Source organism: Platalea leucorodia (genome assembly GCF_965183815.1).
Source record: "Platalea leucorodia genome assembly, chromosome: 6".
In the NCBI taxonomy this organism is placed as follows: domain Eukaryota; kingdom Metazoa; phylum Chordata; class Aves; order Pelecaniformes; family Threskiornithidae; genus Platalea; species Platalea leucorodia.
In genome coordinates this window covers 25,993,070-26,065,158 of record NC_138828.1, presented here as the reverse complement: position 1 = coordinate 26,065,158, position 72,089 = coordinate 25,993,070, and positions in this window count along the sequence as shown.

Here is a 72,089-nt window from a genome sequence, read left to right as displayed (position 1 = left end):
ATACTGTTTTAAATTACCAACTACCGTAGCATTTTCAACCAGACAAGGAAGATCCATGAGCACTTTTCTTCATAGGCCAGGATATATTTGTAAGTATAAATACAAAAAACTATTGACATTTTGCTGCTACAGAGAACCTGCTATCACCCTGTAATCATCAAAATAATACACAAAGCATATATCAAGCACATGGTAGTGTGGAGTGTTATCTTTAACAATGTAAGTTGAGAATGAGCCACAAAAGCCAGAAGTTATAGACATAATCTACATGACTGCAATAAACCTTTCCTACTGTACTGTACAGTTGCATATTCTTGATAGACTACACATTGTGGAAGATAATTTTTTAATCAGGATAAGAGGTTTGGACCTTTCCACCTGCAAAGCAGTGCACTCTCATAGCGGCCCTTAGAAGGATGTGCAAGCATCGGTTGAGTGAAAACTGTGCTTCTAAGAGGAAAAGAATAGAAAAATATTTCTATTCAAATAGTTCATATGTAGCTTAAAGAATAAAATTATACTAGGAAAAAACATCCCAAAACAGCAACAGATGAGGCCTGAGACTTTGCATTGCCTGGGACAAGACAGGTAGTGGGCTGCCATCCACCCCTGACCCCACTGCCCCTCTCCCACTGGACTGGCACCAAGACTTGAAATATACCTCCCGTGGACTTGAGTCACTGATGACAAACCCACCCCACAATGCTTTGAGTCATATGTCTTTTTGAGAGGGGCTTTGCATACATGTAGATGGAACAGGTCGGTTCTCTGTCTGTCTCTAAGCCGTCATCAGTCATGAGGCTTCTCTAGATGATTGAAGACAGAAGACAGGCTACTGTGATCCCTGAATGCCTGAGGTCCTGGACACAGATGCCTAGAGCTGGAAACATTGGGTCAGCCCCCTCACAGCATTTACTACCCTTCAGCTCAATCTGCTTCAATTTCAAACCAGACCTTCTGCACTAGAGACTTTCCAATTGCTAAAGCAAGTCAATCCTCCACATTTTTCACCAGCAAAATCTTCAGCAAAAGCTGGCCACACACAAGGACTATGTAGCCTGCCCCCCACAAGACCCGCACTAACAATGCTCTTTGCAATAGAGGCAGGAGTGGCTGTCTGGCTATAACCCTTAAGAGAGCTTTGCAGCTTTTTAGAGTTTTGTGTGTCACAGCTTTCCTCCCCGCCCCCCCCCCCCCCATCACATTAATAATGAGCTCATTCCTGTTCTTTTCCTGTTTTATCTACATATGATAACTTCTTCAAGCTGAAAGCTATTCCTGTAATCACAGTATTTCATCCACGCTCACTCTGTAATGTCTCATTTGCGCTAATGTAGAAATGTGGCAACGTGTTGCCTAGTGACCAGAAGCATTCCCCTCCACCCTTTTCTCCCACAAGCAAGGCTTTTGCCACGGCAAATAAGTGAGTATTTTAATGTTATGGAATTAAGTTTTATTAGATGCCAGCTTCCTAGTAACATTAGAGAGATCTATAAAATAGAACTCCACACATCTGCTTGCCAAATGGTTTTCTAAGCCTCCTAATGTTTCCATTTATGCAATACAATCCTATTTTATATGGCATTTTACAGCTCTAGGAAAACCACTTTCCAGTTGAAACACATTCTAATACATATATTGGGCTTACATGAATACATACAGGAGACAGTCCCATGTCTATCCAAAGGATTTGCTCTTTTCTTACTCTAGTCCCAAACAGTCATAGTCTGTGTTTTACCGGTATCTTAATTGCCCTTCTATTACACAGTTAATACAAATTGCATGAATTACTGAGTGAAGTTCTTTCACTTGTGATCTGCAGGTGACAAGAGTGGTCCCTTTGGCCTTAAAAATTTGTGTGTCAGATGAAAACAGAGAGAACGCAGGACGATGCAGAGCAGGATATCAGCTGCAGTGCTGCCAACACCCAGCTCACAAATCTTGGGTCTGGTTCCAAGAAAACACACAGCAGGCTTAAAAAGCAAGGATCTTAAATACAAAAAAGTGATGGGATGCTTGTTTTAGTTGCCTCCTGTTTTTTTTCAGGCTTCACTCATTACTTGTTTCTTCCATCAGTAGATAGGAAGGGGGCAACAGCTAGAAATATGTCATGACATATTTTCAAATGAAAACTGCCAGTCTCACATAAAATTCTAATTTCTGGAATCTTTGAGTGTGGTGGGTTGGCCTTGGCTGGACTCCTGGTGCCCACCAAAGCTGCTCTATCACTCCCCCTCCTCAGCTGGACAGGGGAGAGAAAATACAACTAAAGGCTCGTGAGTAGAGATAAGGACAGAGAGAAATCATGAATTACCATCACGAGCAAAACAGACTCAACTTTGGTAATAAATTAAACTAATTTCCCCATGAAATCAGAGTAAGGTAATGAGAAAATAAAAACTAAATCTTAAAACACCTTCCCCCCACCCCTCCCTTCTTCCCAGGCTTAACTTCCTATTTTCTTGACATCCTCCCCCCAAGTGGCGCAGGGGTATGGGCAATGGGGGTTGCGGTCAGTTCATCACACGTTGTCTCTGCCGCTCCTTTCTCCTCAGGGGGAGGACTCCTCACACTCTTCCCCTACTCCAGCGTGGGGTCCCTCCCACAGGAGACAGTCCTCCATGAAATTCTCCAACATGAGTCCTTCCCACGGGCTACAGTTCTTCACAAACTGCTTCAGCGTGGGTACCCCAAGGGGTCAGAAGTCCTGCCAGCAAACCTGGTCATGCATGGGCTCCTCTCTCCATGGGTCCACAGGTCCTGCCAGGAGCCTGTGCCAGTGTGGCCTTCCTACAGGGTCACAACCTCCTTCAGGCACACCCACCTGCTCCAGTGTGGAGTCTTCCATGGGCTGCAGGTGGATATCTGCTCCACTGTTAACCTCCATGGGCTACAGGGGGACAGCCTGCCTCACCATGGTCTTCATCACAGGCTGCAGGGGAATCCCTGCTTTGGCACCTGGAGCATCTCCTCCCCCTCCTTCTTCACTGACTTTGGTGTCTGCAGAGTTGCTCCTCTCACACATTCTCACTCCCCTCTTTGGCTGCAGTTGCATGTGTTCCCCCCCCCCCCCCCCCCCCCTTAAATATGTTATCCCAGAGGCGCTACCACTGTTGCTGATGGGCTCGGCCTTGGCCAGTACCAGGTCCATCTTGGAGCCAGCTGGCATTGGCTCTATTGAACATAGAGGAAGCTTCTAGCAACTTTTCACAGAAGCCCCCCTGCTACCAAAACCTTGCCATGCAAACCTAATACATTGAGAAAAAGAAAGTACTGCAAAATTCAGTCACTTCACCTGTGGATGACATGGCAGTAAAATTCCCCTGACATCCAGATGTAACAGCTTCTCTGTGGCACCACACAATACTGCACCATCTCAAACCTTCTCAGAGGGAGATATCACCCTTCACATGACCCTCCACCCTGCATCCCTTGAAATAATGCATTGACATCTCTGAGGCAACCAGCTACCAGCATTCAGAAGTTTCATCCGTAACAAGGACCAAAAAGAGATGTCAAAAACATCCCCCGGCAATGATGACTCAAGTTCACAAAGTAAATTCTGGCATTTTCCTGTGCTCTCTGGAGCAGATTCAAATATTGACTTAAACACGGCTGCATGAGATATTCTCAGCCAAAATGAGCAGGAGATTAAATGTGCAAAGAATGAAGCAAAAATTCTATAAGAGGACCCAAGAGAAATAACAGGCCCCCTCACACACCATGTTGTCTAATGTTAAGAGCATTAAAATCCTTGAATGTTGCAGTAGACAAATGCTCTCTCTTGTGGAAAAGAAATATCATCTCTCTTGTAAGGAAGCAAGAGAACAGCCTGAACAAAAAAAATAGTGGAAAAACTCCAACATTTGGGATTTGGTTATGAAGTTATATTTACTCCAGCTCTTTCTGAACAGGGGTTTGGTTTAACATTTTAAAAGGCTCTAATTCCCAGTTTCATAAGTGACTTTTATTTTTTAATATAACGGGCTTCTAATTCAGTTGAGCATATCAAAAAAGTACACAGTTAAGTAGAAACCATATAAATATCGTTGAGCTTCCAGCAAGCCTTGCTGCAGTTGGCAAGGGTAACAACCACAGCTCGGCTTGGAACAGCCAAGAGGAAGGATGTCAAATGTGCAAGTGAATTAAGTGAGAAATTTCAGAGAGCGGGACGGAGGGCTATGCTGGACATGATTAGAGTACAGGCAAAAAGGAAGGACCTTCAGACAGCCTGGAGGACTACGCATAGCCCAAGTACATAGGAAAAGTCACCGACTGATGTGCCTTAGGCTGTGAGCAAGAAAGCTTTCCTGCTGTTAGATTTCATTCTTGCTAAGGGAATTTGGAATTTGTCCAGTCCTTTATAAATGAGCAAGACTCTTCCAGCTAGAGAGAGGATCAGGGATGGAACCGTTGAGCTACATTTCTGCCTTCTGAGTTGGCTATTGCAGTGATAGCTGGCATAAAATTTTGCTATGGGTTGCACGTTTATGGTCTCAGATTTTATTAAAAAGTGATGGAAAATATCCTTTATAAAGCCTTGCTTGGGTTTTATTTATGAATACCAAGAGGCCAGATTCATAAAATGAGTTAGGGATTATGGTTCTTTTTGGCTGTAAGCAGCTCCTTATGTCACTGAGTATAAGGGGAGGGAGGAGAAGACGTGCTGATGTAACCTATCGAATTTGTACCATCAAGTTTGCTTCTTACTTGCAGCCTGCTCCCATCTCTCTCCCCATTTCGCCTTCTGTCCTGTCGAGGATCCTCAGATGGCTGGTGTGAGAAATACAGGTGCTTCCTTTAAAAAGAGACTGAAACCAGGTCCTAGAGCTCTTATACTGACCAAGGAACATAACTTTGTTTCCTACCTGCTCCATCTGGAGCAAAGGCTGGCATCTGAAGTGTGACCAACTCAGTCAGAAAGTCAATGAACACAGAGAACTTGGCAGACATTATATGTATGGATATACAACAGAACAATTATCCACCGTGTACCAGAGCTCCATGCATGCCAGGGATCACGCCTTTCTAATTCAGGGCCTGGAGACTACAGCCCAAGAGTCATTTAGTTGGGAAATGGGAGTAGGTTATTACTCTTGAGAAACACAAGCAAGTCTAATTCCATCTGCACTGCTGCCTCTACACCACGTGAATTAGTTCGCTAGATGCACTCCCACATCACCTAAGGCAAACTGGCATTAGCTGCCTCACATCTGTGCAGCTGAACCAGCATCTGTAAAGTGCTCTGTACAAATGCACTGTGGCCTGTAGGAAAGCAGAGAATAGACACTCTGAGGGCCCTTCTTAGTCTACTACGTTGCTGCTTGTGGGAGCAGGAATGTTTCCAGCCCTGTTTCATTGTCCTGAAGCACTTATAACATGATGGGCTGCTTTACCAGTGAAGAAACAGAAATAACAGCTGGAACTCAGGAATAAAAGAAGAGTTTATGACCTTTGGAAGAAGAGGCAGGCAACTCAGGAGGACTACAAGGATGTCGTGAGGTTATGCAGGGAAAAGATTAGAAGGGCCAAAGCCCAGCTGGAACTTAAACTGGCTACTGCTGTAAAAGACAACAAAAAATGTGTCTACAAATACATTAGCAACAAAAGGCAGACTAAGAAGAATCTCAATCCTTTATTGGATGCAGGGGGAAACACAGTGACAGAGGACAAGGAAGAGGCTGAGGTACTTAATGCCTTCTGTGCCCTCAGTCTTTAATAGTCAGACCAGTTGTTCTCGAGTACCCAGCCCCCTGAGCTGCAAGACAAGGGACGGGGAGCAGAATGAAGCCCCCATAATCCAAGGGGAAATGGTTGGTGACCTGCTACACCACATAGACACGCACAAGTCTATGGGGCCAGATGGGATCCACCCAAGGGTAATGAGGGAGCTGGTGGAGGTGGTCACCAAGACACTCTCCATCATCTATCAGCAGTCCTGGCTAACCGGGGAGGTCCCCGCTGACTGGAAGTCAGCAAACGTGAGGCCTATGTACAAGAAGGGCTGGAAGGAGGATCTGGGGAACTACAGGCCTGACCTCAGTGGCGGGGAACGTTATGGAGCAGATCATCCTGAGTGCCATTACGCAGCACGTATGGGACAATCAGGGGATCAGGCCCAGTCAGCATGGGTTTATGAAAGGCAGGTCCTGCTTGGCTAACCTGATCTCCTCCTACGACAAGGTGACCTGCTTAGTGGATGAGGGAAAGGCTGTGGATATTGTCTACCTGGACTTAGTAAAGCCTTTGACACAGTTTCCCACAGCATTCTCCTGGAGAAACTGGTTGCTCATGGCTTGGGTGGGTGTACTCTTCGGTAGGTAAAAAACTGGCTGTACGGCTGGGCCCAGAGAGTGGTGGTGAATGGAGTCAAATCCAGTTGGCGGCCAGTCACAAAGGGTGTTCTCCAGGGCTCAGTATTGGGGAGTTCTGTTTAATATCTTTATCAATGATCTGGATAAGGGGAACAAGTGCACCCTCAATAAGTTTGCAGATGACATCAAGTTGGGTGGAAGTGTTGATCTGCTGGAGGGTAAGAAGACCCTACAGAGGGATCCGGGCAGGCTGGGTCGATGGGCCAAGGCCAACTGTATGAGGTTCAACAAGGCTAAGTGCCAGGTCCTGCACTTGGGTCACAACAACCCCACGCAATGCTACAGGCTGGGGGAGGAGTGGCTGGAGAGCTGCCTGGCAGAAAAGGACCTGGGGGTGTTGGTTGACAGCTGACTGAATATGAGCCAGCAGTGTGCACAGGCGGCCAAGAGGGCCATTGGCATCCTGGCCTGTATCAGGAATAGTGTGGCCAGCAGGACCAGGGAGGTGATCGTCCCCCTGTACTCAGCACTGGTGAGGCCACACCTCGAGTCCTGTGTTCAGTTTTGGGCCCCTCACTGCAAGAAGGACATCGAGGTGCTGGAGCGTGTCCAGAGGAGGGCAACGAAGCTGGTGAAGGGTCTAGAGCACAAGTCTGATGAGGAGCGGCTGAGGGAGCTGGGGGTGTTTGGTCTGGAGAAGAGGAGGCTGAGGGGAGACCTTATCACTCTCTACAACTACCTGAAAGGAGGTTGTAGCCAGGTGGGGGGCTGTCTCTTCTCCCTAGTAACAAACAACAGGACTAGAGGAAACTGCCTCATGTTGCACCAGGGGAGGTTTAGTTTGGATATTAGGAAGAATTTCTTCAGCAAAAGGGTAGTCAAGCCCTGGAACAGGCTTCCCAGGGAAGCAGTGGAGTCTCCATCCCTGGAGGTATTTAAAAGACAAATAGATGTGGTGCTTAGGGACATGGTTTAGTGGTGGACTTGGCAGCGCTGGGTTAATGGTTGGACTTCATGATCTTTAAGGTCTTTTCCAACCTAAGCAATTCTATGGTTCTAGAAAGCTCTGAGCTTCTGACTTTAGAGTTGTGTGTATCCCCACCCCCAAGTTCCCCTAACATCCAGCTTGTCCTCTCATCCCACTATAGACTGCCCCACATTTCTACCTTGCTCAAGTGCTTTACAGATTTTTAAAAACATCACCACATTCTGCCAGTTCGAAAACCACTAAGTCAATCTTAAAAAGAGAAAAATAAAGGAATTACCTGAAAACATAGCAAAGAAATGAAACTTCTGTTTCCGGTTGCCATCCATCATATTTTTAAGCATATAATTTTCATTATGGATAACAAAGGTCTTACAAAGTTCTGGGACTTGGAAGTCAGTCCTTAAATAACCTGCATAAAAGTCAGGGGAGGGAGGAGGGAGCAAAAGCTAAAGACCTACTGAGAGACACAAAACAGGCTACTGAAAGAACGGAGAGTAGGGAAGACAGAAAGATCAGAGAAAAATAAGAGGCTCCTGAGGAAGTAGAGCCCCTGTTTTACTCTCCACATATGTGGAGAGCCTGCAGTGCTACTGGATTAATTTTCTTTGCCTCCTTTTTAAAACCAGGCAAGATAGGTGCTGCAGGTGTGGAAAAGAAACACAATATTGTTCTCCAAAGCCCAAGTGCCACCACAGCAAATCAAATCTTTTCTAGTCAATAGGACAGCATGTTTGATAAAATACTGTACAAGTTTGGGCAGCAAAACCTGGACCAGTAAGATGGGAAAAAAATAGGTAAGGGCATGCCATGGGAGTTGAGCTGGGATGGAAGCAAGGGAACTAAAGTGTGGACTCTATTTCAGACCAAAGAAATTATTAAGAAGCTTCCCGAAGGCAGTACTAGATGCTCATCACATGCATCATTTAAACATGAAGGGGAAAAAAGCATCAGTTAGCTATAGCATAAGGGATATTTGTACACTTGCAAATGGGGAAGTGCTCTGATTGACAAGGTAGAACAGCAAAAAGCCTTGCTTCATTACACCTGTGAGACCAAGAAGGGCTGTCTCTTATCTGCTTTGTATTTTCAAGGCAGAAGCTACCCAAACACTGCAGATGACTATGGAAGTATCTTTTTCTGACACTTATTTGGTATCTTCAGTCTCCCAAGATTTCATAGCAAAACAATTAATGAATCTATGTGTTTTCATGAATTTTTACTGGGAGTTTCACAAAACAATTCTGACAACTTTTCAGTTATTCTAACTTGGGGATAATGGGAAAAATATTTTTTCAAAGTTTACTAGGTGTCAACATTGTTACAGATTCTCTTTGCACTGCCCAAGTTTCTCATTTATGGTATTGATATGACTTTCATCTTCAACATCTCCTCTTCTTCCCTCTCCCACCCTGAATCTTTGGACAACAGTCTGGTTTGAAATGGTAGATGAACATTATAACATGGTAACTTCCTTAAAGAAAAAACAATGTACCAAGATTAAAGTTTTGTATGCCTACTTGTGTATATTCCAACATGCTTTAATACCTGTCACAACATGACTGCTCAGCTGTATGACAAGCACAATCAGCATGCTCTCTGGACATATTTCTTAACAGAAGGGGAAAAAACTCCCTGAAGATCTTGATCATTAGATACTATGCTAAAAGCTCCCTTATATACATATACATGCAAAACACAAGTCACAGCAAACACATTCTTCCATACCTTCTATTTCTTCCTTCCTCCTTTTTTTTATTTTATTTTCAGTGGTAGTCTTAGAAACTCAGACACCAAACTCATCCTGTAAGGACTAATCAAATCAGAAAAAACACACATTAAAAGATGAGCAAACAATTGATATTTGTTTTCCTGGAAACAACAGCAAAATAACCCAGAACAAACACCACACATACTTCAGGTAAACATTCAGTCATCTTTTGTTTTTATAGACAAGAGAAAAGAATTTAAATCAACCAATGGTCCTTGTTCTATGTCACTTTTTAGTCTTTCTTTTTAGTGTTAATGACAAGCAAACCATAACACAAGTTATTTCAGTAGTAAAACTGAAATATTTCATTTCCAAAAAAAAAAAATCAGTGACAATGTATGTTTTTCAGTTTCACTTTTTTACTGGCTGCAACAGGCCGTCAATCCCAGACTGTATCTTTGACAAAGGGAGTTTTCACCCAAAACATATACCCGGCTGTAATAATCAGCACATATAGACTAACTTATTCCAAAGCTATAATAAGACTTAGCAATGAACTCTGATATTAGTATCCTCCCAAAAAAGTATTATCTTACAGCAGCATGTCTTCACTACCCACACATGCTCAGAGGAACAAGACTGCTGGGCGTGCAGCCATTTCTAAAATTGTGTTAAAAAAGATGTTTGAAAGAAAGCCACAATAGACGACATGTTGGAGGAGTTATCCTGCCAAAAGGAAGCGTGTCCACAAGCTCCACAAGCCAGCAACGTAGATTTTCCACCCCTTTGCTTTCATCAGGACTACTATATTCCTGTATAATCTAGATGAGTCACTGAAAATGGACCACACTGTGCTAAGCACTAAGCACTCTACATACGTACAGAGAACTTGAAACTCACTGTAGTGCCATTAGCTAAACCCTGGAAAAGGAAACAAGACCCAAAAAGGAGTAGGTAACTTCTGGCCATAAAAGCCAATCAGTGGCAAAGTTGGGAGCAAAGCTCCAACCTACTAATTCCCAGCTCAAGATTTAATTAATCTTAACTACAAAGGCTTTCAGATTGTTTTTACAACCTGACCAATAACAAGAGTCAAGAACGTAGGTGACCTTTGCAGAAGCGACCTGAAACCCCATTGTTCAGCATCCCAAATACTCAAGAGTCAAACTGAAATCAAGCAGATCAGGAACCATGACTACTTATAACAGGATATAGCTTGCATTTTTTTCTAAACAGCAAATGTTTTTCTAGAGTGAACTTCTTATTTAAGCATCCATTTTGTGATTAAGGAGCACAAATAAAGAAAAAGACCATCCCCAGCAAAACTGCTTGTCATTCTAGATTAACTGCCAGTGCATCATAACCCAGGAGTGAAATGACAGAAAATATTTTAATATTCTAATATGTACTTCACTTGTTTGAAGGCTGCCAGATGTCAACCAAATTTAAGACAGATTTTCCTCTTTAGGACAGGAGCTTCATGCTTTTTAATCAGAAGCATTTTACTTTTTTTTTGTTTGAAGTTTTTTTTTTTTTTTTTTCTTTCTTTTTAAGTGTATGCTTTTTTCTTTTTTGGTTTTTGTTTTTGTAATGTGATAGAAATCCTAATCATGGAAATATTATGGCATAGGAATAATTTCATACATCTGTTATTCTGCCAAACTCTCCCACATAGTTTTGATCCAAATACAACCAATGAACACACTTCTGCACACTCTGAAGAAATCACAGATTCAGTTTGGCTCACACCTTTAAGTGGGGTCAAATATTGGTGGGGAGGGGGAAGAGAGAAGCTGCTAAGCTTCCATTTACCTACCTGAACATAGCATTCAAATCTCCTAAACCACTCCGCTTCAAAGGAAAGATATGATTCCTTCTGCTAAGCAGCGCAAATATTTGCCGATCCCCTCCCGAGCACAGACAACCATGCCATGCAGAGGTACTCACTATGAGATCTGACAGTCATGAAAAGGAAGTATTTGCAGTCACACAGACCATCTCCTGGAGTCAGAAGACTTAGCATGACTGCATGGCTCAGGGTGTCCTATTTGCAGCGTTCCTCAGTGCTGAGAAGCTTTGCATTTAGACAATTAGCAAAGAACTGTATTAATATAAAAGTAATAAATTCCAAAAGACTGAAAATGTGCAGATCTGTTAAAGTGTCTGTGGGGAGGCCAGAATGTAGAGGAGAAAAACTTGCCAGAAAGAAGTCTCGATTTCAGTGCTATCTACTGGTTTAAGACAAAAAAAAATAAAATAAAAAAAAAAAAAAGCCTTTAATTATTTAACAGCAAGCGTTTACTTTGCCCAACAGAAATCAGTGCCTGGAACTGTAAAGACGCAGGACTTAGAAAGGATGAGAGCAGTCCCAGGGTTGGTTGGTTTTGTTGTTTTTTTTTAACACAGTGAAACTGGATGCCTTGAAATCTGCTCAGGGATGTGCAAGAAGAGTGAGGTATTCTTATACGAAAGTCATGTTATTATAAAAAACCCTGGAAAAAAAAATACCCTGAGCTCATTCAGTACGTTTTAAACTGAAGTTTATGGCTGGGTTGTCAAAGGTAAACACCTAAAAATAAGAACCTCCCCAGTGTTTATATTATACCACAGAAAATTAGTCATTATATTGCAGTATTGTTTTAGACATGTACATTGTAGAATGAAAACTGCAGGGAACTTAATTGTGTCAATATTTACCCCAAAAGCCACTTAACAAGTTGCATTTGTTTTGAAGAAAGCAAATAGCTAATATTTTGGAAACGGTATTGCCTTTAAAGAGCAGAAAACTTTTTTTTTTTTCTCCTGTAGAAGAGGCATCCGGTCTTGACAAGAAAGTACAACTGCGGTGAGACACAGCCCTCTTGCAGAGACTTGTTAAGGAGCAGTGTAAGTTCAGGAAGGAATGGTGGCATTTTACTGTTCCCCCAAAAAAAATTCCTTCAAAGCTTCTTTCCAAACAGAATTCTGGGGAATAGCACAGTGACCAAACCATTTTGTTTTGATGAAATAATAGGTCTGCCTTTCACTTGAGAGTCCAAAAATAACCTAGAAAAACTCTTTAAGGGGTGAAGAAAAAAAAAAAAAAAAAAAAACAAACTTATAAAAAGGGCAGGGGGCTCAAAATGTTCCATTTGAAATGGCCAGGAGTAACTCTCTGAACTTTAAAAAATAGATCCATTCCCATTTATCTCCTAGAAAATATTTTTTTATAAACTGACATCCTCAAAATCTCTTTCATCTACTGATATTGCTGACTAGGAAGACACTTTCCCACCCTGTACTTAAATACTGGGGTTGGTAGGATGTTTACCAATGCAATGATTATAAAGTGGAAATGCAAAAGATATGACCTGTTTGAGAGACTAGCCAAACTGAAAACCAAGTCCCTATTGGTACTGTATGGAGAAAAAAGAAAAAAAATAGTGACCAATGCCTGGGACTGTCCAGAAGCGGACAGGCAGAATTTTGCCCTTCCAATTTACCTAATGGAGAGGCATTAGCTATATTTCTTCACAGGATCTACACATTTCACACTCCTTTTCCATAAGAAAAAATGGATAATGTTTTCTTCCTATAAAGGTACATATTGCTCTGCACATGCAGGTCTGCAGATGGGCAGAACAGGTTGCCACACAAAGATTATTTACGCGTTCTCCACTCAGATAAAAGATGTGAAGTTCAGCAACACAATTCAGCCATCAACCTCTCCTTACTAAAGGCAAAAACTCTGGAAATCCAGTGCCAAGACCACTGGCTGCCCCACACCAACACTTCTGAGTGCTTTATACTGCAACCGTTCAGACAGTTGGTTGCTGCTTTTTACTGCGTATCCTGAGCACATGCACTTGTATTCCCCTCACTATCAGAAACTGATGGTAGATTTTCTGCACTTAAAAGCGATGTGGGGAAGACATCCTTCTCAGATGCTAAGAATCTGATTCTCCTTCATGACCAGGCATCACAAGAAAGCAGCCTGAAAGAGAGATATTTTTTTCAAAATAAATATTTAACTCTAAAGCTACATTCCACTCTCTAGACACTCGGCATTGAGAAACAACCAAAAACAAGCTGCTACAGCAGCTCAAGGAACTGGGGAGATGTTGGGGGACATGAGTGTCCTGGTTTCAGCTGGGATAGAGTTAATTTTCATCTTAGTAGCTGGTATGGGGCTGTGTTTTGGGTTTAGGATGAGAACAATGTCGATGATACACTGATGCTTTGGTTCTTGCTAAGTAGTGCTAAGCTGTTGCTGAATAGGTGCTAAGTGGCGCTCACACTCATCAAGGACTTTTCAGCTTCCCCTGCTCTGCCGGGGGCACAAGAAGCTGGGAGGGGGCACAGCCGGGGGGGAGGGCTGACCCGGACTGGCCCAAGGGCTATTCCATACCATATGACATCATGCTCAGTATATAAGCTGGGGGAAGAAGAAGGAAGGAGGGGGACATTGGGTATGATGGCGTTTGTCCTCCCAAGTAACCATTACGCGTGATGGAGCCCTGCTTTCCTGGGGATGGCTGAACATCTGCCTGCCGATGGGAAGTAGTGAATGAATTCCTTGTTTTGTTTTGTTTGCGTGCACGGTTTTGGCTTTGGCTATTTAACTGTTCTAATTTATTTTACTTCAATTATTAAACTGTTCTTATCTCAACCCACGAGTTTCCTCCCTTTTACCCTTCCGATTCTCTCCCCCATCCCACTGGGGGGGAGTGAGCGAGCGGCTGCGTGGTGCTTAGTTGCTGGCTGGGGTTAAACCACGACAATGAGTCAGCAATGGGCCCAGGTGGCCAAGAAGGCCAATAGCATCCTGGCTTGTATCAGGAATAGTGTGGCCAGCAGGACCAGGGAGGTGATAGTGCCCCTGTACTCAGCACTGGTGAGGCCGCACCTCGAGTACTGTGTTCAGTTTTGGGCCCCTCACTCCAAGGAGGACATGGAGGTGCTGGAGCGTGTCCAGAGGAGGGCAACGAAGTTGGTGAAGGGTCTAGAGCACAAGTCTTATGAGGAGCGGCTGAGGGAGCTGAGCTTGTTTAACCTGGAGAAGAGGAGGCTGAGGGGAGACCTGATTGCTCTCTACAACTACCTGAAAGTAGGTTGTAGCCAGGTGGGGGTCGGTCTCTTCTCCCTTGTAACAAGCGATAAGATGAGAGGAAATGGCCTCATGTTGCACCAGGGGAGGTTTATTTTGGATATTAGGAAAAATTTCTTCAGCAAAAGGGTAGCCAAGCACTGGAACAGGCTTCCCAGGGAAGTGGTTGAGTCCCCATCCCTGGAGGCATTTAAAAGGTGTGTAGATGTGGTGCTTGAGGACCTGGTTTAGTGGTGGACTTGGCAGTGCTAGGTTAATGGTTGGACTCGGTGATCTTAAGGGTCTTTTCCAACCTAAGCTATTCTATGATTCTATGACAAGTCTTTCAAGTAGAGTGGTTCTTCCCTTATTCATTTTCCAAAAGCTGGGAGCTACTTCCAGGATCAAGACAAGGAGGATAAAAAGTTCTTTATTACTGGATTTTTCATGTTTTAACTCTGTTTTATTGCACTGCATTTAGCAGCACAGCTGAAAATGGGGCAGGGTCACTATGAGACAAGATTCTCCACATACAGGGTGCTCGCAATTGTGGAGCTGCAGTCTCCAACTTCCCCTGCTGCCTGTCCCCACAAGCCATTACCACTCCCACCAAATCAGTGTCCCTAAACTTGTGCAATAACTTGCTGACACCTCATATCCGTGCCAGACCCCAGAAAAATCTCTCCCAAGTAAAAGTGGATGTAAAGTCTTTGCTAGGCTACTACATCCTTAAATCCTGCTCTGCCTTGCCTCTCAAGCCAAGTCCACATAGCTCTAAAGTCCCTTGTGCTTACATCATTACATAGATCAACATTTTCCCCTTATCTCATTTTAAAAAAATATATATTTTTTTCTTTTTATCTTAACCTTATCTTCTCTTTTTTCATTTTAGAAATGCTCCCTTGTCTGGGCTACTCCACTGTGAATTCTACTGACTCGAATAAAATATTTATGGCTTTAAATATTCTCTGACATCCAGCACCACAGGCCATATCCGTGGCTGTAGGCTTTCCGCTAGCTAGAATCAGGCTTGTTACATTAATGCAGCATAAGCCTCAGATCAGGCATTCCCAGTCTCTTTGTAGTCAAAGCTTGCTTGAGATGACTGGAAATTATCTGTGCCCCACTGGGTATAAGCTCTTCCTCCTCTACTCATCAACTAGCTCAGGGCTGCAGACAGCTCCTAAACTCCCACCCCCTCCAGAGCAGCTCCTTCTCCCTCACCTCTCTGACTCTTTCCAGCACCTACACTGAACCTGTGCTAAGATGTCCAGCTGATGTCCAGAGCTAGGCACAGGTTCTGCTCTGCGCTCCTCCAGCCAGAAGAACGTTTCCCCTCTTGGGAGCCGTTGGTCATTGCATTTTTGCACAGTCTGAATGCAAACAGCATTTGCCAGCAAACTTTCTGCCAGACCAGCATTTCCCTTGTACTGCTTCTTTACATCTCCAAGCATTTCACCTGCCCAATACATGAAGCATCACATGAGAGCCAACACATATAGACACAGAAGCTGCTAGACATTGAACAATTGTGTGGGTTGGCAGCGGGCAGGGGTACAAAGATATCTCCTTTTTGAAAGGCTTTTAGTGAAACTCATGACCTACCAAAGCACTGTGCAATGTTACGCCATTCACAGCAAGCACTGCTGAGTCCTGGGTGGTCCAAATATTCCCATAAGCTTTTCAGCTGGTTTACTAAAAAACAAACCACTGATGAGCAATTCCATACATTGGTAAGGATGCAGAGGTGTTTGCTCCAAGTGGATTTTCCCCGTTTCACCTGCAGGTTCCTTGTTAGCCCCTTACCTTACCCCCCATCCTCATTCCAACATTTTTATATTCATTACATTTTTGTTACTTCAAGCTGATTTCCCTTTTAGAGCAATGTTTTTTACAGTTGTCACTGCGTACAGATCAAATGACAGTTTTGAAATTCATGTCTTTAACTGATGATCTCAGATTTTGACAGTACTTTACCTGTAACCCTACTTCAAACTTCATATTTTCTACTATGCACCACAGAAACCTAAAATCTGGTAAGTCATCCTGAACAGGACTAGCCCCACAACAGGGTAGGCAGCACTTCAACTTCACAGATGTATCACAGAGCACTGGGAGAGTGATCTCATGAATTTTAAAGCATTCATCTGTATGGTGTAGTACAAGATGACATACCCTGATGCATTTCTCAAATGTTAGAAAGTTTAAACAGTTCTTCAATATGAAGACATATCTGTCCTGATAACACAGCTGCTTGTAATGTTTTAACTAGCAACAGAACCAGTGATGTCTTTCATGGGTGCAAATCACTGTTTACACACACTATGTAAATACTTTTTGAAGAAATTTTGGCAGGAATTTCCAAAGGACCCTGCAGCAGTTTTGTTGCAATAGACCAGCTCCCTCAAACAGCAACATTACCTTTCAACTTCATCACAGCTAGGGTCAGTAGGAAACTAAGCATTATTCCTCCTATCAGAGTTTCAACAGGAAAAACACCCTTTTGACTTATTCCTATAAAGAAACAATGATTTTCCATGGAAGAAAAAATTACAAAGCAAGAAATGCAGAAGAAAGGGAAACTCTACCCATTTGGCATGAACAACTTGGCAAGACTTGCCATTTGGAGCAAAAACAGTGGCTTCAATCCCTCACTTTCTAAGAAACTGCCTCTTTGTCCTTTCTCGTCTTTGAAAACAGCTGTAAATATTTGCAGAGCCTCACTGATAACCTCATTGGAAATCCTCAGCAGATTTCTCCTTGGCTAGATATTAACACAACATCTGAGAATGGGAAGACAGGTAAAGGATGGGCCACTGCTTACCATACCATCGAAATCTCTCTCTCGCTCAAACCCATCTGTCCTTCTGCAGCCCAGTCTTGTACTCAGTCTGGACTCTTTGCAACATGGTCAATCCTTCTGCTTTGATCTTCATAGCACGTAGCAGACAGACCACTCATTTGGACTAAGCCAACACCTTAGTGCAGCATTGCACGGAACAGACTTCTGGATAAGAGTCAGCATTTAAGGTTTAAGCGTCACTGCCTAATTGTTTACTTTTATTTCATTTTTCTTCTTTTCAGGTTTGTTCTTGAGGAATTCAGGAGCTCTAGATTAAAGGAAGCGGGCTGTACTTTATCATTTCAACACAATATTTTTGTACTGCAGCTCTTTTGTCCGTACCCTGTCAGGGTACCCTTGCTCCCTCTCATGACCACTTTCTCTAGCAGAGAAAAGGGGAGAAAAAGTACAATACCTCCGTTTCCCAAAACTCACTCCTCTAACACAAATTGACAAGCAGCTGACAAGCAGGCTGAATAACGGATTTGTGCCAAAGCACTTTGTACTATAATTACAGCACAGAGAGTTGGTTGTGATGCCCCCAACTAGATCTTGCTATCATGTGTCATATTTACCTCCATACCACCCTAAATTAATCCTTTCTTAGAAGGAACAAGATCTTATTGGATTTGCAGGGAGAAAGAACTCGTCTGTCCTTACCTTACAGGAGCATGGCTATGCACATGAGTTAGTGTTACTTGTTGACAGTTTGGCACCTGAAGGGGAAAGTTGTTGCTCAAGCAATTCACGATAAGCCTCCTATTTTGATACCACTTTACAGGATCTCCCTTATTTATTGGATTGTCACCACAAAGTTTATTGCCTAAATCAATTTTTATTAATTCTTGAGGAAACAGCACAAAATCAAACAGAAATACCTTGTGAAAAGAAGCAAACTACTAACTTATTATATAAACCCCCTTAACAGGCAAAACCCCAAACTGGATGTACATACATTTGATACAGTTTAGCTATCCATTGATGCAAAGAAGTTATGTTTAGTGTACAGAAATTTAAAACAAAACATTGCTTGTTATGGGGACAAATGTTTACTTTCTTCTAAATGAAAAAGCTATGATCAAGACCTTGTGCTATACCCAACATCCAGGCATCCACCGCACTCTTTTTCAAGGTTCCAGCTTTTTACGTGAGTAGGAAAACTATTATTGTTGCACTGTGGCCTTACACACTGCAAATTCAGCATATCTAACTGTTGATGGGGTGTGGGGGAGAAAGCAATATCAGCTCACTCTTCTGGCCAAAGCACTTTTCTGCTTCACCTTCTAAATGCAGTGCTCCTGAGGAGTCACAGAGCTTATGAAAGAACTCCTGGTTCAGGTCGACAGATTTTGCCAACCCTTCCCATGCTGACTACAGATGCTGTTCGCTCCAGCTTCCAAGCCCACCACCTTCTCAGTGGCTGCTGCACCCCAGCAACAGGACAGGGGGACACCCCCTTCTTGGCTGCCACAAACCCTGTGCCCTATTCTTTTCATGCAGCAGCTGTTTACTGCATGTCCGAAAGGAGGGGACTGCTATAAACGTGGTCTATCTCTAGTAAGATTTGGTGGGATTCACAGGCCTGACAAACCCACTTAGAGTTGAAGACTTCCTCCAAACTCCTGTGTATTTAAGAATCCAATCCCTTTTGAAAGATGCCTGCCAGAGGGTAGAGGCTGGCTGCACTTTGCATTCCTCAGGTTTTTAATGCATGATTGCAGATTATGTTTCCTGTACAGAACAAAGCAGGCTTGCTTGTTTGTTTGAAGAAAAAGAGCACACAAATATTGTGGTTGTACAAGTCAGGGCATGTGTCAAACATCCACAAAGAGCAGCATAATAAAAAGCAGGTGCTATGACAAGCTTCCAAATTTGCCATACAAGCACCAGCAATGGTTTATTTATAACTACAGTTCGTCCCACTGAGGCTGTTTTCCGGCAAGTGGTTCGTCTGTTGGTCTAGCATATGCATTAAATCAAGCACTTTCTCTTCCTATCATTTCTGTTACAGTGGCTATTCTCACACTCTGAAGGTCCAGTTCTGCCTTTGCTTTGGGACAGAGGAGAGAGAGAAGCCCCACAGACAAAAAGGAGTACATTGCACGTGATACAGCCAAGATGAGCAGAAGGTGCTCTGAGCAATGGAGGGTAAAGAGGCATAAAATATTCTGGAACTACATCCTCACGTGGGCCCTGCAGCCCATAAGAGATTAACAAAACCAACAATACAATTTATAAATGCTGAAATATTCTGTTATCACTACAAAATAATGAAGTAGAAGATCTGTGCGCTCTGTGAACTTTCTGTTGAAGCATTTCAACTCTTTCCCCGACTTGAGATCAATGGTGCTAAAATGCTGCAATTTCCTGAGACATCAGATCCAGCTCCTTTTGTCATTGCTTTATTTTTGACATTGAGCTGAGATTTCAAAACTGCACTTTGCAGCCCTGCTAAGCACCTTCTAGTTTATATTGGGAGAAACAAAGGTGAAAAACTGACCTCATTTAAGTGCCTAACCTGAGAACTGAGCTCCTTTGAACTTCTGGTCCCCTAAGCCTGGCCATAACCCTTTTACAGGATGGTCTAAGATTTTTCTTAGCGACATTACTTTCACCTAGGTTTAAACATCTGAGCTGGTCACTTTACAACCACTGTAATAGAACCAGACAGATCAGTCTCCAAAGGTGGTTCACTGATTACAAAGAGGGCTTTGGTCAGTAGTTTGGATTATTTAAACATCAAGAAGTTAGTGCACAGGGATCCCAACTCTCACCTTTTGGGGTAGATAAAGATTACAGTGCTGCTCCTGCAGCTGAAAATTGAAGCCATGAGTACAAGACACTCGCCTTTAAGACCAAGAGTTTCCCAGTGCTCAGCTGCAGTAGCCTACAAAAGGCAATTTGGGAAGACAGAAGACAAAATCCATCCAAAGGACAACACAGCAGCTCCCATAAAAGCACCTATCTGTTTTTCTGTCTAACAAAGAGTGGCAGCATCCTGCTATCAGAGAATTACTGTCACAGTAATGAGACAAGCAAACAGAGACAGAGGTCTTTTCCAGAAAGTAGTCAGTGTTTAAAATAACACAACTCTTTCTACTTCAGTTTATTTCTACATTTACAAGCTGACGAAGCTATAAAATTGAAGAGAAGCATCTTCCATCCTACTTTGATAAACAGATTGCAGACAGTATGACAGCCTTTTTAAATTAAGGACCTGACTTTTGTCAAGAGAGATTTTGTAGAAATATCCCCCTCAGTAAACTTAACCTGAACTTTCCCAATCATAAGCAGAAAGCCATGCAGCCATCCTTCAGGAATTATTTGTTCTGTCCAAAACACTTTTTTCCTGCAGTAATTCCCAGCATAGTTTCATTCCCTTGCTGGTGATGATTAAATTTCAGCTATTACTTGTAGGTTTTGGGCCACAGTCCTTAGATTGCCCTCCTTGCAGCAGTGTTTTTTGTTGTAGATCCATTAGACAATGAGTCAATACTACTTCTGTCTGCTGAGATATTTCCTTAGATACACACTTTGAGACAATAAAGGGTTATGAAAATACAGTTTATAGCTCTTAACTGGCAGATATAGCCTTGGAAACAACAACTCTTTTTTGCAGCATAAAAATGAGAAGCAGTACCACACCCCAAGATTTTAAGAGCAAGATAGATGCATAAACCAACCAAATGGATTAGGTGACTAAAATGTTAGCAAATGCCACACTACTGTTTATCTAGATGTGAGACTATCAAAGGCTTGGGAGCATAAGATGGCAGACATAGCAGTTCATATGGGACATCTTCCACCTCCTCCCAAAGTACCCACCCATGGTCCAACACCAGCAACAGAGCAACATCAAGAGGAGCTGAAGAATGTGACACTTCAGTTGAGAGTGCTAGCTGGCTTTCAGAGGTCATCCCCAGTTTTGGTTTGGATCCCAGAGTGCTTTTGGCGAGCACAAAAGATTCCTTTTGGCTGATACCACCCCAGATACACAGCATGCTCAATGCCAACTGGACATAACAGGCATCCAAACTAGCAAGCAAGCCACATCACTGCAAAGTCCTTTGGCACATATCAAATGTGCCGACTCCAGTAAGAGTGCCTGAACTTTCACATTTGCTGTAAACCTCCATTCCCCAATTCTTCACAACTTGTTATTTTGTCTTTCACCAAGACGCCTCTGGCCTCGATAACCTAACAACTACAAACCCAAAGAAATAAGAGGTAACAAATATCAAGTTAATTACTGGAAGGATGGTTATTTAAGCCTGCAGGGCACTAGCTTGACAGTCGTTTCAACTCCCTGCTCAACCATAGGCTTTCTTGTTTGTGGGGTAGGAGGCAAGTTACTCAGGAGACCTGGGAATTGCTGTGATCAACACAGCGACACTGGAGCTGTAGGGACAAGGAGAGCAGATGCCAGCACCATGAAGGGATGGAAGTACCTTTTTGACAGAGTGACAGTCTAACAGAGAGCACATGATGTCTGTGGAGCAGGGACTTGACCCTTGTCTGCCAAGTTGACTCCACCCACCAGCAAGTCCGCTCCACTCTGGCCCAGTATCTCTGGCATTATTTTCTGCTCAGATGTTTTGTGAGGGAGGACAAGTTATTCCCACCATAAAATGTCTTAGCTGCCAGGCTATTGTTTATTCTGCTGGGATACTTGAAATGCTTAAAGGTTTTGAACCTTTCAAGCAAAGCTGGGCATCAAATATTTCCCTCCCCACATCCCAAACACACTGCCTAGGCAGCAGGCTGCTGTACTGCTATTTGGTAGCTTTTGAACATAAGCTTCTCCACCCCCTTCAGTCTCTTCTCAGACCCTCAAAATGCAGGCAGAGAAATGTCTAGGCAGGGATGGCAAGCTGAAGATGGCTGCTCATTTCCTGTGCCCAGGTGGGACGAGGACAGTTCTGGGAACACACAGGACTTAAGATGCAACGGCAGTTTGGGCACTTACAGTATTCAGTAGGAGGCTTGTGGTCTGCACGCTGATTTAGCCACAGAGGGGCACTTAAACAATACTGACTGCTGAAATCGTTGGAGGAATCTCCTCTTAAGCCTCTTCACGCTCCGGTTTGCTAGGTATAATACAGAGAATAGCACTTTCCTGCCTCACAGTGTGGTTTGCAAGGACAAAGAAACCTATGCAGCTCAATTCTGTGTGTTACAGTACCAAAGATTGATTTCAAGAGTCAATCACTCCAAACCTATTTTTCACCCAAAGCATCCACTCTCAAAAGAAAAAATGAGCTACATACATTTTACATCAGCTTGTGCATGAAGAAAGACAGGCTTAGTGGATGGAGACACTTCACACTGAAGCGTACAAATTGGCTCACCGTGGGAGTGAGGGGGATGAAAATAACTCTCAGAGTTAAGGAATGACCCTTAGGCCAGTCCAGCACAGGAAATGTCATCGAGTCTGCAAAAGTAGCACCTACATCTTCAAAAAAAGTGAGAGTCCTTTTACCAGCAGAAGCTAAAAGTGTATTCCCTGAATAACTCAAAGGTAAATGCATTTTGGAGGGGAAAATAGGATGACTGAAAGGAACCCCTGGAGGACTACAAGTTGTCAGGTGTAAGAGCTAGGATCCTCTTCCAAGAGCTCTCTGCATAGAGCAAGTCTGAGATGTAGGGCATGCAGGAGCACACAATCTCTCATGAGGAAAGATTCTAAAGGAACTCTTCTGAGTACAAGGAGAGATACTTTGTAGATCAGTGAATTTATATCCAGTGCAGTTTTCTTTCATTCCTTTACCTATAATTTCTTTAGGGATTCGTAACTTGGATCTAGTTTGTAAACTGTGTTTTATTTGGGATGTTTTATGTTCTTTTATTTCAAGTTTCAGCTTCACCTAATCTGAACTGAAGAGAATTGCTACCTGGCTAGCATTAAGACAGGATGTAAAAATCCTTAAACCCAGGTATTAGTGCAACAGTTGCACACCCCTTCTGCACGTTGCTCCATGGTATGAAAACTGTAGCTGGCTGTGCCAACCCAGAAGCTGTGTAGGCCAATTTGGTAGTGATGGGAGAGGAGGAAGTGCCTGCCAGTGGTCATAGACAGACAGGAAAGCCCTCTGGTATGAGGTAAAGCAGTCAGAGCATACCTGAATCCCAGGGAACATTTGCAACAGTACACAATTTACTAAAAGATAAAGCCATTGGGATTGCACAGTTGTGGCTTAGAGAACCAATTTGCAACTTACAAGCCTCAGCTCTGTGGTTTCTGTCCTGCAGTGTGAGAATTTCTTTCTATCAAGTTTGCTACAAATTTTTAGGAGGAGTCTTAACTTCTCACACCGCGGGCTCAGACTCACAAACAAGTTACTAGGGAGCAACAAGCTACTGCATGTCAAATAACCAAGTGTGCTTAGCCTTCTTCCATCCAGCTACTTTGAATGCTTCTGAACTTGCTAAGATGCATTTGGCGAGTCATGCCTTAACTTGTTGATACCCTCAACACTTTGTTGTAGCACTTCAGTCCCTGAAAAGCTCATCCAGCTATAATGTCGAGCCTAAACTTCAGGAATTATCCCTGTGCTCTTTCTGCCTACAAATTACATTTGGCACACAATGTTACAATTTCCAAGCTAAGTTGTCTCTTTTTGGCATTCGCAAATAGTCTTAAAGCTTCACAGTCATATCTGTAATGGCACCATCGCATCTTAAAAGAATCATCAGCTCAGAACCATACTCTCCCAGTGGTAACTGAGTAGTATTCCTATAGCGGGGCAGCAGATTATTTAGAGGGAAAAGCAGTATTAAAGTATTTTTTGCTTCTTTAAATATAGCTTACCAGAGGGAAATGAAAAGCAGACTGCTGTGGCTGCACAGTCAAGTGTTTGAAAGAAGAGTGGCAATACCCTAGTTTATGCAAACTGTTCATATGTTCTCCATTTCATCTTCATATTCTTCTCTACTTATGTTACATAACCAGGCTCTTGAATTAAATGGTAGTATGCATCGTGATCAGGTAACAAAAATTTTAAAGGTTGAGTAAGAGGAGTAATGAGCGCATGTACAAGTTAATACATAAGAAAATCTTTATGAATTTTAAGTATTGTAGAAGTCCCAGCAGTCATACGCATACACACAAAAAGGGCATAATCCAATTCTTCATGCACAGGGGAACTTACATTTCCCCTTTCACTTGGAAGAAGTTAGTTTTGTATTAATCTCTATTTATATTAAGCTCTAATCAGCAGGCTCAGATATACCAGTAACCTATTGCACAAATTGTGTGTCAACATATTAGGATTATTATTGCATTTGCATGAACATTGTCACAGAGTTTTGATGGTTATAATTGAGACATGTTTTCTCTGATTATGTTTTAACAAGATTTATGAATAAATAGCACACTAAGAAGTCTGCAACATCTGGATGAGGCTTGCTCAGAATCATTATGACAGCATTTACTTTATCAAAGTCACTGGAATATACTTTTATCTCTGGTTACATGACAAGCAGCAAGAATTCAATCTGTATGTCTGGTGCGTAGGCTGATTGCTATCCCTTTAATAGTCTGCATTGTTAACAGTTGTGGAGCTTGAACTGTTTGAAAGTGTTTTTCCTCCATAATGGAACATAAAATCTTCCCACCTCCACGAAATTTAACCACTTGTTTCCCTTTCAATGAAGATGCATGCTTCTGTGGAAGCTAAATCCCAGCACGCTCTTTCCAAAACTGACCTGCATACAGATGCTCTCAGTGTTAGATCAAGTAACATGTAAACTTAATGGGCAAAGGTGTTACCAAAAGTAGTAATTACAGCCAGAGAAATTAAAAATAAAGGGACATTAAGTCAACTACCAAGTCTCCCCTTTCACTTTAATAGCACAAGCCCGGGGGGGGGGGGGGAAATCACAACAAAACAAACCACCAAAAAACACCGAACAGAAAAAGGATAAAGGCCAACTTGTAATTCTGCTTAGTTGCCAACAGAAGAAAATATATTCCAACATCATTATATAACATGGATACACTATTCAGGTGTTTACAGAAAACATACCTTTCCTACAACATTGTTAATTCTACCATCAGCATGTTAATTTGTCCTGTTTAGCTGTCCTGTGAGATGGTAAACCTTTTTGCAATGAATGACCAGGAACAAAGTTACAGCAGAAATGGTTACCAAACTTAAGAATGCCCTTCCATTTGATGTCCAACTTGAGTGTAATTTTTAGAAATAAAAAAAAGAAAAAAAAAAAAAAGAAAAAAAATCAAGTGAGTATATTCACCATTCTCTCTCTGTCATGCTTCGAGGAATTTCATTTTTATTTGCAGCTCTCAAAATCCAGTCTAAAGAATAAGGAACTGATGCATGCTGATGCATGAAAGGCCAGTGATGCCCTCTCACGACTAGTGAACTCTGCTGGGGAGAAACAATGTAAAAAAACACCCAAACTTCATTAGGACTTGTTTTGCACACTTAGACTCTGGAGCATCTTAGTACAATGCTTTCAGATTATTAACTCTGTGGCATCACACAATCAGAAGAATTAAAAATCTTTCTACAGTTATTGCTATCAGGAACACACCAACTCTTCCCAGCAAAATGAACTACCAGCGTTTAAGCATTCAGACCAGCGACTCAACTATCTAGTGAAGTTCTTTGCTAAGAGACCCATTAGCAAAGAACTAATGGGGGGAGGCAGGGGAGAAGCAGACAAGGGCACTTAGTGTGTTCTTGTTTCCATCAATTGTATGGTTTTATATTATTATTATAAACAATATGCCAGCTGTATTTAGTGGCAATATTTTTATTAATTATTGTTCAGGGAACTCATTTAATTCTGAAAGAACAGATGTTGCTCCATTAAAGTGAACCACAGCATCTCTTTTGAGGGAATAAATGATGTTTACTAACCTGAGACAGTGGTTTTGTGAGAACATTTATGCCTTTATTACTTTACTGGTGCAAAAATAAGCCTTATACCAATGGAATTTAACAAAGAAATATTACAGTACAATAAAAGGTAGAGTTAATTTTCTGTGTATGTTTCTTCAGTGAAGCTGAAGATCAAGAACTCCGTTATGGAGTTTGCATGACAATAATACGGATTTTTCAAAATTTAATTAGGTACATGTACTTTTTTTGCCAAGAAGGGCGCCTCAATTCAGATGGTTATCATTTAAATTTGTACCCATATGTACATATTTTGTATATATATTACACTTAATCATTCCTACAGCCAATCTTAAGCATCCTTTAGGAAAAAGCACAGTGCAAGGAATTTCCGTATAAACCACATATAACATGTAAATTCAAAACCAACAGTCAAATGTTCATTGGAGGAGATTGCAGAACAAAAACACAGACTGAAAATAGAGACATAAGATGTTACCACATGCTGTATGTAGGGACCTGGGCAAAGCTGCTGTTAAATCCCCAAATTAAGCCGAAGCTTTCCAAACCTTGAAAGGATCTACATCATTTTGGCAATACTCATTGATTCACACATTTCTCTTTGTGCTGTCACGGGGGCTGAGCACCCTGCTCAGGTAACCATGCTACCTGTAACTCTGGGGTAACTTCCACAACCACAGCAGGTGGATGGGAATGACCGTCCATTACGATCCAACCTCTGGTCAAAGGGAGCTGCGAAGGCTCACCATCTCCCAGATCAGACTGTCGTTACCCAAGTCTCTGCATGCAGGTCAGCAAAGACCTACAGCCCCAACTCAGCAAACAGCCATCCCAGTTCACAGCTGTTGGATATGGGCAGTCTGAGGCATCTATCATGACCCAGCGCAGAGAGCTTATCAACTCGTCCTTTAGAGTACCAAAGAGGAAACAGATTCCTGCTGCCATGAGAAGAGCCGATACAAAGGAAGGCTTTCCCATCAGCAGACAGCCAGACCTGCTTATCTTGTGTAGGCACTATCACTTCCGCATTCCTGCAAACGGGAACAGTGCATTCTACATATGATACATGTTCATTTTCAGTTTCTTCTAATCATTGTTCTACACACCCAAAGTAACTGACCTTCTGGTCAAGCATCTTTAAACAAAACATGTGGGCATTTGAATATAATAGAAACAAAGTTTAGAAGTGGCGATAGACATAAAAAAAGAAAAAGGAAGTACCAGAAGCTGACTGAGGTCACATACAAATATCCAGAGGTACAAGCGCAAGTCATGAACGTCTGCGATATCACCATCCACAAATACATACCAGACTTGCATCCTTTGTTAGTTAGTCATGGGGAAGCCATGTAATAAAGATGGATTGGCTGCACGACAGTGGATTTCCACAGAGTTATGTACAACTGCAAAGAGACAGCCAGAAACTACTGGCAGTGAACAACCTCTCTAACTGCAACACAAGTAACCTCTGAAATGCAGCCATGCACCTATTTTTTCCCCAAGCCCATGATTTATTTACTCCACATCCACTTTGGACTGCTATCCGAATTTCCTGGAGCTATAAACCACCACATATGTGATTTTTGTTCATGTAAGTCAGGACAGCATAAGCCACCAAGACTCCCAGTTGAACAGGGATTTGGCTTACTGAAGCTTGGCAGAGAACATGCAGAAGGAAGAGAGATAGGAATTTCAACTACCTGTCCCAGGGTCATACACAGGAACAGCTGTCTGTGTGCTGCACCACCTCTTCAAAGCGCCTCCTGCGTACTTGACTGAAAAGGTTTCCAATCCGACCAATACTTTCCTGTGTGCCTAAGAGACCATTTTGATGTGGCATCACCGGCAGATCATTTCAGCAACAGACTTCTGTTCTTCCCCATACTGCTTCTCTCCCCTGTACATGCCACCTCTTCAGCCTTTGAGGTCCAAAACTGCCTACTTAGGAAAATCATGGTTTCAAGGATGCTGCTTCTTAGACTTTCACAAGTAGGTTTAGCCAAGCAGCTCTCACCTCCAGATCAGATGTTTTGCCAGGCACACATACTTTGAGGAAGTGGAAAGCACCAGGAATGCAGCACAGCCAGAGCCATGTGGTGCTGCACAGAGGACAGCGAGCTCACTAGGACTCAAGGAGCAGGAGAGAAACCTTTGGGGAAAGTACAAGCATGAAACCAGTCAAAGCCTCTAAAAAAATTAAGAAAATTAAACCTCTGCTTCCAAAGTAGCCTGGGCCGATCTAATCACTTGCTGTCACAGTCCTGCTTTTTTGTCCATCACAGACTGTGGCACTGCACCCTCTCTGTGCCAGCACTGGCCTTCCCCCAACCCTGCACTGAGCCATTTCAGCTTGCTAAGCTGGCAGAAAGTAAGTCACTGCATCAGCTAGGGAGAAGGTATTTTTCTCTCAGTCCCATGTAGCTTCCCTTCAGTCTGCCTTCTGATCAGCACAAGTGGCCCCACATCCATCCCTCAGACCCTGTGAAGAGCTTCCCAGGCTAAACTCCCAGGTCTTTTCTACTACAATCATTCTCATGTAACAAGATAAAATCGTATTTTCTCCTGACTTATCAGAATAAGAGGATAATAAAAGTCCCTTTTGAAATCTGGTTACTCGGGTTTTACACTGGTATCAGAGTATCATGGTTGGGTTGCAGGACAAACTGCTGTGCTAGAAACCTCTCTCCTTAAGCCCCTCTAGAAACAAGCCAGCCAGGTAGTTATTCCATTAAAGGCTATCAATCCATCACTCAGAGCATCCATAGTCCTCTCCACACTCCCCAGGACTAACGATCCCCCACTTAAGACTTCAGGGGACCTCTTTCATCCTTTGGCTCCTCTAAAACTCACAGGCCAGCAGAAAGCAGCTGGGATTTCATACACCACTGGCGTCTTTACTGAAGGATATTTCTCTCTCCCTTCATACACTGCACTCATCCTTCTTTCTCTCTTCCATACAAGCAACTATTTCACATAAGCAGAACAACTCAGTTATCAATTATCTCTTCTTGTCAATTCTTGCTTAAAAGAGGAGGGATCAGCATGCCAAAGCAACAACAGCTCTGCTTACGGGTAGAGACTTCAGATACTGTAGGTAAGATCTATGTTAGGAGTTCTCAAGAGGCTTTCTACCCAAGACTTCCCTTGAGAGGGGCTGTATCTCTCTCTGATATAGTTTATGGAGTAAAAAGGAATGTTTCTAGATAGGAGTCTAACCAGAGAAATGTGAGCCTGAAAGCAGGAATTCAAGTTATTGGCTGGGGACTCTCTGGGTAAAAAGGAAATATCATAGTCCTTCTTCACTCAGCACCCTGGTAGTGAGAAAAAAAAATGATGACAGAAAGCTGCATAAACCACCTACATTGCAACGTAAGTACATTTGACAGCAAAATGAATGCATCAAATCCAATGTTTGTGCTGATGGCTGCCATTTACTGTTTGTTTTTTATAATACAGTTTGGATGCCTCGGGCCTGAGATGCAAATGAGCAGTCTGCTGTAAAGTTGGTGGTACTAGCCTTGACCCGGCTTTCTCTAACTTATTTTGATAAGTTCAGGCCTCTGCTGAGTACACAAGCAAAGCTTGGTCATTCTCACATTAATTAACACCTGCAACATTTGACTGCAAAATTACTTTAGACATGCTTGATACCTAATCCCATAGAAACGTGAGAGCTGTTAAAGCATGGATTGCACCAATACTTTAAAATCATTGTGCAAAGTAATTAAAAACATCATTGTGCTTCCAATTCTTAAGACACCTCATTAATTCCTCAATACTCTATGTCACTTTCTCGGTATCGAGTACTAGATGGGTTAAGCTGCTGATACTTCCTAAAGCACACAGAGGAAATTCAGTTTCAAACCAAAATAAACCTAGACTAGTTATTCCCCGTAAGGTCTGCAAATACTTAATTACAGAGTACCAAGCAACCTTCATGGTCCTTCCCTCCACCCACGTTATCAAATGGATTGATTCATATTTCTCTGCTCCCCTGCAGATCTTCTGCAGTGTTTTCCTCTTGGAAGCAGGCATCCAGTATGGAATAAAGGGAATGGCTGCAGCCAGATATATTATTGCTGTCAAAGTAATTTGTATAATTGTGACTAATATTTTAAAAGCTAGATATCAATGTGGATTGAATCTTATGGTTGATTTTCCAATTCTAGATATCTAGCCGTGTACAAGTACTGACTTCATTCTGCTGCAAAGGATTCAACAGCGCATCTACAGGAAATAACACTAGTCATATCCTGAATCATTTGCAGTCTAAGGTTTTTGAGGGCCTTGACTATAAATATTAATACCACGGACAGACTTCTTTGCAGATAAGCAGACATTTTGAAGCACTAAAATACAACATTAAGAGCCTATCAGTGTCACATACATACTAAACCCACTTAGCTAGCTACTTTAACAGTACTTCTTTTAAAAGCTACACTAAAGATAGATTCAGTATCTGCAGATATCTTGCAGATCTGCAACTTTAAATTTTACAAGGGATTTCACAGTTGATGGCAAATTTGTACTTCTAATTGAAAGCGAGGGTAGGGGAAAAGGGAAGAACCAAGCCAGCAGGTATTTCAGAGACTCCATTCCCATGAAATCCCTACATGGAAACAGATCTAGCACCGGACTCCAGTAAATAACATTGCACTTACTCTACTACCCAGCACCAGGTGGATCTATTCTGAGCCAAGGCAAAAAAGAAGCAACGTTTTGTGACAGAAAGAAAATCCCATTACTAGGAAGTCAAAAGTGAAATGTGCCATTGAAGTTTCATGCAAAGTGAGGCTGCCAAATGATTTTGCCAAATATTTTTTTAAGATGTCCTAGAAAGTTTTCCATGTAATAGCAATTTCTCTGATTAAAGGCACTGTTATGTTAAGAGCCATAATGGTCTTATTCTGACCCTGGGTAATAGCTCTGAAAAGGTTGCATCAAAACTTTGCAGTTGTTGGGGAAATGGCTGGTTGCAGGGGTTTCAGTTTTACACATAACCCCCAGGGTAAAGAGCTGCATGTGTTTTGGATCAGGTCTCTTCTTGAAATCCACTGTGCTACAGAAACAAAGTTTTTCTCTACAGCTACCACTGCAATCATTTATCAACCCCTACAAACTGTCAGAATGGGTAGAAGCTCCTACAGCGAAATAAGTTTAGGAGTCTTGTTCGGGTGTGTTTCACTATTCATCCAGAAAGGCAATCATTAAAACCACAAGGCTAGAAAATACAGGTTGCTACTGCAGATGAATTAAAGTACATATTGTAAACAAAAAGGTGTATTTCAAAGAACTGGAATATGCCATGTGTGCATCCTTGAAGTAACTTGGGAAGAATGCAGATGTGGAAGGACCTACCGTCCAACTTTGAGTTACACGGCACACTACGATACTGCCAGCCCTATCCGCAGGAGCCCACAGAAGTCACATCCCCGTAGCTTCATAATCAGAGAATCATAAAATGGTTTGGGTTGGAAGGCACCTTAAAGATCATCTAGTTCCAACCCCCCTGCCATGGGCAGAGACACCTTCCACTAGACTAGGTTGCTCAAAACCCCATCCAACCTGACTTTGAATGTTTCCAGGGATGGTGCATCTACCACCTCTCTGGGCAACCCGTTCCAGTGTTTCACCACCCTCATACTAAAGAATTACTTCCTTACATCTAATCTAAATCTACCCTCTTTCAGTTTAACGCCATTACCCCTTGTCCTATCACTATTGGCCCTTGTAAAAAGTCCCTCTCCAGCTTTCTTGTAGCCCCCCTTTAAGTACTGAAAGGCTGCAATAAGGTGTCCCCGCAGCCTTCTCTTCTCCAGGCTGAACAACTCCAGCTCTTTCAGCCTTTCCTCACAGCAGAGCTGTTCCATCCCTCTGACCACTTTTGTGGCCTCCTCTGGACCCGCTCCAACAGGTCCATGTATTTCCTGTGCTGAGGACTCCAGAGCTGGACATGGTACTCCAGGTGGGGTCTCACGAGAGCAGAGGGGCAGAAGCACCTCCCTCGAGCTGCTGGCCATGCTTCTTTTGATGCAGCCGAGGATACAGTTGGTTTTCTGGGCTGCACATGGGATGCAACAAAAGTTAAACTAATTTTTCTTCTGGCTTGTGCTTTGCTGGCTCACATCCAACATGGACTCTACACACTAAAAATGTTTGTCATGCATCTTACTGGGGACAATTCACTATATGCAGTGTTTTGAGGGAGACTCTTACTGGAGGGATGAATGCCACACTGGCTAGGGGAAACTGCTTCAAGGACACAAGACAGTTCATCTCATGGGAATGCTTTGCTTGCAAGAAAGGTGACACGAGGACAACTTAAAGATTAGTTATAACTATTCAAGAACAAGCCATGAACACTTCAGACAACTGAGCTGGCATGCCTCTTCAGGGAAGAGGTCATGATGGAGATACAGATCTTTATATATCAAAATTACTGTTTTGCAGTACGTAATACTTACCAACATCAGCCAATTGATTCCTTTTGAAAGGAGACGAGAAGACACACAAGTAGGACTAGAAGAAATAGGCACAAGGCAGGCTGGGAGAGCCAGGACAGTCTATCACTGTTTATCCCATATGTTCACTTATCAAACTCAGCTGGTGGAGGTAAAAAGTGACAATAAAGGAGAAGAAAGGGTGCAGCATTATGCACTCCTCAGCAAAACTCAAATGTCTAAAGCCTTCTAGGTTTATTTCCCAATAGAGAGAAAATATGCTCAATGGAATTAGGCTGAAGTGCTACAAAAGTGTGAGAAAGCTACAGGCAGAGCTTTCACTGGCAATATCAAACAACCAAAGAATACTGCATAACATTCCAGGAAGGTCTGGGGTCCTTACTAAGCCTTCAGATGTTAAGACCTCTGAAAAAATTCTTTATATGCAAATTCAGTCAACTGTGAACTGTCACATTAAAACAAAAGGCGCAACAAAGTTTAGTGAGAACCTGTTAATAAACCTCAAGGTAATGCAAAAAAGATTCCCTAACAACGAAAAAAGTTTTGATAGTAAATCATTTATCTACCTCAAAGTATTGTATGAATATGGAATAACCCTATTTGTTTTCATAAGAAAATATAAGCCAATATTCCACTTGGTGATCCTGACTAACAGTATCAGCTCTCCCTAACCAGATAGGTGGCAGATATTTCACTGAACGTTTCCCTATCCAGAGCTTTTTGCAGAGAAGGAAGGTGCTGCCCTCTCAGCAATTATCAGCTGCACCAATTTTAACCTTTTCTTCCTCTCCCTGAGATCCGCAAGAGCTTAATTGTTCATTTGTATAATGAAATAAAAGATTACTAGATTTCCGAAACAACTAGAATAGCCAGTGTTATAAATTCCAGTCATTTTGAAAGACACTAATCTTAGAAAGACTGCATTCTCCAAGTGTTAAAGACAAAGGGTAAAGACTGTGCTAAGCTTGCAAGATGAAAGAGGAACAAGAGTAAAAAAAGGAGGTTAGTGTCTCTGGAACAATATATGCCAGACCTCTTTATTTGCAGTCAAGTTTTTCAATCAATCAGCTATGCTCCCAGAAAAATGTGGTGTCTTTCCTTAGACACTAAGCTACAAATAAAAAACGCAGGCATAAAATCATATGTACTTTCAGCAAGCACCTTCCGCACTACGCTCATATCTGGACTGCTGCCCTGCCCATTAACATTTCAATTTCTCAGTGCTGCAGAACAAATGGGAGAGAACAAAGCATAAAGACTCACTTTTACATCTTGATTTTCACTCTTCTTTTGGGATGTGGAAGTAAGCAGACATTAATTGCTTGGTTCCATATTTTTAGTACAATGCTGGGTGAGAAAAGACCTGGGAGCGGGTCAAAAAAGGAGAACATTTAAGGTAAACAAAGAAATCTGTCCATGAAATAGGAAAAGAGGATCTAAAGGTTCTGTGCCAGAAGGACAGAGTAAGAAAAGACATTTTAAAGAATAACAGCAGCACCCTCATTGATTGAAGCTTCTGAGCAAGAGGCAGCAAGGACCTCTGACAGCTTCTTCCAGGGAAGTGCTCTCTCCAGCCAAACTTGGCTGAACACCTCAGCTGACAAAGCCTGTTGGCTCATACTGTAGTGTTTGTCTAGAAGCGTAGGGGTAGAGGTGGGGATCAGGGCTCCTTCAGAGCCCTCTTCAAAGAAGAAACTGGCATATTTCAGAACACCATGGAGAAGCCACACCCTACATTAGCCACACAAAGACCACAGGCAGTGCAGTCAACTAACCAAACCGAGTGGCTAAAATTATAGATGTAGACAGATCCTCCAGTGAAATTGCCCAAGGTGACAGTTATCCAAACTTGGGGAAAAAAGGATAAAAAAAACCCCAACAAATTATTTCCCTTTATTCATAGAATCATAGAATCGTCAAGGTTGCAAAAGACCCTTAAGATCATCGAGTCCAACCGTTAACCTAACACTGCCAAGTCCATCTATACCATGTCCTCGAGCACCACATCTATCTGTTCTTTAAATACCTCCAGGGATGGAGACTCAAACACTTCCCTGGGCAGCCTGTTCAAATGACTGACCACCCTTTCGGTGAAGAAGTTTTTCCCAATCTCCAACCTAAACCTGCCCTGGCGCAGCTTGAGGCCATTTCCTCTTGTTCTATCACTTGCTACTTGGGAGAAGAGACCAGCCCCCACCTTGCTACAACCTGCTTTCAGGTAGTTGTAGAGAGCAATAAGGTCTCCCCTCAGCCTCCTCTTCTGCAGACTAAACACCCCCAACTCCCTCAGCCGCTCCTGATAAGACTTGTGCTCCAGACCCTTCACCAGCTTCGTTGCCCTCCTCTGGACACGCTCCAGCACCTCAATGTCCTTCTTGTAGTGAGGGGCCCAAAACTGAACACAGTATTTGAGGTGTGGCCTCACCAGTGCCGAGTACAGGGGCACTATCACCTCCCTGGTCCTGCTGACCACACTATTCCTGATACAAGCCAGGATGCCATTGGCCCTCTTGGCCACCTAGGCACACTGCTGGCTCATGTTCAGGCGGCTGTCAGCCAACACCCCCAGGTCCTTTTCTGCCAGGCAGCTCTCCAGCCACTCCTCCCCAAGCCTGTAGCATTGCGTGGGGTTGTTGTGACCCAAGTGCAGGACCCGGCACTCAGCCTTGTTGAACCTCATACAGTTGGCCCCGGCCCATTGATCCAGCCTGTCCAGGTCCCTCTGTAGGGCCTTCCTACCCTCCAGCAGATCAACACTCCCACCCAACTTGGTGTTTCCTGCAAACTTACTGAGGGTGCACTCAATCCCCTTATCCAGATCATCAATGAAGATATTGAACAGGACTGGCCCCAGTACTGAGCCCTGGGGAACACCGCTTGTGACCGGCCGCCAACTGGATTTGACTCCATTCACCACCACTCTCTGGACTCGGCCGTCCAGCCAGTTTTTAACCCAGCGTAGAGTGCACCCATCCAAGCCGTGTGCAGCCAGCTTCTCCACGAGAATTCCATTTACCTCTGCTAACAGATTTTAGAAGGGGCAGGTATGATCGCTGAGTGAACCATGAACAGGGTATGAAGGGTTTCCTTGTGGCAGTTCCAGTCCATTTTAAGTTAGAAAATTTTTTCCTCATTCCTATGTGAACTAAGAAGCACTGGGAAGACCAGTCTCTCTCATATAGGGTATCTATAACAGATTAGACATGCTTGCTGGGAAAAAGGAATAGTTCATCCTGCCTTAGACAGAAGACTGGTCTAGGTGACCCTTTTGATAATGCTGTCCAAAAGGCTCCTTTCTGCAAGACTTAAGTTTGTAGATCTTCTAAGTTTTCAAGCTACAAATTCAGAACACAAAAAATACAATTCAGAAAAACAAATCAGCATTTGCACAGCATTTGCCTTCATTAGATCTCAAAGTGCCTTACACAAAGTTGGCACAAATATCTTCATTCTGCAAAGTGAATAATGTGAATTGCACAACTTCACACAGACTGAAGTGTGAGAAGAGCCTCAAGTGCTAGGTAGCGAGCTACCTCTCAAACCAATATCAACCTGCCATTCCAAAAATGTTTTAGGTCAGAAATCATGTCAGCACTGGATCAAGGACATGTTAACACACTTCTTCAGGTTGAAAGAAAAATTCAGCCTCCAACCTCAATCAGCACTGGAGTCAAGACCCATAAAATACCTGCTTTTTATGATGTGGACATCCCTGCAGTAGAAAAAAGTCTACTGAACCCTTGCCAAGCTGACTCATTGCACAGACATGGGCTTGCTGTTCATCAGGCCTGGATTGCAAACAAAGACTCAGTGGTTAAAGGCTAAACTACTTCCTAATCTAGTCAGGCACTCTGCTCCTCTCCCTACATCATCATTGATTGCAATGGTTTCTTATAGTAGGTTTCCCCATCCCTCATTAAAATAGGGTTCTTTTCTAAAAGCTCCTCCTTGGTGTCTTGTTTGTAAACTCATTGATGCTGATTCATTTCCTTCTATGCAGCTCATGAATAAAATATGAAGATTATAAGTTCAGGAGTCTTTGATGTGTTTTCAAGCATTAGGAACTCAATCAGTTCTGTGCAGTTATCCCTTTGAAGTTTCAACTGGGCGTTTTCTTCCTCAAAAAAGAAAAGCTCCTGTGTTTTTGAAGGATGACTTTCTTAAAGATATACTATTTATTTTGGCTTAATGGATAATTGTTTAAAAGTCAGAGGACAGCACAAGGATCAGGAAAGAAAATGGTAACCATTAAGAAGGGCTACCTTTGGGGTAAACATAGATTTATGAACCTACAAGGACCTTTAGACTTATCCCATTTCCATAGGTATCAACATCAATGCAATTATTTCAACATCAACCTGGAACAGTGCTAGGCAGACCTCACCGTTGATTATCCACAGCAATGCATAACAACAGTCATTCCAAGGAAGGGCTCTACTTCTGAACTTATGAGCAGGTTAATTGACAGAGGAGCAGTGAATAATTTCAGAAAGACACACAAAAGGAAAAAAAAACACTAAATTTTGCCCTGTCCCTGCTTACATAGAAATATTGCCCTTCATATTCACTTAGTGCTCATAAAGTGTTATGCTGCTTCTTAGTTTTGTCAGATTTCAGGAATGAGATGTGATTGTTCAGAGCCTGAGCTGCTCCCACAGCTTAAACACCAACCTCCTTGAAGAAGTGCATTAGTGCCTTGCAGTGACATACATCATAAGGTACTGTGGAGCTCAGAGAATACTTTACCCAAAGGGCTCCCATGCAGTCATCCTAAGAACAGAAATAAAAATCAATTTGCTTTAATTCCCTTTCTACAGACATTCTTGTCTGCCAGGTTTTCTCAAGAAATACTTTTGTTAGAAGAGAAAGTTTTCTTGCAAGGAAACATGGTCTTTTGTTCTCTCTACTAATTGTTTTTTTTCAAGCCATATCCTAAAGAAGTGACTTGTGCAATTTCTATAGTTATGGTCTTCTGCAACAATGACATAACTCCAGTAAGCCCAACCTAGCATTAAAATAGCCCATAGTAAGCTGCACTTTACTTTCAGCTCAACAGAGCTACAAAATGAGTCAAATAATGAGACTTTAATCTGTGTTGGACTCTGTGAGGCTTCAGTATGGTTGCCACTGGTAGCCAAATGAGGTAGTTTTGTGCCTGCAATATCTGAATAATAGTTGTTTTGCCCACAGATGGATTCACGGAAGCAGTGAGAGAAAAACCAAACTCGAGCACCCACATATCTATAGAATATCATAACTTTGCAAGCTGAAATGGCCAGCTACTCATATAGAAACATCTACCCTGATTGCAGAGCATAGCTCTGCTTTTACCTACCCATGTGCAGGATTTTGGTGTCTTACCTTCTAATAATCTCCTCAATAAAGATGGGTTTGCAAAGCTGCTGTGAAAGCAACTGCTAGAGTCTCCTAACCACATATGCATACCACCAACGATCAGTACATCTCATGGAAGGTCAGCCTCTCTCTGCCCCCATCCCACTTTGACAGTATAATGCCTGGCTGAAACGGTCCAGAAGACGACCCCAACAATATTCTCCAGACCCAGTAGGTTCTGGCCTGCTTAAGGCTTGCCAAGGAATGTGGTCTCACGCCATCACCTCCTTTGGGTATCTGCACCTGCATCTTCTGTTACAGGGACTCGGAGGTGCTCAGACATTAAGCTAACACTGTACATTATTGAACTTCACTCCTTGCTCAATCAAATGGAAATCTAAAGTAAAGCAAGCCTTTGAGTACACTGAAGAAACCCAGGTTTATTTAATATTAGAATATTAAAAATTAGGCTTTTTACCCTCCCTGGCAAGAGACAATTTTATTGCAGCTTAAAAGGCGTTCACACCATTTGTAACAGGCTGTAGGTGTGAAAACCATGAGGGAGATCATCAGCTCTGCAGTGAACTAATACATTCAAATAAATAGTTCCATTAGAAATGAGGATGTTGTATTCCTGACCTAGTTTTGCTTCCATAGTGGATATGGGTGCCAAATTGCATGGTGCAAATGGCACACAATTTATTCTTACACGTGACTGAAGTGAGGTTTAGAAAGTACTTTCCATGGGAGATGTTTAACAGTTCTCATTTTTCGTACTTTTTATCAGTAGTTAAAAATGAATGAAGATTACTTTAAGTACATGATATTAGGCAAAGAATAAATAAGCCTGAAGACTGCTGAAAGATTATTTTGATACATTTTAACCATTGAAATAGTCTAGATATGTTGGTAATGAGCATTTTAAAACAATTTCCTTAACTCCTTGGATCGGTTTAAAGGCGTACATATGCATAAAAAATTCTCTTCAGGCATAAATGCATTTAAAGTCGTTATTACAGCTTTTACAAATTGCAGTTATTTTACATGCACTTAGCTGAAAATAGTATTCAAAACATTGTCAGATGAATCCCAAAAAGCATCGGACTCCTGTTGCTGTGGCAACACATTGTTCATGGTTTGCCTGTCTGAGGCAACAGAAAGTCTAAAATATTGAATGTTTTAAATATGTTTAAGTCCAGCACTTAGATTGCGCCACCATGTCCCAGTTGAAAGCTAGATTATTCCACTTCCACATAGAGGTGTCCTCTCATTGAGAGCCAAACTATTACTTAACATACTCACTGACAGCAAAAAACTTTCTGGATGCTAAGAAAAAGGATTGTTTAGCACTCTGTGGAACAGCACTACTAACAATAACAAAGGAGAGTGTTTTGCCTTCTCCACTTGCCACCACAGGATAGGGTAGAATTCCAAAAGAGGCATTGCTCTTTGGAGCTGGAGACATTCTGCTTGTGGAAGATAAATTAGGAACTTAATTCCCATCTCATCTGTACTGAATCATTCCACTGACCTCTGTTTACTTCCGAGAAAGCAAGATTTGCAGCAGAACACCCTGGCATCAGCTGTGCTGCTCTAGCAGATGCTTTCCTTTCTCCCAAGGCAGAGCTGCTGGGTGACAGGGTGCAAAAGCAGCAAGAGATGTCTCCTTTAAAGCAGCATGGCTCACTCTGTGTCTAGTACCAGCACTGCATAAACAATGTTAGAGATGGGGAAGAAGCAGAGCACTGCTCAAAGCTCCATCATGTGTCATCTTAAAATCAACCCCAAAGCCCAACATTAAGCACAGAACGTACACAGTTTCTGCGCAAGCAAATTAATATGCCCTGAGCATCACCACTGCCCTCATCTTCCTTAGAAAGCTTTAGTATTTGGCTTTTTGTAATCCATCTGTAAACAATTTCACATGAGGAAAACAATAGGTAAATTTGCAATTAATTAATTCACAAATTTTCAGGAAATTCTCCTCAGTCCTGTGCAGCACGCACTTTCCATACCTACACTCTTCTGCAGAATTCCCTTCTGGGAAAGTGCGTGCTGCACAGGACTGAGGAGACACTTAAGAAAAAGCTGGGTTTTGTTACGCCCTGACTCTCTCACTTAAGGTAAGCACGTTTATGACCTCCAATTACTGTGTTCTGCACTTCCAGTGGAAACATTAACTTTAATACATGTTTGCATTTTAATTCCAACTTTAACAATAAGCAGCTGCCCTAGTTTGGACCTGAACGATATCTTCCGAAAATACAAAAATGAAGACCTGCCAGCTAATCAGAAATCATCTCCCTGTATCTAAACAGAAGGGAAATATTCCCTCTATGAATCACCTGCAGTGACTTTGATTTAGCTTTCATATAGCTGCAAAATGACTACATAATACCTAGCTACCAGTGTAGATGGCAACTGAGGCTCCCAGGAAAGAAATTATTTGGTACACATACATGACTTCACAAGGCAGAAAGTTACTTTGTTTGGAAGAATGTCAAAAAAACACATTACTAAAGCCGAATCTCCAATGTGATTAGTTCACCAAAGGGAAGTAAAAGCACACCTCTCAATTTCACATCCTCTTATTCCTTCAAAACCATCTGCATATACCAATGATAGAGGGTAAAAGGAAAGTCCTCCGAGAATAGCAAGATGATGATCTTCATGCAGGACTTGTAGGTATATTTAGCAATTGTAACAAAACAAGTTATGATGATCATAACCTGATCCCAAGCCACCCTAGTTAACCCACTATGTTCAATAGGCCTGGCCTGAGATTCTGTTAGCTGTCCCCACAACTGGCTGACAGTCCTTTAATTGTACATTGCTGCCTTTGGTTAATTCAGGCAGTAGGAGACAGAGAAATTTCAGTGTCAAAAAAACCAAGGAATAAGCAATGTACCATAAAACCTTGCTCAAAGAAAACCTTCCTGAAACATGTAAAAGCCACTTTGTTAAAGAAGGTGACAAGAATTCATGGGGAAAAAAGGTGTTGCAATACATGACCAAATTGTTTTAAATATTTTGTACATTACTTAATTTCCTGTACCACGTTGATAGTGGAAAGAGTTTCCTATGACTGGCTAAAAGAGAAAAACATGAAGCTTTTCTTGAGTATGACATTACTACTAAACCTCTGTGCTACAGAAAGCCCAAAACTTTGAGGAGAAATGCTCTTACAAACTGGACCAAAATCTTCCAGAAACTAATCAATTTAGGCAGACATGCCTGTGTGGTAGAGAGCGCGAACAGGAACAAATTCAGAGAAGCACAGAAATACTCCAAATAAAAACAAACAAAGCCTCGAGGAAATCCTAGTGTAAAAATTTTTTAGGTTGAGTACTGTGTGTGGGGAAGAAAAAAGAACTCTTGGACCTTTGGCTTTCCTGCCATTTGATTCTTTCTCCTGCTATTTGATTCCTCCTCTATTCAGGCACAGTGCTTTTCATTTTCTAGAAAGAAACAAGACTGAATCACATAAGTAACTGCTTTCATCATTAGTTCTTTGCCCTCCTTCCTATAACAGCCTGCAAGCCATTGAAGTGTACTCAAGAAACATAAGCACCTGCAACTTCTGTAAAAGGAGGGATTTACCATAAAAATTGAGAGCTCTAGCCTGGGGGTATTTTTTTTTTTTTTTTAAGCAATAGTTTAGAGCCAATCCTTTTGCTGAAGACCTGTTGTATCAGTCTAAATTAATCCCGTGACCATCCTCAGAGTATTGGTACTTTTCCTCAGGTCTAGAAACCTCTTCTTTATGCTGCCTTCAAGCTGTCTGCAAACATTGCAGCAGAGCCTGCTCCTCCTGGACTTCAGCTGGCTCCTCTCCAGCTAATCAGCTCAACACAAGTTATACCTCCCCCACCTGTTTCTTCCCCCTCAAATAATTCTCTGGATATTCTTTTCAGTGTGGGTGGAAGGGCCCACGCACTGTCTCAGTTCACTTGGTGGATCAGAAGTTTGAGCAACTGATTCTGTGTATTATGTGGGCAGACGTATGAAGGAAAAAAGATTCAAACCACCAAATCCTTTGGGGAGGGAAGGTACCTTGTGAAAGGAGGAGCTTTATATCTCAGGGAATCTGACATCACACCTGGAGCACATTTTACAAATGGATTTTCAGGACATTCTGAGTTCATGGATATTGGGGTACTTCAAGGGCAAAAAACCTCAATGTGCTGTTCAGGTGGCAGTATCTCAGCATCAATAGCAACAGTAAATCCCACCCTGAGCTATAGGACAGGGATTTCTCCATCCCTGGGAACCATAACTATTTTTACAATTTTGAAATGTACAAATAATCTTTAATACCACACACATCAAGGATAAGGTTCCCCTGGATCATAAATAGCAACTTCATTTCTTTTCCTCACTTTGCCTCAAAGCAAGCCTATGAAAATCCCATGTGCCATGTTACCCTTCTCAGGCCAGGACCGATGATATTCTCCATTCAGCTGCAGCTCCCGCTCTGCCTTCCCTCTGGAGAGGCAGCCTTCCACTGCCATGTTTCCTGGCATCTGTTTACTCTCCTATTCTAACAGCACTAACTGACTTCCCTTCAGCTCTTGGAGAAATTCAAAGGCATTCTGTGTTCATATACTATCCAAATATTTATATTTTGCTTACATTGTTCAGTTAATGTGAAATCACTACCAGCTTTTTTTTCTTTTCAAATAATGAAGTCATCCAGAATAGATTTTCTATAAAGCTTAGCTCTCATTTCCATGCCTCCAAAAAACTGCCTTTTTTTAAATGGCGTTGTTTAAAGCAATCATTGGAAGCTGCACACTTTTCAGAATCCAATCTTCAGTTCCACTGTTTCAATATTACTATAGCTCACGTGCCCAGGGAGTAATATCACTTTCTTCAGCTGAACATATTATCAGCTATTTAGCTCTAGTAGTATTATCTAGCAGTCCAACTTCTAAGATTCTGAAAATATTAAAGCAAGGACTCTGTACCACTCCTTTAGTACTGCAATAACTGATAATTAAGGTAACACATTCATAAAATTATAGTTTTGGGTTTTTATTCTTTTTCCATCCCTTCTCCCTCCCTTGAGAAATTTATGAGGTATCACATAGGAACAATGTTAGTGAAAAGGCATAACAAATTTTCATCTGTGCAGTGGCATTTAGAGAAGGCAGTGATTTACTCATTTCTAATGATTTACTGATATATTCCCTCAAATTCCAGTTTTAACATCTGAGTATCTGACAGCCCTGGTTTTTGCACCTACAAAGATTGTCTCTAGAAGTCTGCATTTGTTGTCATTCTTTTCACAGACTAAAGACTGTTTTTTGAACTCCCTTTCAAGACAGATATAGACATACTGGAGCACGTCCAGCAAAGGGCCACAGAGATGATTAAGGGATTGGAGCATTCAAAATATGCAAAAATATGTTGAGAGTGCTGGGATTGCTTAACATGGAGAAGAGAAAGTTTAGGGGAGATATTATGGGTGCGTGTACCTGATTGAAGCAGGGGGGAGGCTGGTAAGACAGAGTCAGACTCTTCTCAGTAGTACGCAGTGACAATACAAGATGCAATGCATACAAATGGAAATATAAGAGATCCCACTAGCAAAAAAACCCCTTTTTGATTGTCAGGGTGATCAAACACTGGAACAGGCTGCCCAGAGAGGTTGTGGAGTCTCCATTCCAGGAGATACCTAAAACCCGACCAGGCAAGCCCCAGAAGTCCTTCCCAACCTTGGATGTTCTGCAATTGTGACTAACTAGCCATTATGAACTACCTCGTTCAATGTTGGGTTTGTTTTTTTTTTTTCTCCTAAGAAATAAATCAACAACAAGACACAAATAAATCACTGTTTTTTATGAAATCAAAGATACCCTCAAAGGAAAAGAAACAACATTTTATCCACAGAAAGAAGTATCAAAAACTAATTTCTCAAAGCCAAAACCTGAAATGTTTTTATTCTCATAATACAAAGAGAGAAAAGTCAGACTATTCCATGAAAAGCAGCAAAAGAAGAGAGAAAACAGTAGAGTTTTTTATACCATCCCTTGTAACAAAACCCACTTTCCAGCCTATTTGCATGTTTGCACATCCATAGCTATTTGCCATTCAACTCATTCTAACCTGCGATTTCCCCAGCTTACATTTTACATTTTTCTTCCAGTTTCAAATGCAAGAATCTCTGGAAAATCTGCTTTCCAGAAACCCATAGCACTCAAACCCAAGGGACCCTGTTGCCTAGGGAGTATTGAATGCTGGCAGGCTGTCAGACTTCACTCACAACTTTCTCATTCTCCACAGTACCTTCAGAGCAGTTTGCTTTGCAGGGAGAGGTAAGGCTGTATAAGCCTCAATAACAGCAGCTTTTCCCATTTCTGCCTGTCTGGCTGCTGAGATATTCAAAATACATATTTGAAAAAGTAATATGCTCATGGTTGGGAAGAGAAAGTATGAGACTATTTCACGAGGTAAATTAAAAATTACTTGAAATAGCATACTTCTTGTTTCAAGCTTTGGAATAGTAACCGCAACAAATACAGAGATTTCAGACATTTCAGTCACTCCCTGCTAATCTGCACCTCCCTTAACTCTCACTGCAATTTCAGTTCATGCTTTGAAGCTGCACAGTGATTTTTATTACCCTAAAAATTATATGATCCTACCAAGAACCAATTTTTCCTTAGCAATTTCTCTCATTCAGCACTTGCACTGGTCAGTATTTGGACCACTTTGCTTTTACGGCATGCAATGCAAAATTGCTGAGAAGTTCAATGGCCCCCCAGGTTCTATTATTTTCAGATCCCATCATTTTTACTTTATGCTTCTGGGATATTCTTAGATGGTGCTGTCACAGAAATACTCATTTCTAACTAGGTGAGGACCAGATTCTTTGCTCTCCATGCACACCTAACAGCTCTGTTTCTTCAGCATTTGTGATCCTTCCAGGATCAGATTCTTAAAACCAGCTGCTGTTAATTACTTGATGCCTAGAAAACTGGGAATACTCATAATGGCATCATCTCTTCAGTAAAGCTTATGACAATAATTCGTGTGTTAGTTGGTAGAAAACTAGTTGGTCTTTATGAAAGGACTTCCATTTATCTTTTGATTCACATTGGAATTAGGTGATAAAGACTTCTATCTGCAATCTAAATCTTGTTCTCTCTTGCAAACACCAGACCACGTATCTTGTCAGTTCACAGATCGACTAATATAATACCACACTGGCAGGTCTCCCAGATAGTACTGTAAGAAAATGTCAGCTGGTCCACTGTATTTCTGCAGAGTTAATCATCAGCTCAAAATGTCACCATCCTATTTCCTTCTTTCTTCACTTACTTGATTTCCTTCTCCTAAACTTTTGAATTAACTTTAAAAACTAAAAGACTGACTCTCCATTGCACCAAAGCATAAGAAATGGTTTGTAAATGAGTAATCCACAACTGGACTGAGGTGCACTGAAGCTTGATGCCAATATAAAGTAACCAGCAAAAGCCTTCAATGATGTTTAGATTCTTATCCCGTCCCCATCACTTTGGTACACCAGGGCACTAGATTGCATCATGTGGTCCCAGGGAAGACACTGAATAACAAATGCTGCCACACGTCCAAAACTCTAGGCAGCAATCTGCGATTGCTTGCACATACAGGTGTTTTGATCACAGGACTTGGCTATGCAGTTTTTGGGGAACAGGCATATTTCACGGAAGTAATCCTTATGACTATAGCTGGCCTCCTTCAGCAAGTACTGCTCAAGATGAGCAAGGACTGAAGCTGCAGGCTCAGATAAGGAGTTTTTCTTAGGAAGTTCTTCTAAGGAAGGATGAGTTTTTCAGGTATGCTGTAGGGATCATTACCGCATGAAGAATTTACTGTCACATATCAGATGAGATTCCATTACAAAACTGGGGGACCACTGGACATAGCCTTTGACCCCAAAGAGCTTGGAGTTGCCTCATTAAAATTGCACCCTCCAACCTGAACAGTCTCAGCCCTGGAAATAGGCTAACCCACATAGGCAAGGAGCTCTGCATAAACTAAGTAACACTACTAAGAGTACCAGAGTAGCACTTCACGCAGTGCGTGGTTTCATTTAGGTCAGGCAATGCTACACACTTTACCCCACCAGTGACACCAGTAGGCTGTGTGTTATTAAGCATGTTCAGGTATAGCATCTCCCCCATTCCTTTCAGGATCTGGAACAGGTCAAGGCTCACGTCACAGGATCCTGCTCATACACTTATAAGGAATTAAGCCTGAGACCAGTGATCAAGCATGGCAGTTTCTGCTAACCATTACCTCTCCCTGCATTAAGCCCATCCAGATAGTAGGTGATATTCTGATTTTATTCTTTCTTTCCCCTTTACATCATTCCAACATTTGACAGCAAGTCTTCTTGATGGCTTTCTAGAGTGGAAAACATTAAATATAGGTATGCATATGCAAAACATTTTAAAGCAACAAACCCTCAAGAAAAAAAAAAAAAAAAAAAAAAAAAAGACTGCAGCGTCACAGCCGGTCACTTGCTTTGGTGTGGAATTGTGCTGTTTTTTAAAAAAGCATGTTTGCTTTTTTCAAATCTACAGATGTGGAATGATGTTTGCTAACACAAACTCAGTCCTTAAAAAAAACAGAGTGATAAGGGTGAACTAGTTTTCAGGTGAACAACATATTACTGGGATAGCTTTCTGCTCAGAGCTAAAGTCCTTCCTGCTTTTCACATTCAAGCGTACAGCTCATCTTTTAGCCCATCTATGCTTGATCTTCACATATGGATGTACAAAAGTGTAAGGCACGTGTTGAAGCATGCTTATAAGTTAAGATACCTGTATAGGCATAGATTCGACAGCACTGGGAGCCTTCCCATGTGTTTTGGTAAGAACAGCTATATCAGATCAGGTGAAAGATCCATCCTGTCTCTGAAACAGACAAAACCAAATAGTTACGGAAAAGTCTAAGGTAAGGGCATGCTATATCCCAGAAGGATTTTTGCAGACAACTAACAAGTTGCTGTTCAGATACTCCCAATTCAGAGCTGGTGCTGTTTTGTTTATTTTATTTTATAGTCCTTTGAGAGGCATATCTTCCATTAAATTGCCTCTGGAATTCATGTAAACTTTTATCTGCAAAAATGTGAAAAACTGCTGTCCTGTTTTCAACCTGACACTTGCTAGCTTCGCTGGTTGCCTCCGACCTGTACTTTCTTTTCCAACACCAAAATGAACAAACAATCCTTATTTACCTCCTGTGTCCCACTCAAGGTTTCGCAGACCCCTGTCATACCCCCCTTATTGCCCTCTGTCCTGGCTGATAAGCATCAGCACGGAAGCCTACCCATACTTTCCTTCTATATTCCTTTTGAGATGGGGGGACCAGAGCGCACGGTCAAAATGTAAGCGCACTATGGATTTAAACAGTACGTGATAATACCCAGTTCATTCTCCATTCTTTCATCTGATAATTAATTACTAACAGTTGATGTCTTTTTTTGGTACTACTGTAAATTAATCTTACAATCCCAAACACACTTGCTGAGCAGTAACAACCAGTCCAGAATCTATCATTATATATGTGAAGTTTGAATTATTCCCCTCTCCCAACACCCAAATACCTATCTATCCACATTATGATAGTAACATTTTGCAGTAATTCATAAAAACAGAAATCAGCCTAAATATGAATACAGCTATTTTAAAAGTGCTGTAGTGGGTTTAAAAAAAAAAAAAAAAAAAAAAAAATTCCTTTCTTTAAAAGACTAATCCTGCTTCTAAAGGTACAATCACTTTCACTTCTCCAGTCCCTTAAGTGTTAGAATTGCCTATATCCTCAAGATATACATCCCCAGAGAAACAGAACTAATACAAATTTCCACCAATAAATTTTTTACCCCCACTTTGTGTTATTTACAGTAAACATGATTGATAATTCGGGTGGAGAGAGGGTGTGTGTGGAGAAAAGGAGGCTTGCCAAATAATTTTTGTTTTACATTTGCAAACTGGAATTAAAAGACTTATTTAATTACATTTTAATAAAACACCTGCTTTCAGGATTTTCTGTGCCCTGTCCCATTTCCCACTCTCCCTCCCTTAACTCAATGACTTGAATGTAAAAATGCATGAACAGTGCAGGTGTGCAGGGAACAGAGACAACAACTCCTTCTAGTCAATGAACTCAGCTGCAAAGCTCTTCCTCAACAGAAAGGCTGGCTGATGTCTTTCAGTTGAGCTTACAGATCTGTGGTTGGGGTTGGCATCTGGTAGACATGGATTTGAAGCCCTCAAACTGAAAGGACAGTTTTTACAGTAGCAATGCTCAAGGGCTCACTGTATTAAATATACTTCCCTGGGCAAGAGAGACAGCGTGAGGTCTGCAGGATCCTACGCTCTGTCCCTGGGCTGGGTGTCTTCTCGTGTGTTCGTCTCCAACTTCCTACAGAGCCATGGGCATTTCACATGCATTTGTCACCACTTCTGATCCGGAAAAATCATCCCCTGGTAGGGAAGTTTTGGGCAGGTTTAAGGAGTTGTAGTCCGAACATCAGCTCATTCTTGATGCTGGATAGTCACAGAGGTCCTGCATCTCTGATCACTGCCTGGGGCACAAGTCATTCATTCCTAAACTCCCAAAAAGATGGACTCTAACTTCATTTCAATGGTAGAAAAATTACTTGATCATGATCAAAATCCAGAGCAAGCAGCTCCTTTTGGGACCATGATTAAAGTATATTCTTAACAGAAATGTTTTCCTAACTTTCCTTCTTGTTGTCTCTTCTCATCTATAAAATGAAGCCTAAAGTAAAAGAATAACTGTTTAAAACTGCTTATTGACAGAGGTGGATAGTGGAAAACATGATTCCAATTTTTCAAACAGATACTCTTGGGTGAATCCACAGAATGAAAAGCCAGCATCCCTGCTGTCCAAATTGGATCAGCTGAATGAAGTATAATGAGAACAAAATAGACATATAGCTAAGTATATTTAGGAAGACCCTATATGGCTTTTGCAAGGGAAAAATCCTGTCTCACAGGTCCATTAGTGGGGTTTTTTTTTTTGTTGTAATTTCTTAAATGGCTGCTTAACACATGAACATGGAAATCTAGCTGATACAAACATTTGGCCTAGGAAGCAATCCTGACACATTCAGTGGGGCAGAGCAAAGCAGAAGCAAACAAGCAACAGCTATGATTCTATGAATATCCATTCTCAGAGGGCAATGGTTGCATCCCCAGTTATCCCCACCTCAGCCCGTATTCCATAAGCCTTTGTGCCTTTCCAACCCCACCTCCCCACCCTCAACTTACACTGTACTTAGACATTATACTGACCGCAGCAAAAAACTCCCAGAAAGCTGAACTCTATGCACTGGCAATTTCTAGGTAGCACTCATTTAACCAAGAGGTGGGAATGCCTGTAAGGATCGGCTCTCACCATTTTCTTCCCAGTTAAGAGCTGGAGCTGATACAGAAGAGCCCCCAAGAGGGAGCTAGAGCTGCCCCCCTGCCCCTTGCAGCCAAGGAGGCCACATACAATTACAGATTTCACCACATGCCCAATATAACAATCCATACCAGAAGCCTTGCTGACATGCTTGGTCCGCTAGTAATCCATCTCCACTTTCTTGACCATCCCAGCTGTGAGGCACGGAGCCATTCAGTCGTACTTTCATAAAGGCTAACTAGCCCTGATCCACAGCAGAACAAACCAACACAGGTACCAGGTAGCATCCCTCTTGCCTTGCGATATGGCTTCAGAGTTTGGCCATACACCAAAATGAGTGTGCTGTTTCACGCCAGTGAGTGCTGTTTTGTCCTAGACAGAAGGTGAGGGGGTAGCACAAGGTAATAGGCTGTTGCACATTTTCTAAACTGTTCAAGAAACAAATGTAAACACAAAGGTGAAAGAGTCTGAGCTGTTCAGGATAAAAAAAGCCAAAAGCTAAGTGCAAAGAGTTGCATAAAGATTTCCCGATACTGAGTAAATGGGCAATAAAAATGGCAGATGAAGTCCAGGTTGAAAAATATAAAGTGATGCACCTAATAAAAAGCAATCCTAACTTCAATGTTCACAACAATGTGGTCTGAACAAACTATTACCTTTCAGGAAAGTGATTTCAGAATTAAAAGAGAGAGTCCTGTTAAAACACTCAATCAGTAATCAGTGGCAGTCAGAGGCAGACAAAATGCTAGAAATTACCAGGCGAGAAAAGGCAGAGAAAAAACCAGAAAGTGTCTGTATAAATCCAAAGTGACCCTGACTTTTGAATACTGCTTGCAGGTTTGGCCTCTCCCCAGATCTCCAAGAATACACTGCAGACCTAGAAAGGAGAAGGGTAACCAGAGGTACGACATGCCTTCAATACAAGGAACAACTGGATTGCCTGCAGCTTTTCAGCCTAGAATACAATCAAGTGAGAGGGATGATACCATACAGGTTTAAAATTTAAAATTATATTAAAAATGAATATGAAATTAATATTGACTTATTTGTTATAAGAGAAGGCCTAAAAAGCACCAAGCCACATCATCAGGTAGTAGGTTCAAAACAAAGAAAAGGCGACAATTTCCCATGCAACATACAGCCAAAATGTAAAGGCCATTATTACAGGATTATGTGAATACCAAAATTTTACACAAGTTCAAAGAGCAATTAAACATTTTTATAGAAGGCCAATGCATCAAAACCATTAGATGAGAATTTCACCTTGGCTTCTAGCTCCAGGCTGCTAGAAACCACATCCCAGGGAAGTACCACCACTCCCCCTCCATTTGCAGCTCCCCCAGGTACATGTCACTGACAGACCTGTTGTTTCATCTGCTTAGGTCATTTTTGTGCTCTCAGGGAAACTGTATTACTCAATGAAGCCAGCAAAGTCCTGCAGCTTGCATTAACAAAAAACACAGAGCGCATATGGACCTTACTCAAGAAGCCTCAGCTTCCCACTGAAGCCAATAAGATTAAAAGCAGCTTGTTGTTCAGATCTTTCTGGACTGGCCACAAAGATGTTCTTACTCATAAACTCATACTTCAGCTCCAGTTATTAATAATTTATATCAGGTAACAACTAGTTAATTTTAATTCATTAATATTCATCAGCTAATAAACACTGCTGCCGAGTTCAGTTGATACGTTATTTCTCCTCACTTCCTTCAATAGCCTTCTAGAGTTCCATAATCACCAACAACTTAGTCCTAATTATAACAACTATTATTTGTTAGTAACTGGCAAACACTTTACAAATCAGATATTAATCCTGTGCTTATTTTGTTTTTCAATTTAAGATACTAACCCGTGACATTCTGTGCCTTTCCAAATGCCATCTGGAAGAGCAAGTAAATTCTCACTATATTTGATCAGAAACTTTATTTTTCCAACATTTTACCTTTATTTTTAACTATCTGCAGCAAAGCAAAATATTTTATTATCTCATCACAGACTGCAATGTGGATAAGGGGTTTGAATTGGGAATCTGAAATGCTGCACATAAGTGCACATAACAGCTATTACTGTAAGGTTGCCTGAAGCAAACCAAGTACGTCAAGCACTCAGTGCTGGTGAGCTTTGTCTGATTTGATGTGTCCACACAGTGCAATGGGAACAATCACAGAGAACTCAGCTACTGTCTCATCCACTTCAGTTCACGCCAGGGCTAGGTATTTGAGTGCCACTGCCAATTCGTCTTCTCTTTTTTTCCTGTTGTCAAGAGCCTTGGAGTACATGAGAGTAAAAGGCAAGGCCCATCTATTCCAACTTTCTCCTGATCTGTCTTTCAGTATTAAAAGAGAACACAACAGCAACAACACAAAGGCAGATAAAAAGGAACTAAATGACACACATCAGCTGGCTGTGTCTACATGCAGGGCACATATGGCGCATGGGGTATCTTGTCTTTGGGACATACCTTTAGTCCAAATGTCCCATGTCCCTGCATGCCTTGGCTTCTTTTGGAATGAAAACCCTCATGTATCCACAGGGATGAGGGAATCAAATGGCTTTTGTAAGTCTCCAATGAAGAGAGCTGGTGAAGTAAAACCACCTTGGGGCAAAGTACATGTCTTATGGCACAGGTACAGCCAGGTACCCTCCTGATGGGCCAGAGACCAATAAGACACTGCAGAAACTGCAGTGTGTATCCTGGCATTTTCCAGAACAGGACTGCAGGGTAAGCATGTCCCATGCCAGAGTTTTTAGATTGTTTCATTCGAATGCTGCATATCTATAGCAGCACTGCTTAGTTTCCTTTCAGTATTTACATGTTTATGTCTGTGCATATAAAAGAACTATTGCAGGAAGTAACAGCTATATTTAAGGTTGCCTATGCCTTTCTGCTTTATACTGTTATTTAGGAGAACAAAACTCATTTGCCTTTCTGCAAACTTGGTTATCTAAAGCAAGAGGTGTGTGGGGGGCTTGTTCTCAGGGACTTTTTTAGGAGGAGTTCTTTCACTCTTCACCTTTGTTTTCAGAATATCAGCTGAAATTTGTTTAGGCTTAGTCAAAGGATGCATTGGGAAAGCAGACAGTTATTACACCTGCAGCCAGTGTCCCGTGACAAATGTGCTTCACCCACAGTTTGGAGCCAGTTGGGTATGAGCAGACCTCTTCTCTGGGAGCTCACCACTAACAGTGATTTGCGGCTCATACATTCTCAAAAGCCAAGTATTATTTAGGCTTCACACAGGAATTAAAGGAAAGCAGAAACAGGAACAGCAAAAGGTGCTTTCAAGCATGTTACCCTCTTACCTAGGCATTGCTGTTCCTCTGGGGCAGAGCCAGACTCCCTGCATCCCCCAGTACACCCCTCAATACAGCTCCCTGCCAGGGAAAAGTGATTTTATCAAAGCAGCAGGACAGCTCCCAGAAGTCCAAACTACGTGGCTGAGCTAAGGAGCCTCCACCTACATGCCCATGCTGTTCGAGGCAGCTGTATGGGCAGCTCCTTTTCCTCCAAATGATAGTTCACTTATTCTAAATTAAGGGTTACTCAGTACATGCTTGAGTTACAAAATTACAGATTTTTGTGACTAAAGTGCACGCTATTTCATTAACAAGCTTCATCTTAGACATTAAGAAGTCATTTTCAAGTCAAAACCACAAATTTTAAACAAAATTTGCCTTCCACAAAAGACAAAAAAAGAAGAGGTGCATTCCCTTTTGTGCCAGGACTCCTGTTAAAATGTGTTCATAAAGGTTCAATAAATACACAGTAAACATTATAAGCATGCTACTTGAGAAGCAGATATTGTGTACGTGAATATAAACCACGATTTCAGGCAACCTGTGTCAAGCCAGTTTATCTAAGAGTGCACTAACCATTTAATCACCCCTAATAAATTACATAGAAGAGAAGCAAAGTATAAAGCATCACTGAATCTTGATCAGAACAGAGGTCTGATTTAACACTTAATTTCTTTTCTGTAAGTTTGTTTTGAAGTGAACTCCCCTTGACACACCAATAAGCTGCACAGTTTGGTACTGGGGACACAAAGCACTACTCTTCCCCAGGTCTCTCATTGCCATCACTACTCCGAGGTGAAAGCAGCTATTGTACCTGTACTTGGGACAGACCAGCTCCATCCACAGGCTGGAGCTGGTCAAGTATCAGCAGACACCTCCTCTGAGAGCTCATTGCCAGCAACAAGCCACCATCCACAGTCTCAAAAGCCAAATATTATTTAAGCTTCACACAGGAATTAAAGCATAATAGAAATGGGAACAGCTAAAAGCAGCTCCAAAGCATGTCTCCCTTACCTAGATGCTGCTGCTTTTCCAAGGATGAAACAGTTTGCCCATGTTCCTCACACACCCCTCCATACAATCCCCTACTGAGGAGAAGTGAGTTTGTCCCCTGGTGTTGGGCACTGGCAGGGCCCACAGGTGCCCTCATTACCCCTGATGAGCCTTGCCTGGCCTCCCACTAATTGAAGACACCTGAAGGGCACCTATCCTGGGCATGTGCACAAGCCCAGGGGAAGTGGCCACTGCCCTGCTCCACCACCCCACAGCTGGGCTACTTTAGAAATTAAACTAATTTTTCCTTACTCTGAGCATTCCCACATTGTTTCAGAGGACACATATGGCAATTCTGTTATAAATATTGCTCAGATTGTCTGTGGTAAATTCATTAAAAGACCTGGTTGTGTTCTGCAAAGCTGGAGATGACATTGGCCTGAACTCCCCTGTCCTGCCCCCACAAGCCTCCCCAAATGCATTTAGGAAAGCCACACATATTGAAGATTCACCTCATCTCAGTACCTCAGCAAAACCTCACCTCCTTGTTTCCTTGAGCTCACTCAGGACACCATTTTCTGGCTTGCATGCAGTCTGCACCCATGGCTGTCACCCAGGGCCCAAAACCCTGTTGGGAAGGCCACAGCCTGCCAGCTACCAGCCAACAGATACCACGCGCACCCTTCAGCAACACCCTGAGCACCAGGAGCAAGCACAGCTCAAGCAGCCGTCCAATGGATGCAGCGAATGACTGTGGTCCAGCTGCCTTTTGCCTAAGCCAGAGCGGAGTGCTGCGAAGCTGTGCCGGATCCTGCTGCTGCCCTCGGGAAGGGACTAATGCCAGGCTATCTAAGCAACAGCAGGAGCACAGCAAAAGTCTTCAGAGATGAAAGTCTTAAAAGATCTGGTTGAAGAGATTTTTAGGCTTTGTTAATTTTGGAACAGCGGAGAAACTCAAAGACCGAACAGAAAATTGAAAATAATCCCCCAAATAAGTAAATGTGACTACAGCTTGGCTAGCTGGCCCACAGTTCTGGATGTTGCATGGAAAGACTGTGATGGTCAAAATTTCTATCCCAAACAAATAATGCATGTTCACCATCTACAGCACCCACTTGAAGGTTGCTATAGCAATAATGCCATATCTCCTTTTCTTATTCAAAGCTCCAGCAACAGAGAATAAATAGTGTGCTGCCTGAACTAGAGTCAGAGCTAATTCTGCAAAACTGTACAGGAATCAAAAAGCCATTTACCTGAGCTCAGTTTTTTTCTGTCACTGTTAAATTGCAAGTCAAACATTCACTAACTGTCCTTTCTTAGCCTTGGAAAACAAAAGAGCTATTGATTTTCAGTACTTTGTTTGTGTGCTGACTTCTTGCTCCCATTAAAAAGCCTCCAGAAAAGCAAAAGGTTTCCCACTGAGTTTGTATCCATTGTGAGTTTGCATGGACGCATTAATGAAGAGTAATAAAAGACCAATAAATGATGTGTGACAGGACTTGCAAAATGTCAGCTCAAGTGGCTTCTGTTCCTTCTGTCTTCTCCCAGAAGATGGAGCCAAATGACCAAGTGTCTGTGGCCCTGACAAGCTGCACATAGGCACTACTGAACAAAACTCTTTCCAATGAAGGTAAAGGTAGTCTCACTCAACAGCTCCCATTGCCAAGGTTGGCTAGGAAGGCAGTCAGGTTCCTTGCAGATATTTGTTGCATGTCACAGCTGTTTTATAGCCCTCTGAAAAGAAAGGAGACCAACAAGATCAAGGTCAGAAACCTACATTTTAAGAAAGCTAAATGCAAGGCAAAAAACCCCACCAAACCTCTCCATAGACAAAAAGAAACCTTTACTTCTGAATGGCAGCATCATGAACCTATTTGGTATCCTCACAAAATGAGTTTCGGAGTCTAAAATACTAACATATTACTCACCCTTAGCTTGCACGGTATTTACAGTAACTAAACAGTTATGAAAAAAGCTGGAAGGAAGATGTCTCCGTAAATATGCAGGAATTGATGCACACACCCTGTTCTTGCATTTTGTGATCCCCTGCTGGGAGCAATTGAGAAAGCCATACTGCAAGAGCAGGCTGGCTGGAATGGCATGTAGGTTTAACTTAAATCATTCAGAAGTCATTCAAAAATGCTTCTTTTACTTCATACAACATGTGGTGACCTTGTTTCTGAGGATAAGCAGAAAGGGATGAGCTGACACTGATGCGGGAAGCCAAGGGATGGTGATGCATCACAAAACACTTTCTGAATCCCTCCTGTGGATTGCTGAAGAGGAGAAGTCCCCTGTTTGACTGGGAAGTCCAGCCTGAGGCCCAGCATTTTCAGAAGAAGGCTTGCTATCAAATTCACTGATCCCAGCCTGGGCCTTTATGGCCAGTTCAACTGATGGATTCTGACTTTTTATGCTATTATGTTGTTCTCATTGTAATGACACTGAGCCAAGTTCTCTCTCACATAGGAACAACTCCTCTCATTGCCAATAATGTTACCAAGTTATTCAGGATAGTATAAGAGGTAAGGACTGCCTGAGGAACTGCAGAGGAAGAATATGTAAGACTTGGTGACTAGCCAATACAATATCAGACAAAATTCAATGTAGACTGCAAAGTAACACGTGGGGAAGAAAACCATCCTAATTTAACATACAAACACTGATTTTCTAGCTGATCCCATTTTGCACTCAACTTGTGCAGCATGAAGAAAGGCTCCAGCTACATGGCAGGACAGGGCACAGTTGGGTAAACTTTATACTTAGAAATTCAGCAGAGCTGTGATAATTAGACTGGTTGGGGGCCACTAAAAAGGTTAGTAAGAAAGAAGGTCTGGGTTTAGAGTCAATTGTAGATAAGTCTGTTGTCCTAACAGGAAAGAACCCATAGTACAGGTGCATTCCTCTAGCAAGAAGAAGATAAGGTCTACCTTCTGTCATACATGATAGAGGTAAGACTTCTCTCTTACCAAAATTACAGGTAAGGCCACTTGATACCTGAATGAATACTTCGATGGAAGAATAGCAAATCTTTCCTTTGATTCTTCACATCCCCCCCTCCCCTTACCCCAAACTGGACATTTTTCTCCCATTATTTTCAACAACTAAAAGCCTATAAAATTGTGGATTTCAGTTGTCACAAACTGTTTTCAAAATACTTTTCTCCCCTGCTTTTGAAACATAAGGAGAAATTTTAAAATACTGGGTTTTTTTTCCTTCAAGGAATCAGATGACCACTTAAAATCAGTTCTCGTGACAGAACAAGTTAGCTTAGAAAAGAGAGCAAAATTTATTTCCAATTATTTAGAACCAGAATTCATTGTTTAGGGGATTGAAATCTTCCTTGTTTCCCTAAAAATAAACCTAGGGTTTGATTTCAGTAACACATTCCATATACCTCCAGAGATTTCAGAGCTTGCACTTTAAATCACATCACACTTTAGGTGAGGTGGGCATTTCTCTTCTAAACCAAAGTCATTATTTTATCTTTGTCACAAAATGTTCAGTTTGTCACAAATTATACAGAGGTTTCTTATTACAGGAGATTTAGAATTGAGCCTGAGGTATGTACAGGAGATTTTCTCACACTCTGTATTAGGTAAAAAAGGGATGCAAAGGGATTAAAATTTGACAGTTAACATAAATATTGGTAGGATACTATAATTATCACATGGAGATTTTGGATTCATAAAGAGGAGGAAACTAACAAGTGAGCGCGGTGAGTGAAAGCCCAGCTGCATCAGTTCTGATTCTCATTTGACTTGGATCCTGAGGCAGCATCTGAAGAACAGGACAATATAAAGAAGTAATTTGCGTTGGTTAGCCAAGAGAACGCCTTGATTCAACTGCATATCCATGGTCCCACTTTGGGTTTATGCTATACAGAAAGTAGGAAGCCTGTTAAATAAAGAAAAGCTCTGTTTTTTTAAAAGGTGAGCAAAGAGTCAGCTACAGTTTGGGAAAAAATGCAAAATACAAATTTAGCTGAGCCTTGTGTAGGCGTTCGATGTTGATAAACCCAGACCAAAGGCAGAGAGGACCCTTTTTTGTCCAATGAGTTATTTGAAAAAAACCCATGTTGTGAGGGACACTTAAGGCAAAGGAAACTGAACCGAGGAAAAGAATGCCTGCCAGTCCCTTTCAGCTGCTGTGCATCAGAAGGGATGCAGAAGTATATCGTCCTGTAGGAAGCAATTGCGGCTGAGCTCATGGAGTATGCAAAGAAACATATCCATTGCTTAGGGGGGTTGCAGATGTGCTGCGTGACTAGGTTTAGCCTTCCCATTACATTCTGCTTGGGCAGGTGGGATTTGTAGGCAGCCTAAGTCTCAGGTATAATGCAAATACAGCTGTGGAAATTCCAGGCATGACAGAATACAAACCAGGAAATGACAGAGGAATTCAAAACATAGGGTCTGGTTTGCTCTAGACCCATTACCCTGCTGATGGACGGATGGAGAGAGAAATGAATTTGCTCTTCAGCTTCATGGCCTCAGTCCTTCAGAGTCTCAAATCCCACAGCTGGGACCAGATTTTCAAAAGTGCAGTGCTCACCCCTTTTAGAAGCTTAAAGACGGACAATGCCTTTCAAACAGGATTATCACGTGCACATCATCTGTTTGCCAAAACAAGAGCTAAGCTCTTAAAACATCTTGGCCCCTTCTTTGAGAGAATACAGGCCAAAGACTTAAACTTATATTAGAAGAAGAGTGTATGTTTTATGGAAAAAAAAACAAACCCCACAATTTAGATTTAAAATCACTGATCACACAACTTCAACTTCATTACTCCAACAGCTAGTTAACCACAGGGTTAAACTTTTGTATCTGATTTCCACTCCAAATTTCAATTTCCAGCTACTGGATTTTGTTATTTCCTAGGGTCAAGCTCAAAGCTGTCAATTATCAATGTTTTTGTTCCCCTTAGAGGTAATTATAGCCTATGAGGAAGTTGCTCATTTATCTTTGCCTTGATGAGACAAACACAGAGAGCTCCTGGAGTCTCTCTGTATAATGCATATTTTTCCAGCCCATTTAACCATGTGTGTTTTCTTCAAACATCATCCAACCTCACAACACTTCTGGAAGTATGGGACTCTAGAATGGGACTCTATACAGACGTGTTCCAGACAAGTCCCAGTGTGGGGCTGGCGGTGTCTCACATACATAGAGGTGCTGTCATGAAGTCAAGAAGGCTGGTAACAAAAAATATCAAATATACTTTTACCCCGCAGAGCTATTTAGCTCCATTGGCAGAACATGGCACGAGCATGTGCAAGAGAACTGGGTGAACAGTATGATTTTATGTACAGCTACTTTAAAGTAAAATCATTCTGTCTGGCAGGATTCCAGTTCAGCTCTTTCAAATTATCAGAGGGAGATTTTGAGGGAGAAATGCTTGAGATTTGGGATAAAAATACCCAACAGCTTCAGGTCAGTAGCAAGAGCACAGTGCCCCTTCACAGCCTCTCCTTTACAATTTTGGGTGCTGTGCACCTTTCTCCTCAAGAAAAGGAGGAGGTAACAAAAGCACATTAAATGTGTTCCTGGTAAATATCACCTCCTTTGAATTGGAGCAATGCCTTACGAATTCCTAAATGAAGTGTCACATAGCAGATGTTATCTGGTCACTAAAATCTGCCCGTGGCTGGTGCTGCTGGTATCTAGTGATGTACGGGGAAAGTAAGGCCTAAGAGAACTTCACAAAGATGACATTCAGCATAAGAATGCTCTGACTTGAGATCCACATCTGGAGCAGCCACAATATGTCAGAAGTTACTGAAGAATCAGGAACTGTGTTTAACACATATCCTGCCACTCCCTGCTTCAGTTTTGCAGATGAGATTATCTGGATATAGACTAGGAAGGAATTTCAGCTTCAGTTCTCTAAAGCTTTTGATACACTTTTTAATGGCGAGATAAAAATGCCTTGCACACAAAGTGATTCTTTTCTGTCAGATCTGGGAATTAGTGATAAATTCTGATGCAACACCGTAAATAACTGTTTCCATTTAATGATGCTGAGCATGTTAGGCTATGTCAATCATCCCTTGGAAATGAAGAGGAGATGTGATTTGAAATGGCAAGCTGCGGGTGTCTAATCAATAATCCCATTATGTGTCAAGCAAACCAAATTTGATTATCACAGAGCAGCTACAGTCCCTCTCAGTGAAGTTGCAACTCAGTTGCCATTCAAACTCCCAGTCTCAAATCCAGCAGGTGAAACTGGTGGAAGACTATTTAGCTTCCAAATGTGGAGATATCTAGAGGGTTTCTGAGACAGCAGTCCCATAACTGCTGCAAACCACAGGAGATTCTACCCTCTAGTGGAAAACAGGCAAAAATGCTAGTGTTTCCTTCTCTTAAAAAAACCCTAGCTTCCCACCATTCCTTGAGACATCACTTCTTCTCCAGGCCCCTTACTGTCTCCTTGCACCTCTAAGCTCTTTGAAATACAAGTAGCTCCAGACCTTGGGTAGACTCTTCGTTTGTCCTGTAAAACTATCAGGATTATTCAACCCTTCTAGTTTTGCTCTTCTTAGCTCTACATAGCACAGTCCATCTTGTGGATTGTTACTTTTCATTGATCCACCCACAAAGGCTCATATTCTGCCTTGCTTTTCAACCTTGCAACATAACTAAGGGATCTGCACAGGAGTAAGCTCTAAATCAAAGGATGTTGTGAGATCCAACTGTACGTTCCTACTAAGGATCTGCAAGACTTTGCGACATCAGTCAGGCCACTCAGCTGTTTCCTTGGTTTGCTCTCCACATTCACAAGAACATCAGTTCAAAGCTTTCAATATCTACATATAGGATAATGACACCGGATGCCTTTGGTAGGTGTACGTTTAGCAGTTGTGTCAATACCACTGTGAAGCATCCATACACAAGTAGCAGGTTGGACCCATTATGATTCCATCTGAGTCAGTACAAAAACAGATTTTGCTGCAAGCTACCATTTGTGGTGAATCTATATTAAAAATAATGCTACAAATTGCACTAAACAGTGCGCCCATACCTAGCTCTAGGCTGGTTTCAATAAACACATGGTCTCTTTGGAAGCGATACTAGAATTATTTTTCTCCTCTTCTGTAGTGGCAACATGGTGAGAGGTTTGTGAAGATCAAGGGATAAAATGGGCTCATTTACATTTCAGAGACTCCAGCTGGAAGTGTTTCCTGTCTATTTAACAGCAACACTGTTTACAACCCTGAGATTAAGTTTTCTTATGCCTTATGTAAAGCACTAAAAAAGTTCTGACCTTTATTTACTAAATTAATATTCTAATTAACGCTGAAAGTTTTAGCCCAAAATAAGGAATTGTTTATTGAATCAGATCTAAGATTTTAAAGAGGTGATGACTAACAGTACTTTGGGATATAATAAATCAATGCCTTTTCAGTCATAGGTACTGAAAAAAGTGCTCCATGATGTATTTTTGTAAACACCAGCTTACAGGCAATGCTGTAAAGCATCTGCCTTGGATCATGGTATTATGGAGCTGAGAGCTAGATTTCACATGTTGACCACATACAAGATAAGGTTCTTGGGGAGCTCCAGTCCCAGTTATGTACCTACAAACAAGTTCCAAAGCATCCAACAGCCAGCAGCTTTTCTGTCCCTTCCCTTTGCAAAAACCACTGCTGCCATTATCACTGCTGCGTATGGCTGAAACGGGAACCTCTGGCACATTGTAGAGGCATGCAGCCAGCAGCAAGGACAAGGCCATGCTCCCGTTTTTCAGAGTCCTCGCACATAAATCCTACAGTTGTAGGTCTGTTCGTGGTGGCTTGACAGGCACAATACCCCTTGATCCTTGTCTCCACTTGCTGAGCTCTCTCATGGTCTCGGCACTCCTCCCAGCTTAGCCAGAAGGCAGGGGCAGTTTGTGGAAGCAACAGAGCAGTGGTAGGGCCTTTGCTATAATTCTCCTGTGACTTGGAGCGCATTTTGCTCCTGCTGCCACTTGTTTTTTAAAGTTCTGTCTCAGCAAAGATCTCAGGAGCTTTTTTCCTTCATCCAAATGGGCATTTTCTCTTATTGCTTTCTGAAGTAAGGCCCGAGCTTATTTCAGCTCCTGAAGGAACCAGCTGCCCTCAGGAAAGCAGGCAGTTCACTCATTTTCTGACTGTGGGAGGTGATGCTGCTTTTATAATGAGAGGTATACAGAAGGGGCAGAATGTGTTTGTTACTTCATTTCACAGCTTTCCCCATAACCCCAGTTGAATTCTGAACATGTCTCCTTTATCCCTTGTCTTCTTTCTGATCCCTAACAACTTGATTATAAAAATCATAGTTAAAACCTAGAAGCCCTGAACAGGCTTACATTGTTGCAATTCCAGTTTGGTGACACTGGCCAGAAGAACACACTCTGGTATGAGATAGGTAAGAGCTTAAGGAGCTAAACCTGTGTTGTGCACAATCCAAAGAGCATCGGCCATGCTGTGCTTTTCAGAAAAAACACAGGTACTGACTCTGAAAAGCCTATGTACATTGTACTTCCCAAATAGCAGCATTCAGGACATCATGCTCACTTCCTTTGCTAGGTATAGAAAAGAGCGCAAGACCAGACTGCTGTGAAGCAGGCAAGAGTTTTCCTATTGACACCGGTAGGAATCCAGCCTTTAAGCATGTTATTGCTTCTCTATTCTTTCTTGTGTAGCAACTGCAAGTACCAATAGCATTTTAATTTGGATTGGAATGCTTAAAATTTTGTCTTTTCAAGGAGTGGTAACACCACCTACTTCTCCTAACCAATGGCCCCTATGATGGGCATGTTTATTAATTAAAATTTCTCTTAATGTTCCTGGAAACATTGCCTGATTAAACTTTTTCTCAGAGTCAGAGTGAGTTTTCTAAGGAATCAAAAGGAACAAAAGATGCATTTTCCTCATGTCGTGTTCTTTACAAAGGGCTTAAGTTAGCCTTTCAGCTTGGAGTATATGAGCAAGCTCATTGAGACTAACAGGATTATTCCAAGCTGGTACGGCATGTGCTTATGTATCTTGCTGAACCATAAATGAGACGTGATGTGATGGAAAAGTCTCCAGAGAAAGCCCAGTTTGATCAGGTGGCATTTAAGGTACAGCCAGACTCAAAACATGAAGTCCAGCCTGTATGGTAGGATCACATGAAGGAGACATGTCACTCTTAGAAGAAGGCATGCTAGAAAGAACATGTACGTCAGCATGTAGGGTCACATGCCCTGTAAGGGGATGGCTCTTTTTTTGAACCATATAAAATGCCTTCCAGAGAAAAGTTAGATCAGATGATTCTTCCAATATAAAAAGCCTGGGAAAGCTCTTACACATCAGCTGCCCCGACTCCCATTCCTCATACGTTGTTTTTTTCCAGTCTTCCCCATCAAGGCACCTTTCCAGTTAGACTGTCCAAAACCACTGGAGAAACTCGCCAGAACAACTCATATTGCACATCTGTAGCATGCTCACCTCATACCAACAAATTCAGAAAGAGCTGCTGTTCTTAAATAAAAGGAAGCCTGGAGCAACATAAGCACTAAGCTCAGGCCCTGCAGCGCTACTCCCTGAGCTCTGATCCTGCCAGCACTCTCTTGCTGTGCCTCAGCAAAAGCAGATGACGATGTGGCTGTGAAGTCTCTGATGAATGCCCTGGGGCTAAAGAAGTTTTGCTGGTGATTCATTAGCACATTTCTCTAAGTCAAGCAAAGTGCATGAGAATTGCTGTCCTTCAAGCTGAGGTTCTCTGCAGCTGCAGTGGTCAGTATAAGGTCTGACATCACTTCCCAAATTGGAGGAAGGATTTGGATTCTGGTTTTCCAGAAAAAAATCCAACACTGGGAACATTCTCATTCTATCTTTTGCATTTTTTCTATGACATTTTCCGTGCCTTGTGCTCAGCTCTGTCTAAAAGGTGTTGGCAACCTAGATACCCAACAGTACAATTACCTAACTGTTAATATCCTTCTTAATTTAAGAATTCTATGCTTTTTAATGCCAATTCTAGTACTTCCAAGTGGGAACTAAAGCATGTTCTCAGGCATTTTCATAAAGGCCATTGTGGGTATAAGATTTATATGCCATTGTGTTCAGTACGCTTAGGAAACAGATAATCCTAGCTTTGCATCTAGCTTTGCCTTAACAACTTAAATAGGTTCTCATGTACCAGGTGTCTTCGGTATTTGAGTATTGAAATTGCAAAGTACATACATTATTAATGCTTCTAGGAATAGACCTAGCACTTCATAAAACAGAAGGAGTAAGATTTCAAGGTGGTAGCACAACTTGCTTTTAACAGTAATGAAAAACCATATTGAGGAATCTAAAGCAGGTTAATTCTCCACTGAATAAGGGAAGTAGCAAGCTAATCTACATAGAATAGGGCACTATCCCAAACCACACTTCAATAAAGAAGCCAAACATTTTGTAGAAAACTCTGTAGTTACAGCTAAACAAAATGTACAGTACCCAGAAGCATTAATGAAACCTCACTAAGATGTCCAGTTGGGTTACACTGGCTAAATCCAACATCCATAAAACTTAACTTCTGCCCAGTGGAATTTCTCTCCAGTGCAAGGGAAAATTTCTCAGAAGTGGGCATCAGGCTTGCTGTTGTGCCAATGGAAATAAGCTGGTGCCTCTTGATAGCACTTATGAAATTCTTAGAGTAACTGGAGTGATTAATTTCTCTTGGAGTCCAAGGAAAGTGCATCTCCTACATGATGATGTTTCTAATGACAAGCAACCCAGCAACTCACCCTGTATTGCAGCTCCACCTAACAATGTCACCAACTGTTGCTTTGCTCTTCCATGTATCTCTTTGCTCTTCCATCTGTATCTCACCTAAAAGCTGCCACCTTCTACCTCCATGTTAAGTATTTCCAACTTTATTCTAAGATATCCAAGAAGTCATCGTGAATTATTTTGAGAAATAAAAGGCTGTTCTCCATAGTCATTTTTAGTGCATTCAGTGCACAGTATATTTTATACTATAATCCACACTTTAACGGGTAAGAAAGTTTAAAACCGCAAGCCAGCCCTCCTGTGGGTGAAGCCCATTAATACCTTTCAGCACTGTTATACTATAGGAATAATGTGGTGCTTGTTGAAGTTGCATGGAAAACAAAACACAACCCAAATAAGCTGTCCAGTGAGTAGTGAAACCAGTGAAGGTGGGTGTCCTGCACCTCTAGGGTGGGTATCCCATGATAGTAACTCCTGCACATCACCCATACCTCTTTTTCGCTTGGACAGCCCTGTCTAGCAGAAGCTAATGTGTACTGTAGCTAATCTAGAGCAAAACTCATGCATATTACACTATCCAGTACAAGCAAGCCAGTAGTTGAGCTAGCTATTGCCTAACGATTTCTAAGGGCTACGTTTGGTGTCCTGCCCCCAGCAAGGCCACTAATATGCATAGCTCACCTCTTCCAGCCACCAGTTCTCATGAATCACATAGGAACACAATGACCTTAAATATCCCTCTTTCCAACTGGGCCAGGATAAAATTATTGAAGGAATTGCCTAGCCATGTAATTGCCTGAGTGTCTCCCCTGGAAAACAGCTTGAAAAAGAAAAACAGGACTGAAGAACTAGATACCAGCTACCTGAGAGCCTACTGACAACCATCGTCTCCTACAAATCAACCTATCCTCCCTTCACCATCTATTAACAGATACACATATGCACATGCACACACACATTAACTCCTAGTGGAATTTTTATTCTTCAGTCATACCTTTTCCTTGCTGATACAATATGAAACCTTCCGTTTGTTTATCACTTAGAACACAGAAGCTTCTAAAGTGAAAAACTACTTGCCTTTCCAGAACAGCAAAATACATTTGAAGTGAGCAACAGGAAAAATAGTTCATGCATTTAGCAAACAATAACTGTCAGTTTTCTCTCATGGAAGAGAAAAAAGTGTCTGAACAAAGTCAGCCGGTCAAACGAAAACGTTTAGTGATTACAGGATTACTTTTTTTTCATGGTTGGGTTTGGGGGAAAAAAATCCTGAGAGAGTGGGGAGGGATAAAATCAAAACACCAAAACAGAAACAGAAAAATAGAAAGGTAGGTGCATTACCAGAGCAAATAAGACATGGAACGATTAAGTGGGAGAAAAATTGTAAGGGACAGCCAGCCTCTGTTAGGGGTCCAGTCTTGGAAAACAGCTCTGAAGATTTAGGAAAGAGCTTAAGGACACCAGAGGAGATGGTTCTATGCACCCAGTTCCCCATACGGACTGCATACTGATGTGTCCCCGCACCGCCTTTGACCTCCCCACAGGCTATAGACTCCAAAGGGTTCCCTTCCATTGATACAAGGGAATGGATGATCTCTATAGTAGGTTACCTTCACTATCTCAAACAAATTCCTTACGTATTTTTAGAAAGAAAGTCCATTTCCTTTTTTGCCCCTTCACTTTCCATGTCACATTCACTTTCCCTAAGTTGAAATGTGTTGTCAAGCATTGCCACTTCTCAGGAAAGGGGACTGCCCTGTTTAAGCTCCCAGCAGTGCATAGTTCTAAGCCATGAAGGAAGAACCAGCATTGTGTTGCCTGGCAACTTAAAATAAGTGTAAATAATAAGACCCCAGGGTAAAATTTTCCAGAGCACCTACCTGTTTTAGGAGCTTAAGATCCATTTGTGGAAATCACCTATGAGTCTAAATTCTACTGAAGATTCCTATTTTACTTAAGAATGTCTTTAAAAATTGCTTTTTAATTTCAGATAGCATTTGTAACATGGGCCGTGGGCTAGTATGGAAACATGACTTGGAATATAGTAGGATTTTCCAAAGCATCTCATCCATTTCTGTGCTTCCATATATCCCTTCAGCCATTTATCTGCATCTTTTATTTACAAATCTTTTCCTCCAGACTCCTTACTGGCAGAGGTGGGTCTGAAAATTATATCCCCTTATCCTTGGAGTTAAATAGAGTTTATCTGTACAGCAACTTTGGTTTGATTTGATTTTTTTTTTTTTTTTTTTTTTTTGGTGTTAGTTGGAAGCGGAGGTTTAAGGAAGCTGAATAGAGTATAGTCTGACATGCCAATATATGACAGCTGGCTCCTGGTAAAACAATCCATCAGGTCCTTGCTTGTGCCCATTTGCAAAGATCGAAGAGACAGTGATGAGTTTCCAAAACACAGCATGTGGCTTTAAAGCCATGAAATCTATTCTCCTGCTATACACTCAGAGTGCTGCAGGCATGCAGGTATGCCAATTATTTTCCCCAACCAGCTTGTGAAACAAACTGTAATCCCTGAAACGCTCTGACACCATACCTACACGGTTCCCTCTACAGAAAGGACAGCCAGGAACACACTATATATTACCTTCCTACACGCCAGTTTATTTATAGCATAATTGGCAGAGCACAGCTATCACAAGAATAAAAATTAAGCATATGCAAATCAGTTTCTCCCCCCAAACAAAGATCTTGTTGCAGCCACGGAGGTATGTGCAATACAATATATTCAGTCAGCTGGGACAATCTGCAGGCAACAAGTCCCATCTGGGCACTGAGATGATAACATGGATTGTATTTTGAATTGCATATGCTAGGCCAAGGGCAGAGACCCATGGCCCATACTTGAGCACTTGACAATAAAGAGGCTAGCTAAGTATTTGATCTCTGCCCTGCCCACCTGGGAACTAAGAAACATTTAAAACCTTGCTTTCTCTAATGTACCCACTTCACCTCTCCCTAATATTTGACCTAACAAGTTAAAAAAAGCCAAATGTTTTAACCAGTTCTATCAATACCTGTCTTAGTTTAAAAATAGTTTACCTTACAATCGGAGAGCAAGCTGGCCACATATGTATACTACAATGGATGGCAAGAGTGGACAGCTAGTTAGAGACAGCTGTGGGCTTCCCACTGCCTGCCAAAGCAGACAAGTTATAGAAGGGCAGCAACTACACCGCTAAGAATTTTTTTTCAATAGATGTAAAACATGCTATCCATGGGCCTGTGATTCTCATGTAGTTTGTAAGAAGGATTTAGTTCACGTTTAAGCCTACATCTTCAATGTTGTTCCAAAGGCAAAGGGGTTGGTCACAATCATGAGAGTTTAATTAACAGTGGAGAAAAACCACAATGTGGTGCCAAGATTTTGCACAGTGTTCATAAAAGTGCTCAGTTCTAGTGAATTTTCATTCTCTTGCTAGAGCTGATAAACGTATAACAATGCACCATAAAAATGAGCAAATCTCCTTCCCTATCCAGTCTGGTATCTACATACAGCTGCAAAGATAGATAGCAAAAAGGCTTAGACCCAGCTGGCAGAAATATCAGGTCTTTCAGCTCTGTATCTCTATTATATCAAATACAAACAGCATTAGCTCCTAGCTGTGCCAGTCCTTGGGAAATGCAAGTATTTGGATGGAGAAAGATTGGATAAATCTAAGCCTGGACATGGCTGGAGAAATGACAAGGAAGTAGGACAAAAGGAGGAGCCAGAAATAATTTTAAAAGGCTCGCTTTCACTATGTATCACCAGCTATCACGTTTATCTCTCCTTTTACATGTGCCTGATCTCAAGATCACTAGAAGCTGCTTTCTGAGCTCTTTGTTGATGAGCCCTTCTCCTATTTACAGAGGACCAAGCCATCACACCCACCACTCTCAAATAGAGACAGGCAAGAAAATCTGCCCACTTATTATCTAAGATTAGTTTAAAAACAAAGACTTGTGTGATGCTTCTTTCTTCACAGCTTCTGGAACCAACACCTTCCTACAGCAAACGTCCCCAGACACAGGTCAGCGTGAATCATTTGGGAAGAACTGAGTAGTTCTTTTTGCCTTTGTATTTGAAAATAGGATATGTAACCTTCAACAATCGATTTGGGCTCAAATCACCTTCAATATTTAACAATACAGGCTGAATCTTTCTTCTTTTGATTTGCTTGCAGTGGCTTCTCACTCAATACAGAAGCCAAGTGAAAGCAGCAGTCCTAGGGACAAGTCCTCCAGGGACTGCTATTCCCTCAGGGGGACCACTTTGCCCCGCATGGCCAGAGCAGGTGTGTTACCTAAAGAAGCTGACACTAATTTTTCATGCACCTGCTGTTGTTCAGATAGAGACTGGCTGTAAACACAAGAGTTTACTTGGCGGTTTGCTAATACCTATGAAACTCCCTGCTGAAGTTGGCTAGAAAGATCACGAGCTTCAACATGCTTAAGAAAAATGAACTGTTCATTTCAGAGCGCTCTCAAACTAAGAATTAAGAGCTAAAAACTAGGCTATCCCAAAATCCAAATCCTTAAAAATACTAAGAGGAGCAAAACAAAGAAGGGAATTCATATAGAGCTTCCGTCTGAATGGTCACAGAAGAGTGATGGTGCTCTGAGGAGGGAACAGACAAATTGACAAGTACTTGTTTTGCATCCAGCCTCAAAATAGAAATGCTTCATTTTCTGATACCCTGTATAGAGCTGTAAACAAAAGATAACTATGATTTCATAAGCAAATTGTTTTTTCAATATGGACTTTCTTCCAATTCCAAACTTTGACATCTTCTATGTAAACAAAAGCCACAGTCCATACCATTGCATACACGTGCTTGCACACACACTTTGACACCTAGCACAGAACATGGGAAACCTGGAAATCCTGATTTCAGGGATGATTTTTGCCACCTCTAGCACAAGTCAATCAATCTCAAATCTCCACCCTGCCAGGACCACAGATCCAAGAAGTTTGGTTACTCATCAGGCTAGTGGGAGACCTAGTAAAATCTCAGAAGCCCCCTCTAGGTTTTACCTGGCACACAGAACCCAAATACTCTGGAAGCTCCTGTGATTGACTTCTACAGAGCTACTGAGCCCGGAGGTTTTGGCCAGATTGTCAAGAAACGGGTCTGGAAAGGAGAGTGGCAGATCTTGGAAAGTTCTGGTTTTCATAAAACTGAATATTGTGAGGCTTTGGGTCAGGATTCTCCTAACCAGGTCTAGATCTCATCTCAGACAGTGTGTTGCTGTGACCAAGCAGTTTACTTTCAGTTGTCTTCTAGTGGCTGTAAAGAGCAGCCTTCTCAGCACAAAAGGCCCAGGAAGACTGACACTGCTTGGACTTGGTTCAAAGACTACAAGAGTACAGAGATTCAGCTTTCCCCTACATATGGTCTTTCCAGATTGCAGAAAGGCATGTTCCTCAAATAGCGTATGGGAAGTTGCTCATCTGCTCCTAAAGGTATTCTGTAAATTAGCAGCGACCATCACTTCTCAGAGAAGCTGAGTACTAGAGCAGTGGGAAACTGTGGTTGGAGAGCAACTGGGTTTTGGTCCAAATTCCACTCCTTGAATGACTGAGACCATGAATACTCCATCATTTCCTTTCAATATTAAGTTAAAAAAATTAGAACCCAGATGCCTTAATAAATTGTTCTATGTTCCTACAATTGAACTGCGAGTAAGGGACTGACAATAAAGCATTGCTGTACTTTGCCATACAATGGCAAAAGAAATAAATGAACAAAATTACTCTCTGGAAAGCCATATTGATCTATAAAGTTGCTTAAAGAGCTTCAAGCCATCTTTATCAAAACATTCTTATCAACAGAAGTTCTTTCTGACCCCAAACTTTGTACACAGAATTCCAAGTTCTCAGAGAAAAGCCACATCTGCCAAAAACCAAGCAACAGATGTCATTCACGTAACGCTCTGGGATTGGTGTCTGTGTTCTCATTGCTTGCAAAATAAGATGGTCACTTTTTCCTAGGGTAGGCATTTGACTAACTGTGACCAGCAATGTCCTCATCTGCCTTCTTCAATATGACCAGATGCTACCTCTCATGCATTCCTGAAATAGGGCACCCAGGAAGAACTTTCCAGTGTGAAATCACAGTTGGAATTAATTTAAACTGACTCTCAGTCTGAGTTTTATGAATTTTATGACTTTTTAGGCTTTTCTATAAGACGCACTGAGAATCCAGAACAGTATCTCCTAGGTAAACAACCAGCTTTACTCAAACTGGTGTTAGTCACTGGACCCCTGCACACATTGGCTGACAGCTGGATTTTAAGATAGGGAAGTTACACTTAACAGTAACCTCCTCTTCAGCAGGTCATTGCTAGCTCAGCATGACAGCCAAGATTAAGGAAAGAGCAAAACCCCCTCAGAGGGGTCTAGAAGTGTTTCTAGAGAAATGCGGTGAAACAGAACCAAAACAGAAACCCTCAAAATAAACCTCACACTGTTTGCAAAAAAGACTAGCCCTTCATTGTTTGCTGAATAAATATGTACCAATCTACTGATCTGTAAATATACAGAAGCTTTTCTTAAAAAGAGAAAAAATAATCCTTTGTACTTACATGCCTCTAGTTGATCCTTACCCCTAGGGGATTAGACACATTTCAGTTACAGCTGCATGGCTTCACAGTGAAAAGGAATTTAACAATAAATTCACAATTCAGTGTTCCAGGCCAACAGTACAAGCAATCATGTAAGCAAGTGGTGTAAAACTGGAACTATACCCAACAAGCCAGTTATTAATAAGAGACCAGCCAGTTACTTGAAGAGGTGATTAAAGAGATCAAGTATTCTTGTCCATCCTTCTCATATTTTCAATTTACCTGAAAAAATGCAGACTTTCCTCTTATTATTTGGAAGTTGAAGGACTTTATGTACTTAATATAATTCAAAATGAGGCCTTTCTACAATGTATGTGCATATATATGTATGTAGTTAACCTCCCAACTCAAGAAATTTTGGGCTGAAGAATAAGACTTAAACATAAATGGTCTGAGAGGCTTCAAACATCCCTTACTTCATCTCTAGGCAAGAGGAGGTCTCTGCCTTGTTAGGACACTAAGACCTGTTTTGGGAAGCATTAGAAGACCCCTCTCCTAACCTTTTTTGAAATATCCCTATTGCAACTGTTTTTGAGGCTTCATTCAGTTACTTCAAAAGCCAAACCTTACTTAAAATCTGCTGTGTTTGAAGATATCAACATTTTATACCATTGACCTTTCATTCCCTCCTTTTCTTAGTGAGTATTAAATGCTTCTCAATCAGATTTAAATTTACTTCCAACGTCATCTAGACTAACAAAATTAGCTGCCACTGCCTTAACTTGATATTCAAGCACGAAGTTATTTTAATAAATGTCAACAAGCAAATTAAATATTTGAATTTTGATGTTGGTCTCCACAAGCAGAAAAGATTTAATGCTCATCTAAGGAAAAGCATGATTAACATTCAGGTCAGACCCAACCAACAAAACCTGCTGAATGTTCAGCACTGACACATTCCTAGTGACTTTTGGAAGCGCTAGTCATAAGATCTGTTTGCATATAAACATATGTGACAAAACTGACAAACCAATCGTGTATAATTTAAATATTTGCAGATTACTACAACGTGGTTATCACTGAATTGGTGACATGGATGTTGTTGCTATGGAAGCTGGATTGATGTTTATATAATGCAGGAGGCATTTGCCCTACCATGCAGGTCAAAGCATGCGTGAGGTTGCTTTGTAGCAGTCAAGTTTTATACTTCATTTGCCTGTAGCCAAATTCTGTTCAGGACATTGAAGAAAACAAGGCTTGACCTTAGCCTGCCTTTTCTCCCCATATGGGCCCTGCAATCATTTATAGTAGCTTGGATACTTCTCCAGTATATGGCAGGTGGCAACAAGTCCTATGCACCAGCTGTCTTTGGCAGGCCTGCTCATGGTATTCCTGGCTTACCTGGACCCTTTGACATCTGGCATTGCAATTACAGACTAGCTGTGTATAGAAACAGTGCCTGTCTGGGGTTTCAGGTAGCCCACAGCCTGGTCAGAAGAGGAG